The 58,249-nt window shown below is 33.7% G+C and overlaps 3 protein-coding genes across 3 annotated transcripts; all 3 read right to left on the bottom strand.

Annotated features, from left to right (window-relative positions):
* Window positions 1–1,235: 1,235 nt before the first annotated feature.
* LOC106099762 lies at window positions 1,236–4,296 on the bottom strand. The gene is made up of 2 exons (XM_013278407.1): window positions 3,713–4,296; window positions 1,236–3,485 (listed from the first exon to the last, which is right to left on the bottom strand). Exon 2 carries the CDS (start codon window positions 3,479–3,481, stop codon window positions 1,310–1,312), a length of 2,172 nt encoding a protein of 723 aa, XP_013133861.1. The 5' UTR covers window positions 3,482–3,485; window positions 3,713–4,296; the 3' UTR covers window positions 1,236–1,309.
* A 7,164-nt stretch (window positions 4,297–11,460) lies between these two features.
* Window positions 11,461–14,471, bottom strand: LOC106099764 (class E basic helix-loop-helix protein 22-like). Its single transcript, XM_013278410.1, has 4 exons — window positions 14,136–14,471; window positions 12,714–12,810; window positions 12,449–12,588; window positions 11,461–11,669 (listed from the first exon to the last, which is right to left on the bottom strand). The coding sequence occupies exons 1-4, from the start codon at window positions 14,333–14,335 to the stop codon at window positions 11,528–11,530; spliced, it is 579 nt and encodes a 192-aa protein (XP_013133864.1). The 5' UTR covers window positions 14,336–14,471; the 3' UTR covers window positions 11,461–11,527.
* Window positions 14,472–16,862: 2,391 nt separating this feature from the next.
* Window positions 16,863–36,208, bottom strand: LOC106099763 (ras-related and estrogen-regulated growth inhibitor-like protein). The gene is made up of 7 exons (XM_013278409.1): window positions 35,999–36,208; window positions 26,594–26,687; window positions 25,098–25,154; window positions 24,770–24,870; window positions 20,942–21,130; window positions 18,442–18,619; window positions 16,863–18,206 (listed from the first exon to the last, which is right to left on the bottom strand). Exons 2-7 carry the CDS (start codon window positions 26,664–26,666, stop codon window positions 18,103–18,105), a joined length of 702 nt encoding a protein of 233 aa, XP_013133863.1. The 5' UTR covers window positions 26,667–26,687; window positions 35,999–36,208; the 3' UTR covers window positions 16,863–18,102.
* Window positions 36,209–58,249: the final 22,041 nt, after the last annotated feature.

Here is a 58,249-nt window from a genome sequence, read left to right as displayed (position 1 = left end):
TATTTTCAAGGAATTATTTCGTTACTTTTTAGTGTACTGTTTTTTTTTGAGAATATTTTGTTTTGTTTTTAGTGCATTTTGTTTTGTTTTTCGTGTATTTTGTTTGGAAGTCGGTTTTTTAACTATTTGGTATTCTGTATTCTTAAAAGTTATTTGTTAATCTGTGCTATTTATCTTTATTTAAAACAACAATATTGTTAAGAAAATATTAGGAAACGTAAGGAATAGTGGGGGGTAGTTTTATAAAATATACAGTCGCAGTCTCGGCGTTCAGTGTTTTACTAGTCGTCACAACGAAACGTTCGACATATTTGCGTTGTCGCATTGGAGTTCAGTTTGTGTTTTAAAGTAATTTACAAGTATTGTTAATATGGCTGTCCGTCTATATTTTAAAGGTAGTCATTTGTGGAAATATCTAACATAATGTTACCCGAGGTTGTACGTTTGTAATAAAAGTGAAGTGAAATTTATTGGAGAATGTATATGACAACCAAATTCTATTTTAAATAAGCCTTCTCAATCATAGTTTATCACGGTTATGTAACAGCTAACTTGAATTTCAGTTGAAAAGAAAAGATTCCCTTAACCGCGAGCGCATTCAAGGCCAAAATAAATATACTTATGATATTTTGTTTAACTATTTGTATGATAGTAATATGTAATATACGAGCTGTTGCCCGCGACTTTGTCCGCGTGGTATTATAAAACATACGAACTATATAAATAACAAAAAGCTACGTATCCCGGGAACCGGACCTTTCTCGGGGATGAACCTTATCCCATGTGTACTCCAGACTTTGTTTTACATCTGTGCCAAATTTCAATAAGATAGGTTGAACAGTTGCAGAATGATCGAGTAAACATTAAAAAACTAAATTAATGAATCCCACGGGAACCGTAACTATTCCCGGGATTTAAAGTAGCCTATATGTTCTTCCAGACTATGCTCTAAACCTGTGCCAAATTTCATGTAGATCCGTTCAGCCGTTTAGGCTACAAACGCTAACAAACATCCATCCATCCATCTAAACTTTCGCATTTATAATATTAGTAAGATAACATTGGTTTATTAACTTTTTACTCCATGATCTTAAATAATTGGAATAGGTTTATGAAAGAAAACAACACAACTAAGACTATGCAATGAAATCTGTATAATTTATTGGAAAAATTAAAGTATTGTAAAAATGTCTTAAAAAATTAAAATCACTGGTCATAATAAAAATAAGTAGGTATGACATCCCCAATCAATATAATTAAAAATTTAATAACATTTAATTGTAATAATTAAAAGACAACAAGAAACTCACTACACTGTAACAGATTCTACCATTGTTTTTTTTATAAGTTCACCAAAGTTTTCTGTAGTTTCCGCAGAGTCAGCCTCTGTGGTAGCCTCAACTGGAGTTGGTTGAGCATTTACACTGTCTTGTGTGATGTGATCACAATTATCTAAAGTCATTAATGTATTGTGACTGAACCAATTTTCATCATTCTCAACCGGCTGCAGTCTATTGCTATTTTGATATGTCATTAAAGTTGTATATTGAGACCCGTTTTTATTATCCATATTAACACATTCAGAGTTACTTTTATAAGCATCATAATGATTGTGTGCCACATGGTATGGCATAGAACTGTGGCCAGATATGCTTGGATTCGGTTTGTGCATGTAATCAGGCATGTATAGATGGCCATAATGATTGTACATGGATATTTGTGAGGTATGAGCAAATTCTTCAAAACTAGATGCAGAAAAACTAGTTAGATTTTTAAAATTATGACTCTCTGTGTGCTGCTCGTACACATAGTTGAGATCACATGAAAAGTTTTGCATGTTTGACATTGTGCTGAAAGCCATAGCACTGGAGGTAGGGTAAGGTGGGCCTTTGCCTTGTAGCATGTTGGATGTGTAAGGAGTGTGGTGATGTTCATTGATTTTATCCTCAAAGTGTCCAACAGCATTATCATTGACACACAGATGACCTGCTGCATTGTTTGTGTAACTATATGAGACATCTTCTTTATTGGTTGTGTTTATGTCACAATGAACATTATTGAAACTACCCGAATTAACACATGACTCTACTTCTACCCTAGGTGTTAAGTTTACATCACGCACTAAGCCATCTTCTTGGCTGAGACACCTTTCTCTCTCATAAGTTGTGTTAAGGCAAGCAGAAGTGCTTGCATTATAAACTTCTTCCCATTGCCTCTTAGCTGCTTCTTGGTGTTCTTCATTTTTTTTTTCAAGGCCTATTCTCATTAATGTATTTATGAAATGTGTTCTTACTCTAAGAGGGTTAAATTCAATTCTGCCTGTGGTGTTACAGCAGCCCTCTCTTGTGCAACCACAAGGGAAGTTTAACCTGTCAACTTGACATTTAATACCAGCCAAGCTGCAAGAACAGGTTTCTGGATTGCATGTTCCTTTGCAAGCACAACCACAGAATTCACGGGACGTTCTTATGTCCCTGCATTCATCTTTTTCAAAGCCTTCAATTTTTCTCACACCTGCTGCACGTAAGAGTGCTCTTCTTTGACGAGTAGGAACAGGTTGCAAGAAGTAGTAACTATCAAGATCCAACTCTGATTCAGAAATATCACTTGTCTCTTCCTCTGTGTCACTATCCTCACTGGATGACACAGTGACACCTTGCAAGTTGTGGCGTTCATTTTTAATCTGCTGTAAAATTTGTCTATGTAACCTCCTTTGTTCTAGAGCATGTTCTGGTAATGTGAATTTTTGCACATGTGTGTGTTCCCTTTCCATACCCAGAGTGGACCCTCCTTGCGAGGGGACACATGAGAAACCTTGAGCTCTAGGGAAATAAAAAACAGTAACACTGTCAAACTGTATACCCTGTTTTGCTCTTTTTGTTTTTGGGCTATTGTCATCTTCTGTTTGGTCTAATTTGCGCTTGATATTACTTTTGAAAGATTTTTCATCACCAAAATTAGGATTAAAAGCACTAGAAGAATCATTAACACCAGAATTCTCAGCATTAGAATTATGCTCCTGTGAACTCAAGCCACTACTACAAGGTAGTGCTAAGGTGAAATTGGGTTGTTCAGAATTGTCACTTGTGTCTGGTCCAAGACCACAATCACTACCATCTGATCTATCTTGTGCATCATCATCATCATTAGGGCCGCTGTCTGGTGGAAGGCTACCCAGGGCCGAGTCCTCACTGTCAGCAGATGCTGTATCAGTTTTAATATCATCTATATCACTTAATGTATCATTGTCATCTATTTTTACAGCATAATCTAATTTACTATCACTGCTCTCATAAAACTGAGAGTTGCTATTTATATTGATTTGTTCATCATTAGAACTGAGGTCCTCACTGTTAGAATCACTGTCACTGCTCTTCTCATCTCTTACAGCTTGCAAGCATTCCTGTCTGCCTTCTTCCATTGTAGCCTGATCTGTTTCTTTGCTGATGTCTTGATCACATAGGCCAGGAATGTCGTCCATTGTTCTGTAATATAACACACATATAGAATATCTCTATAATAGAATTCAATTAAAAAGGTATAACTACTTGTAAAATTAATATTTTAAAGACAAAAGTTTCATTGAAATATTTGGTTTCAATTTGCCTATAACAAAAACCGTCGTGAGAGTAGAATGCAACACACCTGCACGCGCCTGACCTGAACGGAGCAGCATTATAAATCAAACAAAATGATAATTCAAAACCGGTACCTGTTTCAAAAGTGTGTGGCCTCGACAAACTTCACCGGCGCATATGTGCGCGCCATCGAATTCTCCAATCCATGATGATTATTTCAATACTGCAGCGCTTGCTGACAATCCCAGCACACGATGCATTATTCGCTTTGCCACCAAACAGTCAACAAAAATTCCATATTTTCCCAGTCCAAAATCACGTCACGCTTTTAACCGAACATCACTTTACTGCAATAGAGATAAGGTCTTTTTTTATCACACCACGGCCGTTGTATTCTGTTCCCTATTTATTTATTTTGTCTTATTTTGATACCAACGTTTTATCTTGTTCTGTCGTTTTACAACTGCTTGGTGAGTCGTCACTTTTCCTGTCACTTATTACCACATTCCGTTGAAATTAATATTAGAAGTAAAAATAACCACGACGCGTTGCACAGAAAAAATTCCACTTTTAACAACAGGCAGGCACCGTTCTCGCAGTTCTCAACTCGCGTAACCGTGTTGGACGAGTCTTGGGTTCTCGGGCGACGACGCAGGCACGTAATATGCGACTTGTTACAATTGTCCTTTTAACATGCAACAACAAGTACAACGGCGAACCTACCGAATTTAGTAGGGTAAAACTTGCGTTGTTCGACGTGACGTTACCTCACCCTGCCCGCCTCACTTCACCTCGGCCTTGCGACCCTCCGCGCCGCACCTCGTACACCGATGGACCGCGCAAGCGCGATCCGTTTTGACTAATGTTATAAACGAGTACCATGTTTTAATGAATTTTCATTCCAATGTTGAGCATTTTTTAATTCCAGAAGTCATATAATTTAAAAATACGATGTATGTTTTAAAAATTATGTCAGTGTTATAAACAGTAGGTAGAGCAAGGTACAGCAGTTTGTCGAAGTATCTCGGCAAGGAAAAGATCTACTACGGCCTTATCTTACAGAATAATACACACCTAGAAAACTAATACTGCACGTGGCCATCATTCTTTACAAGACTACGTATATACTGGAGGAGGTTCGTGTTAGATGAAAATAAATGTGAAATTTCATTACTTTAATTTTATGAAATCGTCTTTACAATGTCCTTTTTTTTTAAAGAGGCAGTACAAAGGAGTTAATAATTTTTTTCATAAATCTTACATATATTGATACTCTTATTATTTTGTTAAAAGTTTCAGGTTGTAAATTATTGATCCTATTTTTTTATCATTGGCCTTAGTATCGGAAAAAAATATACAATGGCAACATTACACAAACTGATGAAGTAACTCGTCCCTGTCTGAAACGCTAGGTTTCCATTGCATAAACTCACGCCCAAAAACTTAATTCTGTCTCTCTTTTTTAAAAGACGACGAGAGAGATAACAACACATTACAGGAGTTTCATTATTATAAGCCTACCAGAAACGGTGTCATGACGATATTAAACCGTTATATTGAGTCGCTGTTACAATTTGAATGTAATTACTTTTTGTTAGAATAATATTTGACTAAAAGCAATTTAACTATTAAGTTAAAAGGAAGAACATTGATTTATTTATTTATTTAGAGAGATTGTTTATTTAGAGAGTCAGCACAGCATGTACATACTACTTCCATACGTCGCAATCAAGCTTCTCTTAATTCATTACCTTATTAAAGAAAATTTATTAATCCTCGATAAGTAGTAAGAAAAGTTCTAAAAGTTGAGGAAAATATTAATTAAAAGGTCAACATATTACATAACAGCCGATAGGGGGGAGAGCAGGACGATGATTAAGGAGGGAGGAGTAAAATCTTTTTAACAGACTACCGTTGCTAAAGAAAGTATTCGGTCGATTTTCCTTAACTTGTTTGAGGGTTCGTTTAGTGTTAGAATTGTCACTAATGGCTACCACCAAGTGCTAATGAGGACGTCAGCCAGTTCAACAATATGCGAACGTTCTTCAAATAAATTGGCACTCGACAGCGCGCCAGTCTACATAATATAGGGCGAACTGTACATACCAACCCGCATATATACGATAATCAATAGATATTTTCAGGAGGCTTTCACAGAGGGCGAAAGCGATGTACTGATAGTGCTTTCCCGCTCACTCATTCAGCTTTTACAGTATAACTAAATTAAAGAGATGCTGCTTATATTGTCTGGATCGTTTTCTGACAAATAATTAATGCAGTTATTAAATTTACCTAGAGGAAAGCAGATTTCTTTGGATGTAGCGTTTAATGTATACTTACGGCAACTCTCAACCGTCATGCTATGTATAACTTTTTGATATTCAATATTAATATAAATGTTGCAAATCTGGATGACGTCATTTTGCTTAGCAACGGTCGTTGAAATTGAAACTGCCATAAGATTATTATCGCTGCTGTTTTAGCAACGTGTTTCTAAAGACTTTCTCCCTGTCGTAACTTTTAAAATTATCTAAATTACTAAGTGTTGAAATACCAGAACCGATAAAGGTGTTACATAAGTTTACTGTGACAAGTTATACAATAATAAGTGTGAATTTTCACTACACAAACATCAACAGAAAACATTGAGAATGTATTGGCAGTCACTTAATTTAGTACTAATAAGCTTGAGTAAAAAAGTATTTATACATATATATTTTATGTTTTATCTCATTTATTTGATTTTACTACAATGTTCACTGTATACAGTCTTGTATATTGTATGGTACGGAGGTTCTGTATATGTAGTGTTCTCGTCGTATCGTGCCGTACCTAGGTACAAGCTACCTTTATATATAGCTAAGTTTTCTGGCCGTCATGGTAACGTTTGTAAAACAAAGACTTGCTTGGTTATTACTATAAGTAAAGACGTAAATTATAGTATGAATAATCTATATGTATGTCTGTTGTCGTTAGGTGGTGTAGGCGTTAGATGGCTGGGGAGGGTGGGGAGAGTTGGGTAGGGTCGTGGAGCAGGGGCAGTCGGGTGGTAGACGGGGGAAGATTAAATTTCGTGCTACACCGCTATACCGCCTCAAGTTCGCTTACGTTCATCACAGGCTGCAATTGCTTTCCAGTGAAATTCTATTTAAATTACATAGTGTTTTAGTATACATAGTAGTGATTATTGATATTTATAATTAGCAGATAATACATAGTGATCACAAAGATCGTCAGTTATAAGTAGTTACATAAAAAAAAAACAATGTAGTGAAAAAATTTCCACAAACGACTCTACCAGTTTAACACAAGTCTTTATTCCCGTCACGGGAGCCAGTCGATGATGTAAGCTAAATCTAGGGGAACCGCAACCATAAATTTTATAAGGAGCAGCGCCCCCTTGCAACACCAATGGAATACTCCTAGCAGATACTACAGTTTAAGAGCTTTTGGACTTCTGTTACCTTAGTAGATGAGGCTTTTCAACAGAGACTTGTATTTAAATTGTTTAAACTTTCGTGAGACCTTATTATAACTAATTATAAAAATGAAAATTATATATTTCGCCATTTTGGCGGATCCAGGTGGCCGCTTGCTCGTTTGCCACTTTATGTTATAAAAAAAAAAAGATTAGCTTTCGCCTGCGACTCCGTCCCCTTGGAATTAAAATAAAACAAAATTGAGTAGCCCATATGTTCTTCCAGGCTATCCTTTACTTCTATACCTAATTTTATTGAAATCAGTTAAGTCGTTTAGGATACAAACTTTTACAAAAATCCATCCATCTAAACTTTCGCATTTATAATATTAGTATTATTATTTGACGGCTATAATGTTCGTAAGATACGGGTTTTTTTTTATCACGGTTGGGTTGTTTTAGCTCCCGATATTTCGGCTCAGTTGCATGCGCCATATTCACGGGCTGACTGAAGTGGTGCGGTAGTATGTAAAAAAAAAGCGGGTAGGAATCGGTATTTTTTCACCGGGGTCCGAAACTGGTCGATGCCACCACCCAAAAAAAGAGACTTACTTTTTTAATGTTATAAGGTGGCGAACGAGCAAGCGGTCACCAGAATCCACCGAAATGAAAAGCGACCGCTGCCCATATGCATCCGCAATTGCAGATGCGTTACCTACCCTTTATTGACGGACAAGGAGACGCACATAGAAAGGATATTTTTCCTTCCTATGCGTCTCCTCCACCGTCAAATCCACTTTTCCTTCTCATCCATTCCTATTATGAAAAGGGTGGGAAGGAAAAGGACAAAAATTAGGCCTCCGGCACCATACAATGTTATTCGCCTTCAGATTCGTTTCCTGATTCCAGAGTCTCACGACGCCTTCTCTTGACCATCTCTTGTAGTGTCACTAAAATTACTGTAATAAAATCATAATATACCTAAATGTATGCATAAAACCTCTTAACTTTTCACCAGAGTTGTCTTACACTGACAGCGTGTAACTACAGTAAACTTTATCTTTGCTTTTGGGAAAATAATTTTAGGTGAGCCAATGTTGTATACAGATCTTTCTGTAATGGAAACCCAGTGAATGTGTTCTGTGGCCTCGATCGTTACCGAGGGCGTGGTTCTGCAATTACTTGTGATAACGCCATCTATTGGCACATTATCAAAACGCTTATGGGGACTGGTTTTAGGCTCTATATTTTTACGCCATTAAACTTAGGGGATAAATATTTTGGATAAAAACCCTAATGTGGGAAAGAGACCATAAGTTGCTGCCAACATTAAGGAAGCAAGGTTGCCATGCTTTATCATCATGTCATGTCATTTTGACATTTGTAATTGATAATTTGAGACATGTAAACAATAAAATAACGTTTTTATAACGTTTTTATGATGAAGCCGCACGGAAAGAGCTAGTAATTTAATAAAAATAAAATGTTGTAGGATTCAAAAGCTTTTAACAACCACGTTAATAATTTCTTTTTTTTCCGCAGCAAGGTTTTAAGCTTACTAGGCTATAGAAACAGTCGATAGAGAGCGCTTTTCTTCAGGGCCAAAAGACCCTTGGATTGGATTGATCGCAATTTGATTTTGACTCCAATAATTTTGAATGGAAAAATGAATTCATTTAAATATTTATATGAAGTACAATAACACAAGGTAAAGGTAAAGGTAGTGAACAACACAAAATACATTTTCTATATTTTTATTTTCATTTCCACAATAATGGTTATTATTATTTTAAAATTACCCTAGAAATAATCACAATTTACTTTGGCATAAAACATTTATATAAATATTTATACATTATCTGTATTAAAATTAATTACGAGATTTATCTGAGCTTAAAATTGCAGTTTATTTTATGTCTTATTCCTATGAATTATTATTAAATATGAAATTGTCGCTTAAAGTTAACAGCAAATGAAAGTCTTAAGAATTACGTACAATAAATAAGCTTTACGAAAAAGCTTGTATGGATGTTTGGTAGCATTTTAACACATTAATAATCATATTCATGTAGTTACTTCATCTATATGTAATAAAATTGGAGTGTCTGTTTGTAAAATGAAAGGAAAAATTCCAGATTTCGGGAAGATAAAGTATTTGCGTTGGTGATAAATAAAAATGCATCTTTTTTTGTCTGTCTATCTGTCCGCAAGCCCCGTCTTTTCCGGGTAATCTCCGAAACGGCAGGACCGATTTCAAGCGGACTTTCAATAAAGGGTAGCTGACATAGACGGGCATACTATAGGCTACTTTTTTATCTTAATATTGCGTGGTCGAAATCGCGTGTAACAGTTAGTATTTATTAAAAACCAGAAAGCACAAATCACTATTGTATTTGTTATTGTTCGAAAAATGGAATTTAAAAATTAACATTTAGCTGCGTTGTCGACAAGTTTTGTTTTTAAAAAAAGATATAAAATTACTCTAATTTCAAAAGCGTAACACTAAATACTTATTTATATTTCTGTTTAACGTTAAAATATGAGCAAACGTAGTCTACAGAGTTATTTTAAATAACATTATTTGACTAAATACGGACTCGAATGACTTAAAAACTTATATATCATAAGTCTGCTATTTCTTAATTTAAAAGCATATTTACAGTCACTACTTGATTTGGCACATGGACTCCTATTTCCTCTCATCGAGATATTTACAAGAACCATACATTGGAACCGACATAATACATGTAAGAACCTCATATTTTATGTCGGTACAAATTATGTCACTTAAATTACTTAAATATTACGATTACCTTCGATTACAAATGCTCTAACCATAAAGATAAACTATGAATGGCAATTAGAAGTTTTAAATGCATTGTTTTTGAAAGGTTCTTTCTACTTCTGTTCTATCTTAGGGTCTATTCTCTCATTTACAATGAGAAAACAACAAACGAGATAAGAAATTAAGGAACAAAATTTGTTTGAAAGTACAAGTCGACAGATTTCTACTTAAAATAATTGTAATACCAATTAATTTGTAATAAACTTCATTCTGTTTGGGTGAAATACTGAAATTTCAAACTGAAATCATTATTATTATCCTGCCTATTTATGTATATATCTCCGCATAATATATCCGTACTATACTAAACTTTTGCTTCGCTTTTCTCCGTCACTGGAGCTACTTTCATACTTTCTTAAAATTACAAACTACAACCGTATCTTAATATAGAATTTTACAGCCTTCCAAATAATAGCGATATAAAATTAAATTTAGAAATAAATTGAGTATAAGCAAATATTAGTGCAAATTTAGCTTATACTTAGTTTATTCCTAAGTTTAACTTTATACCTCGTTTATTTGTAAGGCTGTACGACTACAAATCTTTTCTCGTTACAAATATCTTATCCAAATAAGCTTGAAATTAGTTATAATCTTTCTTTTGCACATTTATATTAGTCTTTATATTCATTCTTCTAAGTATAATTAATACGTTATATGTATGGCTTACTACTAATATATACAATTTCTTCAATTTGAGACTTGGACAGCTACTATAACATATTGTATCATAACTATACTTAAATATATACTTAAATATATTTATTATTAGCTTGCAACACAATATAAAAAGCGTTAAAACCTTGAAAATATGTAAAATAGTAGTCATAGAGAAGAAGTACATATGTATGGAAAATGTTACAAATCAAATAAAAAAAAATTATATAAACTTTTCAGTATGACCTTTTTCTTGCCAACTAACAAAGGAGGGTGGTGTTTTTTCGGGCCTATAGTTCATTTCAAATATCTTGTCGGTCCAAGGTCAAAGGCACGTAGGACCCGTTCTATTATGGCGCTACGACTCGCTACATTTAAAATTGTGCTTTACGCAGCGACTCGCGCGAACATGTGTTAAAGTATTATCAATACCTTTGTGTGGCCTAAGCAGGCCGATTACGTATTTAAATCAAGGCTTTTAATTAATGATTTCGTCACAACATAATAATTAAGTTGATAAGCGATAAATTAATTTTAAATCTTAAATTTACTCGTAATCTTATTTCAGTACATCCTTTCTATTAATACTTTATTCTACAATTTTTATCTCTATATTTTTGGTGTTAAATATTATCCTACTTTAATCAATACAATGGCCGTAGTTGTAAGAAATACGAATACAAGTAACCATTATAACTACTTAATAGAGAATATGTTAATGTACATATTTGACTTGTAGCTAAATATTCTATGTGAAAAAAAAAATGTTTTTCCGAGCTACAAATATTTTGTCTAAAACACTGTAGTTTGTGCTTGAAAATACAATAAGAATAACTTACAAATGTTTGCTATCCCTTTGTTTAAATAAAGGAAAGCTTAAACTTAAAACATTTAAATACCATCCAGGCTATAATTTATATTTACTTTATAAAACGTACTTTTATCGTATCAATTTTAATTTACATATTACTATTATAATATAATCTAGTTATGGCGAAATACTTATGGTTCTACTTTGACAGCTGGTTCTCAAGATGGCGGCTCGGAGGGTGCGGGGGGTCCGGTGGGGGGCTGGAGCAGCTTGGCGGCTGCGGGAAAGCTCGTCAGGTCGAACCCGGGCGGCGGCACGATGCCTGCAGCAGACGCTGTGCTCTGAAGGTAAGCTACCAATCTGGAAAATAGTAGTAATGTATTTAAAAATACCAGAACGAACTAATATAAATTAATATTGTAATAAGGAAAGATTTTTAGTTTTGTAAGTTTCGAAATAACTCAAAGACTATTGTACCGATTTTCAAAATCGTTTCATCAATAAATAACTACATTACTCGGTGATAACATAAGCTATACTTATAATATTACAATTTTTATTTTAGCACGGACAGACGCGACCAACAGTTAGTTAAACATATGTGCAAGTCAGTTCTGTAAATGCAACACTGCGAATGAAGACGACAGTATATCTTATCTTATTTTCTTGTCTTGCTACTTTTTTTAATCGCATCTTATTTTCTTTTCTTGCTACTTTTTTATCGTATCTTATTTTCTTGTCTTGCTACTTTTTTCGTATCTTATTTTCTTGTCTTGCTACTTTTTTATCGTATTTTATTTTCTTGCTACTTTTTTTATCGTATCTTATTTTCTTGTCTTGCTACTTTTTTTCGTATCTTATTTTCTTGTCTTGCTACTTTTTTATCGTATCTTATTTTCTTGTCTTGCTGCTTTTTTTATCGTATTTTATTTTCTTGTCTTGCTGCTTTTTTTATCGTATCTTATTTTGTTGTCTTGCTACTTTTTTATCGTATCTTATTTTCTTTTCTTGCTACTTTTTTATCGTATCTTATTTTGTTGTCTTGCTACTTTTATTTATCGTATCTTATTTTCTTGTTTTGCTACTTTTTTATAAGTGTTTTTGTATCAATGTAAATTTGAATGTTTGAAGTTCTTTACCTTCGTAACTCGTCAAGTGCGCTGGCCTGCATCAGGATGTAGTTCTTGGCGAGGAGGAGGGTTGCTATCTTGGACAGCTTTCGCACGGACGGCGAGTGGGCGTAAGGTATGACTCCGCGGAGTTCATCTAGGGCGTCATTCTGAAAGTTTGTCAGAAACATAAAATAATTTTTAAATTCATTTATATTATTCAGTAGGGATGTGCATTGAAATGTTATTTGTTGGTTGTTGCGATTTTGTTGATAATAGAATGTAAAATAATTACCAGATCATGCATTCGTCTCCGTTCTCTGGCGTTAATGTTAAGTCTCACTGTCTTCCCTTGGCGCATCTTTTGTTTACCTTTCCCTTCTCCCATCGGTCTGTAATAATTTACAAAATTATGTTTCATAGGAGTTTAATTACAATCATGATAGTACCGTTTCATTAAAATTTATGCTTTTAAAATATAACGTTATTACAAAAATACTTTCTTCTCAATTTTTGGTCGAAGCCTTACGAACATATACAGAGACGATAAAACTTAAAATCGAAACATTACGATCGAACGTTTATTTCATTAAATTGGTCGAAAGTTCTACTATTATTTATCAAAACAATGGTACTTTGTCCATGTGTCATCTAAATTTAATTTAGAATATAATATTACATTTGGTGCAATGAATATCGTCTGTGGGGTAGTTTAACAATAGTACCCTCGTATTAGCGGCGAGGGAGCGCAGTCGCGCGGCGGAACAAGTGCTTAACTCCCCGCGGACGGCCTTTGTTCGAGCAACGTTAACGACCCAGAGGGATGATTTCTGACCAATAAATAGAATAGACTTGCCAATACAATATTTTACTATAATACTAATTTATATTGTACGAAATATTACACAGCCTACGAATTCTGTATGTTTCATTAATTTTGTTTACAATTCACAAACAATTTTTTTTTCTTTTAAGCTTGATCTTACTAGCAGTTCTAAATAAAGGATTTGAGTCTATAACGATTCTTCATATATAATTTTATTGCGTCCTGTCTATACCTCGCGTAAGTCTATGGTTTACAGTGATCAATGGAAATCATGGAGACTGCAAGTAAAATACGCATGAATATGGGGTGCACAGTTTATTGGCAAATTACGCACAGATGTTGCATTAGATGTAAATCTGGCCACATCACAACTGTCACAGAAAACGGGAAAATGTATTTAATTAAATAAACTTTTTATCGTACCAATAACAAAGTCATCAGTGTCTAAGAATTACAACAAAATAATTGATCTAAACTATTTTTTATGTTAGCCTATTAAAGTATACTTCGTATTAATGTTTAGATTAGGTATGTACCTAATATGACGTGTAGATCTGCAAGAGTAAGGTGATGATTAGGCACTTATTACGTACTTTTAGACTAGTTTGAGTTTTCCGTCCACATCTCTGTTGGAAGGTTCGTGATCAAGTACTCGTTTACACATTACAAAAAAAGAATTAAAACATAAATGGTGACGTATACACACATTATAACAGTTACTTTTTTTGTTATAAGAAATAAAAGGATAACAATACAATTAGATGAAATAAGAACATCATAAATAGAATGAAGAAGGAAAACGCAAAATATAATTTGGTGATACTGTCAATGTATAAATTGCTTTTTCACGTAATTATGTAAACAGAAGCCTCGACGAAAATGTAAACTAACCTTTGAGCATAGCTGGTTCCCGGCTCCGGCTGATTCTCATCCGTGGGATAGCAGTGCTGGGGAGGCGGAGGCTGCCCGCCCTGCATGTAGAACCCGCCGAGCCCCACAGCACCCAGCGGGGTCCTTCGCCCCGGCACCGACTGCGGCGGCGAGTGGGACTCCCCCAAAGGCATCCCATCCCAGGTCCTCCGCCCCTCCATACTGCTAACTTAGACTTAATTCATTACAAAATAGGATGTTTTTTTTTAAGTTTTTTTTTCGGGTAGTAACGTTGACATCGACAGTTGATCGCGGAGTGAAGTTGTAGCGGTCCACAGATCGATTGGTGCACGCAGCTGCGAGGCGGGCGGGGGGTGCGCACCCCTCTCATCTCGAGCGCTACGAGACGCGATTCTGATTTGTTTCGCAAAGAGCGCGTGTGCCGTACACACGACAACACATTAAATATCTCACCCCAATCATACAAATCAATATCATTTAATTTTATTCAATAGTGATATCGCTATCGTGAACTCTACATTTATTTAAAATCTATTTATTTACAGAACTGTTTAACGAAAATGCATTACTATAATGTCTTAATATCTAAGCTGTTCAATTTATGACGGTAAATAAAATTTTTACTATATGCAGGTACTTCTTTATTCACCAAGATAAATGTAGTTAGGGTCTCTACACATGTAATTCGGCATTTTAAAATTCCAACTCCACACTTGAAATATCGAGTTTGATACAACAAAGTGCTTATTATTTAAAAAAATACAGCTTTTAAACTAAAAACTGTTAGTTTTTATTATTAACAGTGTAAGTTTCGAGAGCGTCGGTGGCTCAGTGGTTTAAGCACTTGACTTGTAATCTACAGGTCTTGGCTTCGAATCCCGCCATGTACCAATGTGATTTTCGATTTTTCGAATTTTCATATGTACATAATTTGCCCGACGTTCTTACGGTGAAGGAAAACATCGTGATGCAACCTGCACATATCGGCGAAGAAATTCAAAGATGTGTGTGAAGTCGACCAACCCGCACTGGGCCAGCGTGGTTGACTATGGCCTAATCACCCTAATTTAGGGTAGGCTCCGAGCCCCTCGGTGGGGACATATAGCGAGCTGGTGATGATGATGATGATGAAGTTTCGAGAAAATGTTTCGATAATACTCCAGAGAGACGGCTATAGCCTTCATTGTATATTTTCGTTGTCCTTCTGAACACGGCCTTATCCTATATGTAGATGATTTATTCGACGATATAGCAATTGGGTTAACTGGATTCGGGATACAAATGTCTGTGTAAATCAATTTGTATCAGCTTTATAGACCGCATCGGTATTTATTATGATGTTTCGATGTCTGGACTTTCCCGAGCGTTTGTTTGAGGAAAGTCTGATATGAGTCACCTCATAATGAAAATTCCAATTGTATTTACTCTAATTTTAGAATGCTATTGCCAGTTCTACACAAATACCATGTGAAAATTGGGAAGTATATAAGACCGCAATTTACGTTCAGTTCTGATAGATTTAAAAGTTTATATTATAATTAAAATAGTCAATACTGAGAGTTTGTAGCATGCTTTAGCTATGATTTATAAAGATATTAAGGGCCTGTCGCACTACAGCATGATACAGGCTCTGATAGCTTAAAAATGCCATCACTATCTGATAAGGTAACGAAATCCGATATGTCCATCACATATTTTAAAAGTTGGATAGTTATCAGACAATTTACAATTTGGTGGGACGGGCCCTTAATAATAGTTTGCAGCCTAAAGTTTTGAACGGATCTAGATGAAATTCTGGAAGAATGGACGTGGACGGAGTCGTCGGCGAAAGCTGGTATTTTATAACCACAACATTTTCAATTACAGTTAAATCGGCCTAGTAAGATGGTTTTCATAAATTAAAACGAGATATTCAGTTATATTAGGAAACATTTATTATTTTAACTTAGATATGTTTACAATTTTATGTACAACTTACATCAATCAGTTCCAATTTCTTCCTTACCCGTTACAACCTCACAAACGCAATCTGATATTACCGATTGATTTCAAATATTTCTATCTATTTAACAGATATATTTTATTTTAAAATTGTTTACATTTACAAATTTGTCTCTATTCAACATTTATATACATACATTTGAATTTGAATCTTATGGTAAATAGATAAAGTTCTTTTCCAGAACACGATCAGAACTCTGCTACACTCAAATGTCTTTTCACAGCCTTAACATCTAATGACTAGACGGTGACTAAATAAACAGAATCGTTCATTACAATGTTAATAATATGGGAAACAATAGAACCAGTGCATTTAACATGCATAATAGAAATAAATTCTAACATATTTTGCATTCAAATTACATAAATGTAATTTAAGATTGAAGAAACCTTTAGACTGAATTAGGCACAATACTGAATGGATTTAAATCTCTTTAACTACAAACACGGTTGGTTAATAATTTCTTCTCTCAGTATAGATTTATCATTGAATGTGACATCTACATCTGGTATTTAAAAAAAAACAATTGTCAATAGATGGAATAAACGAAAAACTCCTATAGTTAATAAATCTATACATTTGATAACGCACCTTAAACTTCTATATACAGGATGTTTCAACATCGAAATATTTTAACTGTTAATATTTATATTAATAATACTGTATAAAAGTAGAAAAAAGTTATGATAAAATAGGCGTTGTCAATTGTTTTCTAGGTTGTTTTGAAAAATAATGTTAGGTTATAAATATTTACTAATAAAATTATTTTATTAGAAATTTACTTTTTCAGGGGTTACAACGCTTTGGTTACAATGGTTCAGGGGATGCAATTTAAAAAAAATCCAGATTTAATACTTCATTAAGATGTCAATTATTATACTATCATTATTATGTATAGGAATAAACTTTTGAAGTATTCCAAAATTCTTTTTTGTACTATTGTGTCTATTCACTTTGGTAATTTCTATACAAATAAAGAAAAAATAACATCTTTGGTATAAGAAGTGTAGTTTCTATGATAATATAGTATTTTGTATAATCAGAACATTTATAAATGTATAATTATAAAGATATTATCGCACATTGATATCTTTGGCACATATGTACAGGCGTCTTCGTCATTTATAACATAAAAAGTTTGCAACATCAAAAGATTCTATTATCTTCTTTTTAATTTCAATTAGCTACTGATAAATAAGATATTTACAAATTTATACGTTCATATTATTTTTTGCATAATTATTGTCATAATTAACAAATGGAACGTATTTTACATAGATATTGTAAACAATATTCACTTTGTTACAGTGATTTTTGATTGCCATTACACTTGTGTTGACAAATACTGTCATCTCTTACAATATCTTTAAAAAAACAGAGACAACGATATGTGCCAATACAAGTATCAGATATAAATTTTTCAGAAGCGATACACGATAAAGCTCTAACTACGCTCCGACACATAGAGTTTGATTTAACGACTAGTCACCAAATTTTTTGGTAAAAGATCCATGTCTAAATACTCCCCATATATCATATACCACTGGCATTACCTTGTAACGTTCACTTATATTACGCATTTCATAACTTTCTTAGTCTTTGTTTCGTATAAAATCATTTTTAAGATATACTGATCCGATATACTGGTATCAGAAATACGTATCGCACAATACGGTTGCTTAAATGAGTTTACTAAACATACCATAGTGACTGTACTAGAAATACGGTGGCAGACAGCTTTTATTGTATTCCATCATGGTAAATATAAACAATCGCATATCGTGATTAAAATGTAACAATACTTCTAGAACAGATACCAATGTGTTGCCACCATATAGAGTCTATCACTTGATCTTCCCTTCACCAAAAGTTTGTTTAAATGCCTGCTGAGAGCGGTGTGGGGGAGGTGAACCGTGAGGGCACCGGGAGGCAAGCCAGCCAGGCGCCGGCTAAGCATCAGCGCGGTCAGGGCGCGGCGGCGGCGAGCGGCGGCCGCGAAGGTGCCGGCACGCGCGGGCACGCCACCATAGATCCGCTGCGACTCGCTCCGCTCGAGTTCGCTGTGGTTCCTGAAGATAAAGGAAATTCTTATAAGTAATGTGAAATGTAGGACTTTAGTCATCAATAAAATAGCACGGCGTTTATGGTTAACGCCTCATTCTCTAACACATTGAGAATTCGCATAATGCGCCTAAAATAGAAAGGTCTTTAGAGCGAAAACGTGAATAATATATACTGTACGAAGATGGTCTCTTCCAAACATTAGAAAACTACGTTGATTGTATAAAATACTTAACTACTGACCTATTAGTGAGCCGAGCATCTTAGTGACGGAGAACTTTCTAGTACGCTGTGGTAAACGCACGTCGGCAAGGAGGCGGTCAACACAGCGGTACAGGTCACCGGAGTTGTCGGCCACGCTCGCCTCGCTGAAGGACGCGCCGTGCGCTTGGCTCATCGCCTGACCCTCCTTGGTTGGCACCTGAAAACAAGAGACAATTAAATATGTGTTTGAATAAACATGAGAGACATTACGGTTATAATATTTTTAAAGTAGATTATAGTTCTGTATTTCGATATAAGGAACAATTTTGTTAAGTTACATTTTTAAAGAATTAACAGAAATACTATTAAAGATTGAAAATTAGAGATATTTCTTAACATGTATGTAGTTCGCAATTTTGTAATATGATATGGGTACTTGACATATAAAATTAATATTATTTATTAACGTGTTATTGACATATTTTAATATAGGTGAATCGTAATAAAGATTATATCAGACAATAAACAATCATAAAGAGAACATACGGCGCATTATTTGTAAAATGCCGGGAGCGGTACAAATAAACATTATGAAAATTCTCTGTACCGATCAGACATCGTTATCGGGATCATGAGCTTCATCGAAAATAACGTACCGATCGATTCGCGTCGAAATCTTTAAATAAAAACCGAGACACCCAAATACATTTTTATATTAAAAAAATTACTCATATTCGTTTACAAACAAATTGGAAGATTCTAGTGCACAAGATGATTCATATATGAATCAACATTGCATTAAAATTTTGAACGCTTTTCACTATGAATTTAACACATAAAATTATTTACAAATTTCGTTCTCGTTTTATAATAGTAGGATAGTTGAATAGACAAATAAGGAAAGAGATACAAAAGTATAATATTTAGTGAGTTTTTATTATTCGTAAAGTGATTAAAACCAGTACAATTATACGTATGTTATTGTAATTTTATTAAACTAAAACTCAGATAACATATTATTGCCTAACCAAAAAATTATAAAGTGCAAATTATTTTATAAGTTTTTCAGTAAAAAAACTATCTTTTTCTAAAACATTCAGGATAACAGGAAATATTCGCTTTTACCATATAAAAGATTTTCAAGTAAAGTACAGTCGAACTTTGAATAGATTCTAGTGTAGCGAGCAAATCTCAATGGAGCTGACAAGGACGTTGCCTACGCCATTGTCTACGTGTCAAAAGTTTTGCAATATTGTCTCTGCCACGTGTATGTGAGACGAGACGAACAGAAAATGTAAATAATATTGTATACACGCATTCTTTTGTTTTCAGACACTGAACAGTTTTACAGTCATTTGTTTTTAATATGAAAGAATTGTTGCTCGCGAATTCGTCCGCATGAAATAATTAAATGTAGCCTATGTTACAGATAAATTACTAGTCTTGGGCTTAATCGGACATCTGCAAGTGCGCACCGTACTAGTACCATTGGGAAAACGTACTAGTACACCGTACTAGTACACACTTTTAGTACCCTTAGTACTTCAGATTTGTGAGAAGACAATAGCATGAATAGAATATAACAATGGTTATAGATTACTTCACATCAAATTTTAAGCAGGGTCAATCATATGTTATTAGCGAAAATAAATTTAAGTTATAAATGATTTAATCCACTTTTGATTCTTATTACCAAAGGTGGATGCTTCAATCTGGCAAATATACAATCAAATTAAACAACGAAGAAGCGAACACCGATATCTTGTAGTGTACTAAAAGTGCCAAATGTCCGATTAACAGGAGCCGTTGGGTAACGTTACTTTTAGTACAGTGCTGAGTAACATTACTTTTTAGTACATCGTACATGTACTACACAAGACTATAAATTACCATTCTAACTGTGAGAGATTTTTTAAAAACGGCCAGGTATTTTTTGAATCCTTTAAATACATACAAAAAATACAAATATTTCCTCTTTATAATATTAGTATAGATATGTTTTGGAATAAGTTTGAATTGAAACCTTGATATTTTTATTCGACTTCATTCAACCTAATCATCTATGTTCCTGTCCTTGACAAGCAATTAGCGTTTACTAGTAATGCGTCAATGAAAGTAAATGATACTTATTTTGTCCTTGAGTTTTGTTAATGTTGGATTAATATTAAATAAGGCTTCAAACAATTAAGAAATGAAGACGCCTACGTAATGGCATTTACTGGCAATTTGATGAAATTAAAGATTTGATCTTTGAAATGTTTGTAAAGGGCATATAATTAGATCTAAAACTTTAATGACGGTGCTAAATTACTTAAAACATAATGCTTTTAATCTATACTAATACTAATAATATTAAAAAGAAGAAAGATTTGTTTTTTGTATGTATTGAAAGAACTCAAAAACTACTGGGCCGACTTTTAATTCTATCACCGTTAAAAAGGTAATTTATCTGTGAGTAACATAGGATACATTTTTTAATTTCACGCGGGCGTAGTCGCGAGCAACAGCTAGTGAAAAATAAATTAAAAAAGTTCCTTACCTGTCTTAAGTGATCCAAATCAGTCTTGTTTCCGAGAAGTGCTAGAGGCATGGCGGCAGAGGGCGCGCCGTGCGCTGGGCTGCCGTGAGGTGGGTTCTTCTTTAATGTGTTTAGTACTTCTGTAGCGTATTCAAAACTGCTTCTGTCCGTTACGGAGTAAACTAATAAGCAAGCGTCTGCCCATTGGATCTGTAACAATAATACGTTAACTGTCAATACAGTAGTTCGTTAAATTTTATAGTAAACTTAATTAAAAAGCTAGAAAAATTAGTTTATACTTTCATTTTTATTTCGTTAGAATATTTCTCATACTAATATTATAAATGCGATGTTTGTTAGAGTTTGTAGCCTAAACGACTGAACGGATTTCGATGAAATTTGTCCTAGAAAAATACACAGGCTACTCACTTTCGTTTTTTTAATTCCACGCTGAAGGAGTCGCGGGATAAAAGCTAGTTATATATATGAATACAAGTATATTTACAAGTTTCTGTACCGTCCATGTTTTTTTTTTCGAGTTTCACATTCGAGCTACTTTTTCAGGTGAAATTCACAAAGAAAAAACTTGAGTACAAAAGTACTTTTTTGTGCAAACTGACAAAGCGTCGACAAAATAGAAGCAGACAGACTGGCTGCTAGGACGTACTAGATATTAGTAACTACGACCATAAACAGTGAAATGTTTTTATTTCACGTCAAGAAAACGTGCGTTGTAATAACAAATGTTCACGATTTATTTGATAGCGTTTTTCATATAGTTTTGCTAGTTTTAAACCGTAACCGAACGAACTTGTTTCAAACAGACATCGATAGAAAACCATAGTATCGCACTTATTTTGGCTATGGCATCTACACGTAAGTACTATGTTTGAATTTATATGGATAAATTTAAAGCAATTGGAGCGTCATGGATACTTGTGCCACAGATTAGACAAAATCGTACGCTTTACTCATGTGCTGGTACTATTTGTCTAGACTTGCGCAAGTAAAGTTACGTTTAAAACTATTATTAGTTACGATAACAATATACGGTAACAACTGTGTTGGCGTACTTCAAACATTCCTGAATAAATCCCTAACACAAATGACCTTGTTAATTCCAATCTTTCGTGTTTAAAAAGATATCTGTGCAACATCCGTGTTCGAAAATATCTTGGCAATGTGTGAATTTTGTTAATTAGCATAAGTTAGTAAACGTAGTTATAAGGAAGTAGCAAAGTAACTGTGCCAGGATTTAAAACTGGGAAACTACAAACTACCCACGCTGTCAGTCATTTGTTTAGCTTTTTGTGGCGCTTTCAAAATACATCATCATGCGATAAATTCCCACAAAATTGCTTTAATGTGCAAAAATACAAGTATCAAACTTTGCTGACAATTGCTGAATACAGGTTAAGCAATGTAGAGACTGATGGTGATATAATGCAATATACAGTATGAATAATTTCACGTATGTCTAAGTTTTATGGATACGTAAATTAACCGAGATGTATAATGTTCACTAGTAAACTGTTCGACTTTGACTTTTCTGAATGTTTTATTGTTAAGCATGAGAGCTATACGTGAGGTACGTTGTATCAAATCGCTATCACAATTTAATAGCCTCTAAAGTTTTCTTAGTTTCACGGTCTTCCTCATACGTTTTTAACTCCGGAGAACATAATAAAGAGAGCATAGAATTTTGTTTTCATAGATATTGAACTGCTACGTACAACTACTATGTGAAAAATAATTATATGTATACTGTATCTACTTTTTTCTGTGAATTTCTTGCGTCTACAGAAATATACTAAAACGTGCTATCTCTGTTCTTGGCGAACTGAAAGAAAGAGATTGCAATGTTTTTACATATTTCTCGGCATTTGAATGTCACATACAATGACTTGCAAGCCTCTCAATGTTTAACAATATTATTCTTTACATCGTATAAATTCACCACCAAAAAACGTATAGTCATAACTGTTATATGCACCATATGGTTTTAAAATAAGTTAATACTGAAAAAATAATTAATTTTGATTTATAGTAATATGGCATTACATATAGAAATATTCTCATACATGTGGCTATGCATGATTAATTAGTGTGTCGGAGTTGGAATTCTTGTTTAAATATAGCTCTGGAGTAATTCACGGGCGCACCCTGAATAGTAGAATACGAAGCGTTTCCGCCATATTGTCATTATTCATCTGTTCTTGTTTATTAAACGAAAGCTTTATATCGTAAGAATGAATAAATTATTCTTAATGATGTTTTTAATAAATGGGATTGTTCCGATGTTAATGACCTGTTACAAAATAAAAATTCGTTAAATTTTAATAAAAAAATATAGTATAAAAGTAATTATATATATTGTAATAAATACTGAAATAACTAAAAAATAATGGATGTCTTCCACAACATTTATTGTAAGTTTTCAAGGAAGTATTAAACAATTTAAAAATATTAAAAAACCCATTTATATTTACCTTTTAACCGTTATATTACGAAACCAAAAACAAATATTATTTCTCTTTGGCGCCTAATAATGGCCAGCAAGAATTATGCGGCAGACTGATTTATAATGTCAATAATTCAAGTAAAAAGGAGGATAAAATATTATCTACATTTTCAAATTTAAAAATTTTCCGTATCTATTTTTCTTCTGTGAATTAATCAAAATAAAATAAAGTTCTAAGGGACTACAACTCCGACTATAAAAAGGACCATCAAGTAACAGCTGAATCGTTTTTTTTAATTAGATACGAGAAGTAATTCGAATCTAGAATGCCTTATTTTTACAGCGGCGTTAATGCGGAAACATTATTTTTAACTGACGATAGCCGAGGCTCGAATCAGAAATAAAACTTTTACGTTTTGCGATTTTTGGCAGCGCTAATCCACAGGATTGAGGTGAGTGCGGACGGCGAAAAATTTATAAAAAGTTAACAAGTACAAAGAACTAAACTTATACGCGGTTTCGTTTGAACAATGCAAGTCGTAAACAAAGATTATCAAAATCACACTCAAAGAGTAAAACGTAGAGTACAATTATTACCGAAGCAGTGTAAACAGTGTGAGTCACAGCGTGGCCCGGTCACTAGGACGTAGTGTTAGAGCACATTTTCCCGGCGCTAGAATTATTAGTGGCGATTAACCCAGTTGCACTGACATAAAACAGTTTCAGACTTCGTTTAATCTTTGATTTGTTTGAGGAAGGGTCCACTACAACATTCTTCAGAATCGATCCCAACTTATTACTATAGTAAAGACATATAAATGTAACCGAGTCAAATGGTAGACAAGACGAATGCGAGCTCAGTGATAAGTGGGTTAGCTAAATCAAAGAGCTCGGGAAGAAATCCGGAACTAGGCTACTTGTTATTCAAGCGTGTATCCAACGTATAACTAATACGCAATAAACATTTCCTGATGTTTTTAATATGTTTATACGATTCCCAGCGAAAACTGTTACACTTATAATAGTTCCGAAGGTGATAAAAGCGTGATCCAGCCAGTGTTGTGATGCTCTGCGAATATAAAAGTGCAATAACATGGCCTCGGGAATGAATCTGGTGAAATCGCAGTTATTCTCGACTGTGTGATTTAGTGAGCGTGTTGTTGTTTAGAGCGGCCAAAAGGTCGTTCAACGTTTCGAGTTCGCACTTGTTTTGTGAAGGTGAGGATGATTGACTGCTCAACAAGGTCCCGGCTTGAACTGGATTAACCTACATACGAAAATTTACATTGCACAAATGGACTATCGTAAAGATATCAAGTCTCTAGCAAAACCTTTACTAATACCATTACTACTGCCTCAGTATAAAGTTAGAAGAATTGTTTTTTTACCTGTTCTGCTGGGAATTTGTCAGTGTTGGAACCGGAGACGTCAATGACCTCCAGTTCAACTGGTGTGCCATTTATTGGCACCGTCTGTTTGTACAGGAGATCTGTTTAGAAAAAATATCAATTACTTAGTTATATGATTAATTTTGAAATAAACAATCTAAATAATTACTAAAAAAAAAACAAAAACTGCAAACCATATGAGTATTACGAAATCATAACTATAATTTTTTATTCTTTTATTTAAAAACCTTCATTCTTAATTCAAAAATTCAATTTTAAATAATAATTAAAATTGTTCCAAATGCATAAATTGTAGTAATTTACTAACCTGTATTTGAATGATATTCTCCAATGTATCTCCTCGTCAGATACCGAACGATCAAAGCTGTAACAAGAAAGTAACTTTGAGTACAACATTCATTGTTATCAGATAATTTTAAACTATCTATGATTTCGCAATAATTAAATACTACGCTATACTAAAGCAAGGAAATAGTGTCATTATATTTATATTTTGTATCATGAGAATTAAAAGCGTAAAAGATATAAGTTCAACATCCCAAGTAGACAGCGGTGAATCAATTATAAAACATCTGCTACCCGCATCAGATGTGTGAGCCAAGGATTTTTTTGTTTTCAAACAATAGAGCTACGCCCCATTTTATATTTCTAGCGCACACGCTGGCTCTATAAGCCAAAACATTTCGCGTATTGTTAATTGTTTTAAAACCTGGCAATCCTGATTGACATTTACGAGTCGCGAATATGAAAATGGATTGATTGTTTTAGGTTTTCAGTTTGTTTACGAAAATCCGGTCGTAGTTCGTGTTACATCATTCGTTGATTCGGTCATTCCGTTTGTTGTGGTTTATGTAATTTCATGTAGGTCAGCCATCTTGTTTCCTTTGCTTATCTCGAACGTTCCATTTTCTAGGTTATGTGAAGCAATTGCAGAGGAAATTGAAATGTAAATATCAAATATGTGATGTTATATTTGCCTAACATTATGAGTTCCGAAACCTCCTAAATGTTAAGTTCTTCACCGGAACTTGTTAAAAAGTTCATTTCTTGGAATTACTTTCGTTCGCTAATTGATATGGCTTCTTTATATTTGAATGATGTAATAGACAAACATTTAGGTAATAAGCTTTATTTTTTTTTGAATTACAAAAACAAAAGTGGAACAAAGAAGCAAATTATGTTCAAAACAAAAAGTTCTGACCAAAGTCCTAAATAAATGTTGTATGAATTTGTACAAATATCCAGACGGATTAACATAAACGTAAAAGAAAGTAGAACTGAGCGTTGCTTCATGTTTCATAAAATTATAATAAAGTGAGCACACTGAAAATACTTCCCGTCGACCGTAAACCTTTCACATTATGATAGGCACTCACCGCCATTTGGGTCGCGAGATGTAATCAATAAAAAGTCGGAAGGTTTTAAAAGAAAAATAATTTATGTCACATTAAAAGGTTTACCCAAATACTTTCAGTTTTAAGTATTTAAAACGAATATTGTGTTTCAAAAGAATGGAAACAACTGGGGTAGTCATTTCGGTAATGAAAGACTAACTTAGTAAGAACAGATTTGTAGCGAAAGCTTCTAGAACAAACAGATCTGGCAACTGACTTTTAAACTGATACCATCAACCATAACTGTTAAAAGAAAAAAAAAACACTAATATCACGCAATTATTTTAATTGCTATGACGTCAACAGCTAAGAATTCTTAATGGAGCACAGTGTGAAGTAAATGTGGTAGTAATTATAATGAATGGGGGATAAGTGTTAGGTATTTTGTTTACGACGCGACGTGTCTCACCTGACTTGCCGACGCGGGTGCTCCCGATGACGGCGATGCGGACACGCGGCGGCCCGGCACGCTCGTCCCTCATGATTCTGATTTATACTCGACTCTGAAACGATAAAACTTATTGAAGTATATATTTTTTTATCTCTCTACCTGCCAGGAATAATTTATACACCAACATGTGCCGATGTCGATCTATTTAGATTATTTTATTTAATACAGCAGTAAAAATAGTTTATGGCGGAAATGCGATAATCAACTCGAGATATTTTCAAAGGTTTTTGTGGTCTATTCGTACGCTACAATTGTATTAGTTTTTTACTTTACTTTGTCAAAAATTTACTACTCTGGCCAGTATTAACTCTATCTAGTTTTTTATTTTATTTTATAAAGCAGTAAAAACTGGTTTATAACGGAAATGCGATAATCAATTTTGTATATTTCGAGTGTAATTTCAATGAGCTTTCCACACATGTGGTTGCGATTAGCTGTTTAATTACATATCAAGAATTAAATCACAATGAAGTCGGTTGCTTCGTTGGCAGTCATGACTTCCGTTTATTGGGTGCAATTGGATTTGTATGACGTCAACATCCCTTTATGAACGGACTGCGAGCGTCACAGTACTGTCTAATTTACTATTTTTGTAAACACTAAAGTAACTTTACAACAAGTGACGGTGGAAGCTGTGAATGGTCTCAGGTGCATCGTTACAAATAGGTATTTCAAATATGCGACTACATGCCAAGACTGAAATAATGTAGAAGAAAATTTAAAGTATCGTTAAAATACTTTCATACAGTGTTGAATGAAATCTTGTCGAGAATCATTTTAAAATATTTAGTTTAGTCACCATAGCCACAGAGAATGTTACTTCTTGTTTATACTCTGTTTATTCCTGAGTTTAACTTTATATTCCGTCTATTTGTAAGGCTGTACTCGTAGATCTCGTACCATAGAGTATTGAAAGAATCGTAGGTTTGTAAAAATAGACGTTAGCGACAAAACAATATACGATTGTATTGAATGACATATAAGGTCATGCGAAGTATTAATAGAATATGGACGGCTTGCGTCAGCGCCGGCTCGACCTCAGGTTGAATAACCCTAGATGCGACTAATTTACTCTCTTCTTACTAACAATTAGGAAGCACTACGAGTTTCATTCATTCACAAGTTCAATTTTGTGAACAAATAACATGCCCTTTTTGTATTTGGCCATAGATTAAAAAAGTCACTAAACTTTTATTAAAATATCTAATATCGCAGTACTTTGACATCCATCAGCGTAGGTTTTATAATTCTGAGTACTACTATATGTTTAAATATTAAACGTGTAACTGCAAAATTTAGTACTAACAAGGTGCTCACATAATTATACTTTTTTGATCTTGTTTTAAAAGGAATAAAAATCAGTTAAAAAACTTTTGGCAAAAGTACTTGTTTGGCATTGAAATAAAGATGTCTTTTAAGTAAAGAAATAAAACAGGTTGTTTACTGGAAAATAAATAATAAACTTAAAATTGTGTGAACTTTGCGACGGTAATATTTTGTAACAAAATACTTCGTGTCAAATAAAAAAAAATCTTTTTATTGTTATCTTTTAATCTGTGGCTTTGTTTCATCGTAATCATCCACCCTCACTTAAATCATAATGATAGAAATCGACTTAATTTCAAAATTAAAACCAAACAGAAATCACCGTCTAGATTTATAACAACACAAGAATATGAAATTAATTTATTTTCTATTTAACATGGACTATTTAGAATACTTTTGTCTTTTCAAATTTATTATGTTTTTGATAAATATTATCCACGGAACCCTAAAACCAGTGCGTAATTGTCGCGCGACGGAACAAGGATTTATTTACGTTTGGCGCCAATATAAATATATTTCGGTGGCGTCTGAATGCGACTTATAAAAAACGTGTCGCCGACTTCCCATCAAAAACGAAGATTTTTTTAAAGCCATAAAATGTAATTTTAGTAATTTGTTCGCAGAATAGAACGATAAGGTTAATTCGTATTATTGCTACAATCAGAAATCTTTTAATCGTTAGTTGAGTTACCATTAGTGTAGATTTGTGTCTTGGTCCTACACTAATCTCTTTGTAATCATTAACTGTTTGTAGTAGTTTATGTTATAAGTGCTAAAGGCTAGTGAAACGTCAACATAAATAAATTAATTAGTAATTTAATATGATCTGAAGATTGTTACAATAACACGACGAAAGAAAACAAGGAAACATCACAAACACAAAACAATAAAGTTATACTCCGAGGGGAAGTTAATCGATTCGATCTGACACAAGGTCTGGCATTTGTGCAACATTATAAGGCTTAGTGATATTGAGTGTTGATCCTCAGAGACCGATACATAAGTACCGTAAGCTCATTTCGAGGACGTGCCCTTGCGACATCTGTCTACCCTGAATGTCTCCCATGCATTCAAGGTCCGAATACTGTTCCTTGAACACGAACCTTGATATCGCTACGTCAACATATTGATTATTACAAGGTTATCTATAGATTATATAGATTGTGTTGATTATTTTGTTGACGATAAGCTTTAGGAGATTCCATACTACAAATGTAATAGAACAATTATTTTTTTTATGAAGTACTCAAATAAAAATAAGATGCAACACTAGTTTCTTTTTTAAATATTCATTTAAACGTAGTTGTTAATATTTATTGGATTAATCTATAGTTAGTAAGGTACTGATTGCACGGTAATGATCTTTTAAAAGGAAATTAAAAAGAATTCTGACTAATTTAAGTGTACATAGTATATCATTAATAATTGTAAGAATGAAGTATTAGAACAATAGTCCGTCTGATTCGTACAAATTTCGATCGAATTTATTAGCTGATAGATTTTTATAGGATATAGACTTTCGTAGGATTAACTATTGCAATATTTTTGGCCAAGGTAAACTGTCAGTGACGTCGATCAACTTGTTTATTTATAGACCTGAAATAATATCTCCTATATAATATACTTTGATAAGATAAATGCAACGTCCAAACATATTAGGTGATAGCATAGATATATAAGCAGATACATAATTATTCGTTTGAATGTTATTGTTTGAACATCAGTAATATGATATATCAAAATAATAAAATTAAATGTGCTAATCTCGTCAAATTGAAATTTGTAATTTAAGTCATTATCCTTAAAGGTATTTTAGGCTCTTACTTTAGTGAAATAACGAACCTTAAAAATTATTTTCGATGATAAAAACATTCAAACATTTTGTTTTAAAACACCTCAATAAACTCCTACATTGCTATCAATCTTCATTCATGGATTCACAAAAATATAAACGTAAAGTTATTAATATAGCCGAGGTTAAAACAGTTAACAGGTATGAAAAAGAATAAAGTTTCGAATATACCTGAGCTTGACCTATAATACTTTTTCACTGTCGCGATACCGGCCCTGCGTTCCATCACATCGGAACCTTTGTTCCATCAGACAAACAAAAGTTCAATGTTAACAGTATCAAACTAAATTTAAATTGTTATTATAAACACAAGTCTTTTACATTGGCTTGTATCTCGTTCTTTTTGATAGAGTATTTTTGTATACATTATTCATCCGGACTCGACGAACATTTAATGTAGAAGTAACATTTAAGAGTATGTAAGACACGATGTTATGACTAAGGGCCGGTAGATTCCTGATGAAAATTAGAATACACATGAAAGATTTACAAGGAGTTGTAGGTCGATTTTAAGGTTGTAAACTTGACCTAGATTCGGACCTAACAATACTGTTTCACCCAGTTATTGCACAATGTTTGGCCGAGTCGTGTGAGGTTAGGCTGAGAAATTGGGCTAATGAGGACTTTCGACTGCGATCTCGTATCGTGTCGTATCGTTTTATTGTCGTCCTTCGCCTATATAAACAATTTTTACGTCATGTTTTCAGCACAAAAACCCTCAACAACCGCGGAGCTAATTCGCGAATTCTCAACCACATGTTATTTCGACTTCATTAAAACGATAGCCATGTCACGGATTTTATCGACCAATAAAAAACTAGAGAATGTAAATCAAAACTTATTTTTTTTTCTAAAGTTTATTTTCAATTTGTACGCCTTCGTAGAGTAGTTACGTAGGAATTTTAAAATTAACATTTCATGTACAGACTAAAAAACCATCTCATAAATTGACACAAAAAAAAACTTAAAATATTTAACATCTTTCTGAGATCACGTAATATGGCCACAGATCTTTTATACATTGAATATGGCGCTGACTATAAATATACTGAAACTAACCACTTGTTTTTTTAACGATTGTACAAAGCATATCTGTATAGTAGCTGCTAACAAGTGTAGTACATTGACCTCTATTGCCATCTTTAGGCTGCAATCCCAGCGCAAGCTTTGTTGGTTCCATTTCCGCATTGCTATGCGAATATAGATCTTAAGTGCTGTTAACTGTTCAAGTTTGTTTATCGCTTCTATATTAAACCAATTGAACTATTTGCAAGAAAAAGTATCTTCTAAATAACCAAGGAAGATGTTGAAAGGGTACGCATTTCTAATGGCTAATTAGATTATCATTAGTGAAAGAATCAGTTATTTTTTTTTAATTTTTAAATGACAAAGCATGGTGTCACACTATCAACTAGATCTAAATTAATATAGTGACGACTTGTATCTATTGATGTTTTAAAAATAACTGCGGAATTTCAAATAAAAAGTATTTTAACAGTTTAAGTGTCTTTGCAGACTGTTCACGCGGAAGTGTTTTAATTTTTTATCTAAACACTACCCAAGGTCTTCAATTTAATGTGTAAACGCGTTGTTTTTTCGTAGCTTCGTTTGAAATCCCTAATACCTTTGCTCGTATTCATTTTATATGGGTAATAAAAATGTGACCTTGTAGTAACGGTTATAGTTTCTGCCCTGTGTAAGACTCTCAAACGAACATGAAAGACTTACCATCCTACTCAGGGTCTTTTGATTTTAGCAACACTACACTAAATCATGCCCTTAGCGCTTCTAGACAATGTTGTAATTGTAATAACGTAATTATACTCAGTCTACCGATTCCCGCCAGAAATGGTGCGCTTACCCTTAATACTTTTGATTGACAGATGTCATAGGGACGGGACCTGTACGCCAAAGATCTAGTGTTGCGCTGCTACTGCGGCACGGTACCGATTTCTTCTTAACAGTTCCCATATAGCGTTCCTGGTGGTTGCATTGTAAAATAATCATTGATAAGCTAAATAAACTCTGTACTTTTTCTATCAGCTCTGCTTACCTCATTATTTTAAGATTACGCAGTTTTTAATATAATGTAGGCTACGATAAAGTGGTGTTATACAAAACATGTACGCAGTTATTTTAATGAACTGACTGGATAGAATATAAACTAGCGATGTGGGCGTGCTGCAACCAATGTGTAATTCATTGAAAATTTTCCGATACATACAAAACAGAATGTATTTCTGTATAACAACAATTTGTACACATCAAATGTGACTGAGTTACAGATACTTGTACGTTTGCTTCGGATTCAGTCAGATAGAGGATACATAAAACTGTTCTAACTTTAACATTCTTAAAAATACATCATGCATTTGTTTAGATACGCACGTACTGAGATCAATCCCAAATTATTTTTACACACTGATGAATTTATGATGAAGAATGTATTCGATACTATGCTATTTTGTCAATAAAATGTGTGTTTTTGAACGGAAAGGATTTATTATTAGTAAATTAAGATTTGAATAGGGTTATAATAGTGGATAAAATAGCAGAAAAATTTTAACATTGTGGTGTAAATGGACTCAACAAAACATCACCTTTTCTCTGCTAAAATTAAGAGTTTTTTTGCAATAAAACAATTTTAAATGAAATCAAAAGATGAAAGACGCTTCAAAAGCGAATGATTTGATTTGTGATTGATATCAGTGGCCGTCTAAAATCATTGCGTAGTCGCTTCGTTACTCATAAATCAAATCAACTGATATTCTTAGACGATATACTAATAAAAAAATAACTTTATTGACGAATTCCACAGTTGAAGTATAATTTCACTACTATTAAACAGAACGTTTGTTTTTTGTTTATATTGTACGATCGAATATTTCTCAATAAAGACGCGTCTGTTGCGTAAAAAATATTGAAACGCTTCCTTTGAATTTAACTTTTCTTTTTAATATTTATTGATTGATTTAATTTTTTAACTATCTTAACGAATGTGCTTTAAACTGATTTGTAAACGTCTTCATCGTACTAATATACTAAATTGGAAAGTTTAGATGGATGGATGTTTTTTAGAGTTTGTAGCCCAAACTGCTGAACGGATCTCGTTGAAATTTGGGGTAGATGTAAAGGATAGTCTGGAAAAACATATTGCTACTTGTTTATTTTTAAAGGCAAAAGCTAGTTTGAATTATGTGTTGTAATGAAACGTATATAAAGCGTACATACAATGAGAACTTGTATGTAGCTCTGAGTATTCGCGTAGGTTACATTACGTCATTTTACAACCGCTGAGAGCTGTAACTCATCATGCGGTTGGCAATGTCGAGATCCTTGGCTTTGATACACTGCGCTCTTTATCGCTTGTCGATAACAACTCCAAATCAGGAGATGTTTGTGTTTAATTGGATTCGATTATAAATTAAATAGCTTTAATATAAATCTGTTTAATTTAAATTATTCTAATTACCACTATGTAATATTACGATATATTCTGGTCGACTACTTTATGTACGAAATTAAATTACTATAATATACTACACTAGCTGTTCCCGTGCGGTTTCATCCGCATGAAATTATGAAAATTTTATTTTATTGTTTACATTTGTCAAATTATCAATTGCAAATGTCATACATGATGTCAAATCATGGCAACCTTGCTTCCTTCATGTTGGCAACAACTTATGGTCTCTTTCCCACATTAGGGTCTTTATCCCAAATGTTTACCCCTAACTTAACGGCGTGAAAATAGATATCCTAAAGCGTGAGATAAGTGTAGGGCTTTTTATTAAAAAAAGAGTTTTCGAAAATATGCTGAGATTGCTGACATCTTAGGCAACAAAGAAGTGTATGTTTACGCTTTTTTATAATAGTATAGATGTAAGTTAGGTTCCAATTACCAACTTATTTTGCTAACAGGGAATACTAATTTCCAGTTTTTTTTTATGTTTTTCTTTTCAATTAATTTTACTACTTCAGGATCTGTTTTCAACGTATATTAAAGCCTAATCACTCCATTAACGTGCCTGGAAAAGTACTTGACGGCCATTTATCAGTACAAGTGGCTCGGGAGTTTATTCTGTCCGCGTTTCAGGCAGATAATGAAAATGTATGAACAGCGGGGAGCCTACGCGGCGCTAATGCCGGCGCTAGGAAAATACCGAGGTATTTGGTTACCTCGTAATTACTGTTGTGTGTTAAATGTTAATGTTTTATTTTTAAATGGTTTGAAATATTAATGATTTTAACTCTTAAAGGAATACTAATTAATTAAAATTTTTAACAAAAGGTTACTTTTCAGCTTTTGTAAAAGTTGAATTACTTAATAAAAAATTAGCTTACAGATCTATACTAAAGCATTACTAAGTGACCATGAAACGGTTAGCAGTAATATAATTTTAAGTTTGTTTTTCTTAAACTTAAGACAATAATTTCTTGGCATTTAAAGCCGCCGCCAAATCGCTTGGAATTTTTGAGTCGCTCGTTTGTTTCCATAAGCCGTACCTGACCGGCGACTCCTTGGCGACTCAGCTTATGATCTAATTTTTGAATTCGGAACTCATTAATTGCAACGGATGCTATTGAAAATGGCGGCGGTAAAACCACACTGCTCCGTATACGAATTTAAATTTGGCTTAATCCCTTGATTTGGGGTAAATAAGTACTGAAATAAATGTAATTAAAGTAAATAATTTGCTACTATTTTTGGTTAAAATCTATATTAATATTAAAAAGAGGAAATAATTGCTTTTTTGGATTTTTGTATCTATTATAATAACTCGGAAAATACTGGACCGATTTCAGAAGTTCTTGCACCATTAAAAAGCTGTGTTATCACTGAGTATCATAGGCTTTATTTTAATTATTTTTTTTAATTTCACACGAGCGAAGTCGCGAGTAACAAATAAACTAAAATCGCGAACAACACGAAGAAATTCTACAACATAGCCAGACACATGGTCCGAGCAGTCCATACCAGATTTAGGCCCGAGTTTGTTTTGATTGTTGAGATCATATTGCATCTGTAAATCTCTGCGGCTTTCTCTGAGAGTACATCATAATATTGCGTACGAGAGAACTGACTCACATGTTTGTAGATCGTACATCTTAGCAGAGTTATAAATGCGATTGTTTGGATGTAGGGATGTTCATTACCACATAATAAAAAAGAGCTAAACGATTATGATCTATATTACATTTGGAATAGAGATAGATTATTATTTAGAATAGGATATAGGCTACTTAGGTTTTTTAATTCCGTGCGAAATGTGGAAATAATATTTCATAAAGCATATCCCTTCCGAAAACCGTGCAGTCAAAGTTCAACAACAACTGTGCAATATCGATTGTTGCGTTTAAAGGTCAAACGTCGGCACGTGTCGGTGAAATATTCCAGATTTTGAGATAGATAAAATATTCAGTTTATTTTTAAAGTTTCACATTTTACCTTATTAAGTACACATATGCAGTCCAACTGCATCTTGAAAGGTAAGTGTTATGTTAATGTCATTTAATATTTCAAATAAAATGTTAAAAAACGCTTTTTAAAATTCCAGCTGAATAACTAAAAAACAATAAATATAAGCGGCAAGAACGCAATCAGGTCTTTTAATGTTTATTATAGTTTTTTTTTATTTGAATTTTTCATAAATAATTAATAATTTATTCTATTAAGATATATAAAAGGCGCACACAACAAGGTGCATTACAACAGTTCGTTGCGACAAATGTAAATATTCGTAGCAACTACTCGTAGCATGCTACTTGATTTATGTGAAATGATGTTATTTAAGAAATATTACCTCCATATACATTAAATTTATCATCTAATATTACCATTATTGCTATAAATCATAATACATTTACTTTAAACTTCATGTCTGACCTGATTATAATACTAGATATTCGTAAATATTGGTTTACAATAAATATAAAAAAAATACATTGTCTTTAATATTTACTTAGAAATTTTTACTGTCTACATGTTACAATTCCAAAACAAAAAACGTCGTGTCGTTGCACTGTCAAACAAAAGACTCGTAATATTAAAACGAATGTATACAACATCAATCTGTAAACTTTTTCGAGTTTTTCTTGTATCTTTTAGTTAACAGCTAAAATAAATTGAACTTACACATAGGAAATGAATGTAAATAACAATGAAATGTCAAATTCAGACTTACCTGATTAAAACAAATATCGTTAGCGAAAACGGGCTCAAAGCCGGTACGTTGATATGAAGCCGGCCGGTACGTAGACACTATCGGCAGACTGGTCACTATACACTATAATTTAAAACTAACACTGATATCAAATGCTGTTCTTGCTAACTGTAGATTTATTTGATGTCGACAGAAAGCTCTGCGCGAGTTATACGTCGTATCTCGTGAAGCTTCAACGGACGACTGGGCGGCGCGCAGCTGTGCACTTCTATATATACGCGTGTAGCTACAGCCGCCCGCCCCGCGAGCGTTTTTCGTATTCACGAAAATATCAGTGGAATCCGGAGCCTAATTTCCTCTGTCACTACCTACTCCGACACAATGGGAGCGTTGATCTCTGACAGGCGTGCACCAAGACACAGCTGACCAGATTCTTTAAATCCGATAGGATGACCGACTTTAGAAAGCCCCTGCTTGAACTCCGTATTTGGTAGCGCTGTGTACAGACCTAATTATGGTATAAATACGTTTATTAAGACCGTGATTATCGTTGATGTTTTTATTAATGTCTCGACGTTAAGAAATTAGCACAAGCTTCTCTGGAATGCGAACGAAATTACATGTCTTGTGTTTTGTTTTATCTTTAACAACGGCACAGAGCCTCACAATGCTTGTACGAAAAAAACAGATCAAGGATGCAATTGTTCACAAGCAATAAACATTGATTTTCCTAAATTATTTTTATGGCTTTTGGCAGTTACTTGATTACATTCTTCTTTTTTATGACGTTTAGAAATCATAACTGAAATCAAGATTATGAATTAACCTGTTCAATTAATTATGTGTTTTCTGTTACATGATATTTGTAATCTAAACATTGGAATCTACCTGTTACATTTATTATAAAAACCAATTATCGGTTATGCAATCGTTCTAAAAAGTAGTTAGTGTATTTCGTTTAGAGGCTTACTGGAAGCCTTTAAAAAGTTGTATTTTAATTGGAAATTTATGCAATTATGTCATCGATGTAAGCAGACTTTCTTTGCAGGGCGAAGACCTTTTGCAACGATCGTCAAATGCGTCAGCTAAAATAAGAAAAGGTTCTTACCAGGTTTATTCTTATATAAAACTTACATTTTACGTAAAAAAAATTAAATATCTAATTTAGGATTGACATTTTACAAAAAATTTAGTTACTACATTCAAATGCCTATGAGTCTTTGACATTATCAAACTTCGTAGGTAGATGTAAAGATGTAATATTCATCGAAACGTATCTCATATTTGTTTGTTGGCATTCAGAAACAATCAACAATTTTCAATGTCGTGTAAATAAGCCAAGTTGAAGGCGACGCACCTCCGCCCACCTGTCAATAGGACAGACGGTAACTGACGGCTTCCGGAAAATATCTGTGGACAACTCATACAGAATCTCTGCATATACAACTCACTCTGACATTTGTCTCCGTACTATATAGTGGTGCCGATGTCTTCTTTTTGTTCATAATAAACAGCTCTTCATCATCACAACAGACGTCCTCACCATTTCGGAACCTACCTAAGTTAGGGGCGACTCGGTGTTTGTCAAATACGCCGGCGCAGTGCGGTTTGTTTGTCTTCAATTACATTGTTAACAATCTTCTATTAAACATATGATAAAAAAATTGTATTTTTGTATGTATTGAAATAACTCTAAAACTACTGGGCCGATCTTAAAAATTATTTCACCGTTAGAAAGGTAATTTGTCTGTAAGTAACATAGGCTATATTTTTATTGTGTTTTAATTTCACGCAGACGAAGTTGCGAGCAACAGCTAGTTCCTGATATACTAGGTTGCATCACGATGTTTTCCTACACCTAAAGAATTTCGCTGAAATGATCATATGGAATTCGAAAATCGAATCACACAGTGCTACTTGGTGTTTAACCACTGGGCCACCGAAGCTTCAAATGGTTAACGTAATAATCACAATTGCGAGTTATATGACAAGAGAAAATGAGTACGCGGCCCACATACCGCGAGTAAGCAATAACATTAGAATCATATTGTGGGTAGGAAACGCTCATCAAAGGAATTGCCGTTGTTTTTGGGGTAGACAAATTAAAGAAGCATCAGTACGGATGTGAGATTATAAACGTATTGCTTAATAAATTACGAGAGAGCGCTTTGTACGTTTCATCTAGGGAATTGAAGCTGGAGCTCTATCTTTAGAATTTTAAAGTCTAGGACAGTATTTGTTAAAAAGCACGTTAAAAATAGCTTATGCATAATTATCTACTTTGTGGCGGCTTTTGTGTTTTTTTTACTTCAACTGCAATTAAACTGTAATTTTTCATTAATAAATGGGAAAAAATTCTTAAGTGCTGGATCTAAAATTAAGTTATGAAATTACATCACCGTTGCTTTCTTGTATAAGTAACGATAAGCTTATAAACGTACATTTTATATGCATGCTAAACCTCCAACAGGTACTTAAAATAGCTCAGATTAACAGGAAACCATAAGTTCAGTCTACGTTTCTAAACCAATTTCCCTGAAGGCAGCGTGGCGCAACTGGATTTGTAGAGGTTGCTCGTAGAATTAAAGTTCAAGTTATTTTAACTTACTGCAACCTTATAAACTACGTATTAAAATTATTGAACGTCTGTATATGTGCAATGTACATGAATTTATGTTAGGTATAAACTTAACATTGTTACTTAGAGATTTTTATTAGCGTTTTGTCTTGCTGTTAAGAAAAAAATATATATTTTTATGAATTATTTAAAAATGTTAAGCGGTTAACAAAGAAGTAACAGCATAAATGCTTTAAAAATAATTAAATCAAAATAAGTTTAAGACATCTTAGACTATTCATTTAATGATGTGAAAAAAAACTAACTTTTATCGATAATTAAAAGCAAATAGAATAAGAAAAACATACTAATGAATTGAGAAACTACTTTCTAAAGTGGATAACAAAAATAGAAGCTACAGCATATATATATATACTTTTCCAATAAGAATTATAACAATTCAAAACAACGCTAGTGGTCTTCGACCTATAAGAATAACAATATTGTGGACATCGTCCTCTTTTATCACGTTGTTTTTTTTATAAAAAAGGATTTATGAGTATCCTAAATACAGAACAGTTCACGCATCTTAACCCCCGTTGATCCGTTGTTTATAACTCCTTGAACTCGTCGAAAAATAATGTTGTCTAAATTTTATTTATTGTTATTCTAAGTTCACCAAAGGTCAGACAACTTCCCCATTATTATTACTGTTATCTTCTTGAATAACTGTTAAATCTAAAACAATTTGGATTTTAATATTATTTTAAGCTAGGTATTTTTGCTTTGATAAAAAAGGAGTGATGACGGAGATGACGTATGACAGAGTTATTTGGAGGACAAAAACCTGTTCCGCCGACCCTAAAGGAGTAGAATAAGGAGGATGATGATGCTGATGATTATTGCTTTGAATAATTAAGATAAAGTCTCAAAACACTTATTAGTAAGAAGTAATTTATTACTCGTAATTATTTCCATACCTAAGTATAAGAAAAATTATGATAAATATCACTCACTTCTTTTGTTATAGAAAATAGACACCCCTTTTGTTTACGACATAACGCGGAGACAGCTACGAGACGTAGCGACAATGAGGCTCTGTAGCTACGTAGCACTGTGTTATCGAGATGCTGCGGCGTCACTCGTAACACGAGCTCTGTCCTTGCTACGAGATACTTTTTGTTAACAATGAGTTTCTTTTAGCATTTTAGTCATACTTGTGTATGTCACATTTTTGTATGTATTTTATTTTTTTAATTAACTGTTTATGTTAATGTGACCCACAATACTGTTAAGAAAAGATCCTCCAAAATGCTGTAATTAAAACATTTTTAAATTTAGAAACAGTATAATTTATTAATATAGAAGAGCAAAGGTCATGCAATCTGTGAATGAAACATGAGCTTAGAGATCAAATTATGTGGCATAACATTTATCGTATTTTGCCTTGACTTTTAGAGGCCAAGGGAATAAGTTTTCATACAATTTACATATGATAAATTTGAATAAATTTGATGAAATTAATTTATATTATTTGACTTTCGTAACTTTTTAAATAGTTTTATCGAGTTATGCATAAAATTAAGCTGCATCTAAAATACGAAAAAAATTGCTTATGTTATAAACATATTTCTTTAGCTTGGAAACTAAGTTATTGCCCCCTTGTAAAATTGCTAGTAAATTTTGTAGCTTTAATTAACATGTGCCAGAATGTTTCATAATTTATCCTCTTGACATGTTCGAAAAACAATCTTTTGTTTTGTTGTTATAATGTCAGAGTTACCTATATGATTTCTTAAACATGGACTTGCAAGTGGAAAACTGTTAACATTTGGCTCAAGAACTCTTAGAAATTTTCAGTGTTTGTTTATGTCTTCTTACCGAGTAAAATACCAGTTGGAAAAGAAGTAACTCACGTCAAATTGATTACTTCTGATTAATAAATACAACATTCGCATTAAACTTTGCAAATTTCGACTTATTAATGAACGTAAGAAAATTCTTAAAACTTGTTTATTTTCAATCGCGTTATCCGACAAATATTTTTACTTCCGTCATCGATATATTTATTACGTTGATCTGTTTTGACTATTCAAATCGTCCGTGAGCAGATTGCGATGTTATTTTTTCGCTAATTCAAACATAAAAATACTCTTGCCCATGAAATAAATGAATTTCTTTAATTATTTTTAAGTGATCCAGATACGATAAATAAAATTTGCAGCATAGTATTCTTCTTTTGTTTTCAATGTTATGCAATAAAGAACTCTATCTTTACAATTTTTTATTTACAAGTTCTTAAACTTGGACAAAAAATACTTGGTTAAGTGACTCATAACTCATAGGCGTAGCTATAGCGCAGCACAAATGCTCAGTTATAAATGTGCGTGTGTAGGGAACATTTTACCGATGAATTTAACTGTACAGTTTTGAATTTCCTAAATAAAGACAATTCCTATTTCTAATTATCCTTTTTTCCTTCGCTTTTCCCCTCCTTCTATATTAGAGAAAATGGAAAGGGAAGGCGGTAAATATATCATAGTCTTCAGTTATATTACATGTCAATTTTATTAAAGCTTTGGCCTAATAAAACGTTTGCTAAGAGCACGCAATCAACAACTATGCGACACGGTTTCGGTAACGAATTGCGCTGGCAGCAGATTGCGTGTGGCGCCCCCGGGACATAAACTGCCGTATCCTAGATATCTACATTCGGTTATTTATTGTCTAACTAACAGCAGACGACGTGAGATTGCTCTTAAAACTAATAAAGGTTGTTTATTAACATTTAACCGTGTTACTGGGTAAGGAAACAACTATTATCTTTACTATTATCCTTTTTTTATAACAAAAGGTGGCAAACGAGCAAGCGGCCACCTGAATCCATCGAAATGGAAAGCGACCGCTGCCCATAGACTTCCGCAATCGCAGATGCGTTGTCTACCCTTAATTAACGGGGGAGAAGACGCACATAAAGAGGACATTTCCCCTTCCTATGCGTCTCCTCCACCGTCAAATCCACTTTTTCTTCCCATCTTTTCCTCCCTGTTTTCTATACGGTGGTGGTATTACACCGGGCGAGCCGGCCCATTCGTGCGAAGGTGTTAACGCGGACTCTACCACTGTTAAAACCTAAACATCTTCAATCTAAACATATATGGCATGGCATCGCACTTTTGTTGGATCATTAAGTACGCTTTAGAAATATACAACTTCCTCCACACATCGACGTCTCCTATGCAGACTATCGTATACCAGAATTTTGCGATTACACCATCTGTGTAAATTTGAAAGGAACAATTGAATGATGCGTTGTACTTAATCGTGTTTATTTATAAGTACTCTTTCAAGATACAAACATACGTTAGTTTAAGTTGATGGTATCGATAAATGTAAATCCATAAAAAAAATTTGTACACTACTCAGTAGATATTATCGAGGAAACATTGTTCAAACTATTAATGAAAGTAATACAAAGAGTAAACATAGTTCAAGCGAAATAACGTTAAAAGTTTGTTTGTCTAATCATTATAGTTCATACATTTCGAAAGGTGATCACCCTGTATACATTCCTTGTCCATGAACTTTAATCTATGCATTCAGAATCAATGACACTTCAAACAATATCTTGTCAATGTTTAAAGTTAAGTTTGAATATTGTCAAATATGCACTGTATGCCATGGACATAAAGTCTGATATAAATGCTTTAAACTAATTACTTATTCATATATTTAAATCATAGTATGTCTGTATGTAGTCACGTCTCAACGTCAAGTGGAAGCGCGGTATTGAGGAGCACTCAACAAGCTATTTCTAGTGCACTTACGTCTTAGTTACTGTCAGGCTAATAAATACCATTGAAAACATAAAATAAAAATACTGATTTATATGAAAATATTAATATTCAATTAGTACTTTGGAGATGTCTATGGCATTTGTATTGTTTAAAAATATTAGTAAGAAGTATTTAGAACAGTGTTCTGCAAATTTAACACACGGAACTAATGTAAGATAATTTATCGAAGTCGCTTTATTCTACATATTTGTTATTATTAAAGGTATTTCATATAATATACTTGGTATTGTAAACAAAATTATATTTCCATACACGTCTTATTAAACAGCTATTTATACGTTTCAATGCCGTAAATAACTCCGTAACTGTGTTTTCAAATGCTATATCCCAGCTTATATTCGAAGGAAATATAGTTTGTTAAGTTCATTCTGTTCTTATTTTAAAATTAATTTATAACAAATTATAAACATAAATTTCTATTAATTTAATCAGTTTTGTTTATTTATAATATCTTTGTTCGGTTCACAAGCGGTTTCTTGTCGACGTGACCTTGAATGTTCGTCATAAATACAATGTTGGTTCTGATTTCGATGAGAAATAAAAGCAAACATCATGAGAGAAATATGAAGGATCAGTGATTGCATCTTTTAACGATGCATATTGTTATTTTAAAACAAACTTTTAAAAATCGAACACGAGTGAATTCCTTTTACGTTAAAAAAGGGATGTGGGTTTTTGGTTTGAAATCACGCTGAAAACTGGTTTAATGCTTTTTTGATTGCCCTAAATTTAAACATTTTGTTTAGCAGTGCTCTTTTTCGTTGTCAATCAAACGCGAATTTCAAATTCTTCAAAAATATATTGAAGTAAATTTTGATTATTTTTTTAAGAGAATTAAAAATCCACTAACCTAATGAAGGGATACGAGTAAATGCGAATTAAAATTATATTTCTAACTTAATATTTGTTTATGACCCATATACAAACAGGGTGCTACAGTATAATATAATATAGCTCGGAGCGATGGTACGTGGCCGTGATTAGGAAGCATATATTGAATAACTAAGTTACCGACGACACTGCTCTTAATTGCCAATATATGTATATCTTCATACATACAAATTCAAAACATTGTTACAATCCAGTTTCCAAAGTTATTTTTTTTATTCCTGAACATTTCTACCGTCCTCATCTCCTCCTTATAAATACAGATAGAAGACACACAGAAGACAGGCGTGGAATGTAAGCCATTCCATGTTTCGTCTGATGAGTGTGGTGCCGGACGCCTAATTTAAGTCCATTTCTTTTTACCACTCTTTTCCTATAATGAGAGTATGGGAAGGGGAAGTGGATTTGACGGCGGAGGACATACATATGAAGGGGAAATATCCTCTTTATGTGCGTCTCCTCCTCCGTCGTATAAGGGTAGGCAACGCATCTGCAATTGCGGATGTCTATTGGCAGCGGTCGCTTCGCCATTTTGGCGGATTTAGGTGGCCGCTTGCTCGTTTGCCACCTTATGTATCCACCGAAGTGGAAAGCGACCGCTGCCCATAAACATCCGCAATTGCAGATGCGTTGCCTACTCTTCATTGACGGAGGAGGAGACGCACATAAGAGAACATTTCCCCTTCAAATGCATCTCCTCTACCGTGAAATCCACTTTTCCTTTCCATCCTTTCCTCTCACGAAAAGAGTGGAAAGGAAAAGGGACTAAAATTAGGCCTCCGGCACCACACTCATCAGACGAAACGCGGAATTAACTTCCACTTCACGCCTGTTTTCTGTGTGGTCGTGGTATTACACCGGGCGTGCCGGCCCATTCGTGCGAAGATGTTAAAGCGGGCTCTACCACTGTTAAATATAGTTAAATAAGATTAAGAATCTTTGACTAAACTATTGCACAACTGATCAGTTTCGCTTTAATTCCTATGAGCTTATATGAAAGAGAACACATTACTCGATTTTCAGTTGTGCAACTAATCAGTTGAACTGGCTGCGAATCAAGCGACAATCGACAATTAGGCGATAGTTTAGTCAAGGGTGTGCGCGCACTCTAAAATTGTTTAAAAGCAAATACCTCCACGAATGACAGACGTCTTTGAATCAGTGTATTTTGAAGCTCGGCATTGAAGAGTTAATCTTTAGTATCGACTAGACAGATAACATTATGTTTCTCACCGTCGGTATTTTAATAGGGCGCGTGCGCACGCAACCAACAATTAAGGAAATCCCCTTCAATGTTAATTGTGAATAATATAAATAAGTGACAGGGACAAATTCGAACGCGCTAATATTAGCTACTTAAATTGTATCACAAGTTGTAAAAATAAAATCGGGATTGCATCTCGCCCACTTCTTTTAACCGAGTTGTGATTCAGCGAGTCGTTTGTGATTCGGTCGTGACTAATTTCTCTTTCAGGTATGCTTGGAAACTAATGCGATAATTATGAGCTGAAATGTATTCGCCAAAGAAAGCAAATTGATGAATGAATGAACGCTCAACTCGGGGAAATATTACAGAGAGAGAATTCCGCTAACAAAGGAACTTGAACAAAACAGCTTTATTAAAATTTCAATGAGCTTACTGAACACTGTCAATTGTTTTTATTTTCTCTACCAGTTATTTCATTATGTATACATTTTTTATGATTCCATTATTTTACTATAATGTTTTACGATTTAAAATTCAAATCCGCTAAGGTAAATAAAAACCTATCCTAAGCTTGCACTTATTTGCAGCTTTGATATCTGTTTGTTACTAAATTAAGAAAAAAAATGCTAGTAGTTGTTTATTATTTTTGTTTACTTAAATTTTTTGTTTTAAGCTATTCTTTTTTTCGACGGCCGCCACATTAAAAAAAAAGGACTGATGTAAGAAACTGAATTTCTTTAAAAAACTGGGGCAAATTATTTTCAGTATTAAATTAAAGACTTAAGTTATTTAAAAAGTGCAGAAAATAAATCTGTTAATAATTTTACGTCCAAAACATTTAATATTTCATATTAATTTGTTGTATTCACTAAATAATATACTCAGCGTGACGTCAATCATTAAGGATGTCAGAGATAACTCCGCATCGTTAATCGCGTGTTACATCGCTCGCAGTCAAATCTACACTACTTGATTCAATTTCAAATGAAGTCGGTACAAAGTTAATCGTTCCAAAACACGCATTAATTGTACGGGAGTGTCTCCAAAAATTTATTTATAGAACACTTGTACGGAAAAGTGTCTGTTTATTTTTAATGCAATCGAAACGTTGTAGCTTCTTTAAATGTTACAGCGAGGCGCCGTCGCGGTTCGTTCCACTCAATTCCTGTGACGACTTGATCCTCAGACATCAATTCCTCGGCGCCACTATACACACTATCTCTTCAGTACTCGGCCCACGGTCAAGAATCTCACCTCAAAACGCACCCCATCACTGACCTGTGTTAAATCCGACCCGATGTCTGTTAGCATATTAGCATTCCAAATTGTCGGATTCCAGTCGGGGTTCAAAGACCCTGCAGCGAATTTCTGGGCCATGTCTACACACTCCAAAGGTTTCCACGGGAAATGGGACACGGTGTAGACGACTTCAGAGAAGCTTTACGCATACAATTTCATCAAAAATATTTGCAGTAATTTTTTATTTGAGTTAATCATGAACAGACTGGTAAAATACTTAAGTTGTACGAAAATGTAAGAGAAATGGTGTTCCGTGGTAATTGTAAAGGTAATATATGCATTAAAAACAACTTAGTTATGGAATTGATTTGCTACAAGTAAAAATGTGACAAAAGTTTTCAGATGGTACATTGTTTCGCACTTGATTACTTTTCATTTTGTGAATAATGAAATCTCAGTAATTGTCTATTTGTCATCAAATCTCGTTATTTACAGGATACTTTTTACATTTCGAAACAAACGTGGAACATTCCCGGCACGTTCACATTGTCTGTTGATTAAGGTTAAGCCCCTCCTGTTAATACGAACATTGTAACGTCTGAATAGAACAAAGAATGGTTGCTTTGTAAACAGGTACACGTGGTCGTGTCATTCACCGCTAATTGTCGGTTTAATGTTGGTCAAAACAACGCCCACCAATCGATGCAAAACAATAGCTATATTCTAACAGTCATCTTCCGATGGAAGTTTAACGATTCTGACTGTTTATATTGCGGTTAAATTCTAGTTTATATTGTATTTATTTTAATGAAACGTTATCCCAGAGTGAAGTTCAGAAAATTATGAATTCACTAGCTTTCGCAAGCGAATCCGTCTGCGAGGAATTAAAAAAACAAAAATGTGCCTACGTGTTCTTCCAGACTATCCTCAACCAAATTTCATCAAAATCGGTTCAGCGGTTTAGGCTACAAACTCTCACAAACATCCATCTATTTATCCATCCATCCATCTAAACTTTTGCATTTATGATATTAGTGAGAAGTAAGATAATAAATGATATAATATGATAGTTCTACCAAGAGGTTGTCGATAATTAAATGGAAACCAAGGATACAAAACATACAAAAGTACATTGTAATAGGAGCCTAGTCCTACCGAAAATTTCCACTACCGAAAAACATATCTTTACACTTTTTATTTTTTATGTTATTGTTATATTTGTTTTATCATAACAACTTCAGTTATTACAGTGTCTATTATATTGGAATATTTCCACCACTTAACGTATATAAGAAAGTCTATGGGGAATGAAGAAATAATATTGTGGAAATCTACCTTTCGCTACGTTACTTTCGAAAAATATAAACATCGATAGTTGGTATTATCTGGTTTATCTATAATTGCTTTTTATTAAATTCTAATAATTTATTTGGGTAACACCAGCAATAAGGAAACCTAGCTATAACCATGCTGAAACCGGTTTGAGCTTTTCATGGTACAAATAACTTGTTATCGTTTGGTAATTAGGAACACTGCTAATGTTTGTTTATTATATTTTCTTTTATTTAAATGCATGAGAAATATTTGAAAAGTTAAGCATGTAGAAGCTTATTTATGTCTGTTATAAACGGTAATAAGTCCTTATCGCGTGTAAACAGTTTTCGATTTGGAGCGGAGTAATTAAAGCACGTGTCGTGTCTGTTAGCTCGCCGGTCTGTGGCCCGCGCCCGTCGCTTCGCTACAACAGAAATTTCCGTTCTATTGATTGCTACAGAGTTATAATTGAGTAGAAGAGACTAGAAGCTGCGTCATCGCTTTGAAGCCTCATGCAATTTGTTTCTATTTACAATATTCCCAGTTATTATTTGTTCTATAAGTATGTCTACCCTAGTTATTGATAGATAAGTATGTTTCCCGGGACAGTTGGGTTTTGTATTTTGATTTGTAGAGATAATTAATGTGTTTGCTATATAAATATATGGGTTTGTTTGCATGTTATTTTGATCTTCTGCAAACCAAAAAACTTAACCAATTTTGATGAGTTTCTTTTATTGCGTTTCTTGATTTTAATATTAATGTACCAATTATTTAATTATACTATGAACATTGTATCCAATTTAAAATTCTGAGGCTTCAAATTCTTATGTTCTCGTAATACAATGTGAGCTAACAATTCACATGTTGGATATTACGTAATACAGCAGTGTTATGAAATAGAATGGGGCTGTCTGCTCTCACATGTTTTTGGCGGTCACATGCAATTACTATGCAAATGCAGGTGCTGCCTTCACGTGTTTTCTGTCACGTGAGTTTTCGTAACTATACACCGACACGTTTATTGGTATTGTTCAATTCGGCAATTACATATTAAATGAATGCTCTATACTATTGTAGGCTTTTATTCTGTATGGATATGAAAGTATGGTAACCAACCACCTATGCGAAGCTTTATGTTAGATTTTAAATTTGTTTGAGATTAAATACCTAAGGCTACCTTTATATCTGGTTATTTAAGGTTATGGTGTAGACATTTTTTTTTAACTAGTGCCATGCTGCACAACGCAATATAGACCAGCTTTCCATCATTCAACATTCCACCATCATAAAGCTGCACTGAGGGAGCGTTTAAGCATTAAATGACTTCGAGTACAGCAGTTATCTAGGGCGCGGTAACATAATATGCGCACGAGTTTAGAGTCGTAGCGGAGTTCAGAGGGGCGGGAGAGACTTGAGGGAGGGGGAGGGACGTTAGAAGCTGCGCACTGAAACAATGAGTCACATTTGTGTACAGTCTGCAATCCAGGTCAGCCGCGGCCTCGGCAAAGGCCAAGCTGTACTCAACACTTGTTGTCGATGTTCACACCTTACGCATACGCGTACAAATCGACGGGCGTTTACAAATGCGTCAATAACTTATAAAATATGATTTCATTTACAATAAACTATAGTTCAACGAATATTGCTGTGAATTTTAGGACAGATATCTTTGAACTTTTAAAGGTGTTTTGATAACCGACATCCTATCACTGTGAACATCTTTTAATCTCTCCATCCATAATTGGAATATGAAAGCTGAGTTTAACATTACTATGGGAGATATTTTGAAATAATACTACGCAGTAAACTATCTGGAATACCACGTTAACTACTAACATGTTAAAGCAAACAGTTTTCTATGAGCAGAACTTTATAACTTCTAGGATTTTTTCATTGAATTACTAGTTCACGTGTACCTTATGTTTCCCTCAGATTTACCAAACAGACGTGTAAACTTGGCCACTTGGCGATATCATGAAACATCAAAGGTAAATCTCAGCTTGTTATGATCGGTTGAGAGGTTTTATCGCTTTATGAAACATCTTGTTTTGAACAGAAATGACCGCAACTCGAAGTGAATCTTATCAATTTTATTGCGACGTTATGTTGATCGGAATTATTTTTGGAAATGTTGCTATCCTGTTGTTGCTAATATTGAGAGGAAGATTATCGGTTCTTTGACAAATTATTTTATAGAGTTTTAATGTTTAGAAATTAATCATTATCGCCAATACACGTCCCCACTGAGGGGCTCGGAGTTATAGTCAACCACGCTGGACAAGTATGGGTTAGTTTTGACTATCTCTCATATCTTTGAAATTCCTCGCCAATATCAAGTCTTCCTTCACCGTAAGAACGTCAGGTAAATTATGGACATATGAAATTAGACAATCGAAAATCACATTGTTACGCGACGGGATTTGAACCCAGGAACTGTAGATTACAAGTCAAGTGCTTAAACTTCTGAACGATTGACGGTTTTAGAAATTAATTTAACAATTATTAATAATATTCAAGTTTGCATATATTTAAATGGTTTTTATCTAGTAGGAAAACAGATACTTGAAAATGGTAAAGATACTTGTTATTGAGTTTATTTTGCCACGGGTTTTCCGTTCGCATATTTATTTTTCTTTAAGGAAAATGTTGTCATACAGGGATGTCACTTACGAAGAAATTTAAAAAATGTAATAGTTATTTATTACTGTGTTATCTAAATCTTTCTTACCATATTTTAATGATCTGTTTACCTACATTTCACATTTAAAGACTCAACTCATGAACAGTTAGATTAGTGTCATAGACAGTTTTCCGTCCCGTCAGGGGTCCTTCTTGAGGGTGAGTAAATGTGTAAATCTAAAAATGTACTAAATTTTGTTTACAATCTATAACAATTTTTTTTTTGCTAATTCTTTTTGTTTTTTGCCAAAAATAATAAAAGCGCGTAACCTAGACAGTTCACTGCTTCCATACATTATGAGTCATTGTAATGATATAAGTAAGTGGTATAATAGCATTGTGATCTCTTGTTGTTGGCTCGCAGCTGAGCAGATGTCTTTCATACGGCTAATTGTCGGTAATTCGATATATAGACGAATGTCTGCATTCGACCTCCGGCCTGCATTTAACCGGACTCAATGTAAATAGCTAATGTCACATTCTGTTATCATAACCTCTTATTTTTTATGTATCCGCATAATATTTTTCTATTACTATATCCGTGAATACCTTGTAAATTACACTACTCTTATTTCAATATGTATGTAGATAAAAAATAAAGTATGTATAAGTGCTCGGTGTAGAAAAAAAGTAAATTTTTACATTTCCAGACAGATCGACAGTCATACTTCATACTAATATTATGAATGCGAAAGTTTACTATGTATGGATGTTTGTTAGAGTTTGTAGCCTTAACGGCTGAACGGATCTCGATGAAATTTGGCATAGATGTAGAGGGTAGTATGGAAGACCACATAGTTTACTAACTTTTGTTTTCTTACTTCCACGCGGATGGAGTCGCGAGGGAAAGCTAGTTATAAATATTTTACTCTTCATTACGATATTTCCCTAAGTAGATATTTTGTGTTGTAGCGACCTTGTGCGATGTTTACGTGCTGATGACATTTGCGAAGTAATTATAAGGTGTAGATATCGTGCACATAAAGCGCGCTGGGGCCATCACGTCGCTGTCGACGGGTTAAGGCAGGTCGCACCCGCTATCCGTCACCCAGTACATTTGTCACCAGTGCAAACGCAGACAACCAAGAAAATGTCCGTAGCTTTCACTTTGTGACTGAAATATTTGTCGTTGATACTCGAAGGACGAGTTGTTTATTCTTGATATCAATTTGTTGAAATCATTGTTGATGATTTTGTTTGTTTTGTTAATTAATATTAATCTAAAATAATAATACGAAATTTTATTCATTGGATACACTGACTGACTAATATTACGAAGTGGTATTATAATAATATAACTGGCTGTAATGAGGGAAATGTTCTGTAACGAAGAAACAGACGTATCTAAATATAGAAAGCACATTATTCAGGTTAGCATTATGGTACTAAATCTAGATTCCATTCTTTTATGAACTCGGTGTGATCCAGTTTAACTTGTCGAATTGCAGATGATAGTCTTCAAACAGTGTCAATGACCTCACATAAGAAAATTCGGTTTTATGGATTGTACAGATTGTACCGATTGTACGTTCGTAAATAACTAACGTCATAATGCAACTTTGCAGCTTTTCTTTTTAAATAATAGCTTCGCCTGCGACTTCGTCTGGTTCATCGAAATCCGCTCAGCCGTTTATGCTACAAATTCTAACAAACATCCATCTAAACTTTGCATTTATAACATAAAGATCCTTGTGATATGAAGATACATTCATCATAGTTGTTACTTTCATAACAAATGATTTGAAATGTTTCTTATACTTTGTACAGACTTATAAGCTCCTAAACGACAATCCTCGTTGATCCTACGATCGACAGCACGAAGCTGTTTACTATTTCCAACTATTTTTTTAATCATGATACATATTTTAAATATTACAACACTATAAACGGATCTAATGCCGGTACGAGGCGCCGATCGACTCGGCGTCAGGCGTCAGGCGTCGCGATCAAATTCTTGAGAGCGAATGGCATCCGCTGCAGTTGGCTCTGTGCCAAGTCTCGGATAACTCGCTGTGGAATCGGCCCCGACTTTACTGTCATTTTACACACCTCTACTCGTGTACTGTGTAGTTGTGTAATCGACAATGCTCTTGGCAATGTCTATTTGGCACCTAATACACTGTTGGTACTACGAGTATATTATGAGAAAATGAAATTACGTACGTGACTGTGATTACTTTTTTTAAACTTAAATTATTTATTTCAAGTCGGTTTATGAGAGCATTATACACTGTTTAATTGGTTAGTTTTATGTAATTTTGTACCTTTATTATTACTAAATCTACACAGACTAAAAAAGCTTCCTCCATACACCGAAGCCGAATGTTTCACACCGTTCTCAGACGTTTCGAGATTTGACTATTTCTTTTCCCCGGCGCCTCGGCTGGGATTTATCGTAGTTATCATTTTAACTAAGCGCAGGTATTAGTCTAAATATGTGGCGACGATAGATGTTTGGTGTTGCTTTATACATTTTGTCTATTTTCAGTAGATTCTTTAAATGCCGTTATAAAAATAAATGGAATGTAAAGTCGAATGTTTGGTTTACAAATATTGAAAAGAGTTTTGTCTCTTTTCATTCGTTTGATGAAAACTTTCGAATACAAGTTTCAGTATAATGAGGTAAATGTAATTTTTTATGATACAAAGTATTTATTAAAGAAACTAACTAGTGTTATAAAAAGATTTTATTGCCTTACTAATTGTTTAACAAAGCAAATATTATATTCATACTCAGTTTATTCCTAAGTTTAACTTTATACCGCGTTTATTTGTAAGGCTGTTATTGTGTCGAAATTAACCTGCAGTCAACAAGACATACAATGTTATTTGTTGTGTTTTAACTAGAATCGTATAGGTACCTATTCATTGAATGCTGACTAATATCTGCAAAAACATGTAAAATACTACTACGTTTTTGCGTTGTTTGCCAAGAGCGTAGGTTCTCACTGCCGAAACATCTCTAACACACTAACATGCCTCTTATTATGTTTTAAGAATACAAATTATAATGTATTTGTGCAACTGCTCCGTCAATGAAAACCTACGGTCAAATCATTCAATAGGCATGTTGAAACTGTTCATTATGGTTTCCGGTCGAATCCGGTTTTTAACGGAATACATTAAAATAATATTTCATTATAGTCAGAATGACAAGCGTACTGATTGATCGATCGAATAACATCCATCGTTTAAACGTAACGTAACACGAGTTATGAGTAAAAAATTTTAACAAAATGAATCATAGACATGTCTTCAATATTCCAACGTTCGTTAAAATGTTGGACGTACAAAATTTTTTTTTTTGTCAAAAACTTACTAACTAGTATATTACCTACTATACCTTTTTAAGCTTTCCTTCGGGGGGAAGACAGGGTTATGTGACCCAGCCTCTAGTGCAATAGAAGAGGGTTCCGGGATCTTCGTGGAAGTCACCGAAACTTTCGGTACTTTGCGACACAATACAGGACATTGCCTGATGTTCCGCAGTGTCATGGCAACATAGGACTACGCTATGGCACCATCCTCCCGGACTATTCTGAAGGTCGATCAGGGCTCCCACCTTAATCGTCAATGGCCCATATACCTAATATTGAATCTGTTATGTTTAATTTTTCGTATAATATGGGACCAATAACAATACGCCAATCTTTAGTTCAAACACTTAAAGCTTTAATGGCCGGTTCCCCAGCTACATTTAACCATTCGTTAGAATTATCGGTTCGATAACTTCATGAAATTCGTTTCCGAACTACGTAACTAATTTATTTGACCTTCAATAGAGGACATTTTTAAAGAAATATCAACGAGTAAATAATAAAGTTATTGCACTGACACAAGGTATTAACAATCAATGTATTCGTGTTCTGGCTTTTATCCAACATTGTACCAATAAATAATTATAGTGTTGAAAACATTAGCTTGTCTTATTTTATTTTATTGACAACTCAACAACTATCGCGTTAACATTAATTTAAAATAACAAACATACATATCTGGTGTAAGATTTTTAATAGTCTTAAAAAGTTCAACGTTCTTTAAAAATATTAATAAAGGAGAATTTAACTTAAGTACGGTTAATTCATCTTAATTTGGAATAGAGACTTCTAGCTACAAACCATAATATAGCAGTCTTTTTTGTAATTTATTGATTAGCTAAAATATACCACAATAACATCATGATTTAACGAAATTATTCCATCGTTATAACAAGCTTCTTTTAAAAATTTTACATTTCAGACCTAAATCAACAAAAAAACTTTCCGATCAAAATCTTACGTCGAATAAATGTTTAGTTTCATAAGACACTGGAAAAATCCCATTCAATCTTTTACACATAATTTTGAAGCAAATACCGAATTTTATAACTGTGAAAACTTTGAACCTAAAAATTCAGTCGCCATTGAAAAGATCTGAGAAACTAATCAATGACGTGCAATTTCTCACAACATGATCTAATTACACTTATGGTCGGATATTGAAACGAATCTTACATACCTTTCGCTACGTAAGCGCCGCTCACAATGAAATAGACGAAAAAATTCAAATGGAATTTGGAATAACACGTAGCCTTATCATTTAAGACGCTATTACATATCGTTTCAGTTTCTATTTATCGTTTCAGTAATCGGCAGTTTGCTATGAATATAATATGAATTTGATTTTAATACGTATTTCCTGTGTTAAAGTAAACTTAATTTTTATTACAATAATTACAATTTTTATTTAATTTCATAATAACAGTTAACGATAAAAAGAATCTGTATATACTTATCGTTCAACGAGAAACTTTATTATAAAATCTTTAGACATTAAAGACAATTTATAGACGTGTTTGTTTTTATTACCTAGGTAACTGAAGTATCTATACGATTAGATCCGGGTTCACTCTGCAGCCTATTATATAAGATTCTAGAAGAATGTTCTAAGTTAGTAGTGACTACCCTATAATCAACCACTGTGGTCCAGTGCTGGTTAATTGACTTTACATATCTCTGTGCAGGTATCACAATGTTCTTCACCGTAAGAACGTCAGGTAAATTATGTACATATGAAATTCGAAATTCACATCCGCACATGGCGGGCGATCCTAGGACCTATTGTGTACAAGACAAGTATCGCGATTACCCTTATTATTATTCCAATAAATGACCTTGAATAGAATTAGTATAGATCTCTTATTGTCTAATGTGTTGAGCTTATTTATGACTGTACCAAATTTCGAACTATTTAAATAAAGATCTATTTCTTGGAATATGATTGATCTTGCGAGGTGTTTCCTGTTTTCATTTATTTTTAAAGTAGGCATCGGCAAAAATAATCTTTGTTTTAATTTTAAACGCTCTAATGATTATTAATAGGTGACCATATCATAATAGTTGAATGCTCTAGCGGAGGAAGTTATGTAAACAGCCTTCGCGGTGAGAAAGCGATGATTTCAGTGGCATATTGGCTCATATTCAAAGGGCCCTTCGATCATTGTAGACTGACAGAACACGTCAACACTGTAACCGTCAATACAAGATATATCGCACTAGATATGGCAATACTTGATTAAAATCTGTATGAAAATTTATCTGTTATCCTCCTGGTAGCTGTTTCCGTAGATGGGATAAATCTAGACTAGTAACTGAAATAACTTATGACCTATTACTTATAGAGGTAATATCTAGTTAAAGTGAGCAATTTTTATAATTGTTTAGGCTATTCAGGGAATCTCAATCCATGTCTACATTCGATTACTTTTGCTGGGTTTGTGAAGTGTCCACTTATTTTGTCATTACCTAGCCAACCTATGTATGTTTCAACAGAGTAAAACCCAAGTTATGCAGTTCAGAAACGCATGAAATCTGAGAAAACTGGTCATTAGAGAATCTTCCAGAAAGACATATTTCAAAATAGTTATGTTCTACCGTTTCTTTGGTGCTAGTCCCAGTGACGAAATACTTTGACCCTTTTTGCGACTTCCGCATTAGCTCGGCCAAGGAATGTTTGTAAAGAAACGAATTCCGTCAAAATGTCTGCATACTAAAGGTCAAAAGAATGTTTAGATACATGAATGATTCGAAACAGACATTGAATGTAACTGCGCCACCTTTTGCCTTGAACATGGCAATAAAAAAACTAAATATTTTTTCTCAATTGCAGTTCTGTTCCTTTGAAGAATTTTAATACTTACCTTGACACTTAGAATTTGTGATATTTACTAATTTAATAAACAAGAATGCGATTCATTTGTGTTCTGTTTACAATCGTTTCCTAGAAACGTGCGCAGTAGCAATAAGATGCATCAATAGAGAGAGCATAAGGTATGTGTTCTACTCGCACGAAAAGAAAAGTAACGTGAAAGAAAAATAATCATCATCTACCTTTGTCTGCCTACTGCTGGACAAAGGTCTTCGTCAATACCTTCTCAAGCAAAATGACTGTCGAAGACTCTACAACTAATTGCAAAATCTAGTTGAAAATAGTTTTCTGAGACCTTATGCTACTTTCAACACAAGGAAGTTGTTTTTTTGTTTTTACGTTGTTTGAACGACATCAGGGAAATTAAATAAAATGAGGTAGTGGTATTCTCATTTAAAGTGTACAGAACCATTTATGAGGATTATGTGCTTACACAAACGTCATTTTACGTAAACATGCGTCACTTTACACCACGCAAGAGACAGCGCCAAGTAAGTCGTTATCCCGGCCTATTTAATTCATCTTTTTTTCCAAACAGGTTTCCGTAAATTCAACAAAAGTTAGTGAATCTTCGTAGTTTATTGTTCCATTTTCATCAGAATTAAGTATTGTCCGGCGCCTGTCATAAAGAATCAAAATATGTCTCGTTTTACGTAAACCTGTAGTACTAAAGTTCGTTTAGCGATGTCAAAAAACCCTCAAATGACTCGTCGCACTCGCGTCCGTTGACCCTAACCTAAATTTCATCTACTATCCAATAGTATTCTTGCAAATGAAAACTCAACTGCCCCACTTAGAGGTGTTAAAGCAAAAATAAATTCACAAAGAAATAGGTCTTCAATAAAATTAAAATATGCAAAGAAAACAAAAGCTTCGCGGTGTCCATTCGGAATTATATTTCGACGTTATGTAATCATTTCACCGCAAACGAGGTTACAGATGGACTCCGGAGAGAATAGGTGTCCGCAATGACCGCATTCTCTTATGATGGAATTACATCATTTGCACTTAAAATCTCTATGTAGGAAATTATTTAGAGTACATATTAAAATGTTCTATACACTAGTCAAAAGGTTTTTACAACCCAATCATCTCTTGTTAAAAGCACATTCAATATAAACAAATTGATTTTCTTCAGTATGTAGAGATTTTGGATCTTTTAGTAGTGTTGTTATATCTCACCTTACGGCACGTGACTTGGGCCACAAGATACTGTTTTATTGTGTAATAAATTTACGGTCCAGACACAAGAACGAATTGCAATTCTTATTTACACTTCTCAGTAATGCTACGACTTAAATATGCGGAACTGGGAAGTTTCTTCCGGTGGAGTGTAATGTCTTTTAATTTATATGTGTGTAGGTGTCATGTCCACCTTCAGAGAATTGTATAAGATATAATGTTTTTTAGAAATTGTGTATTTCTAAAGTTCAAACAGTAGGTGTATCGGTTTGTTATAGACAAATACGCCTACAGTCGTAAGTAATTAGACTAACTCGTGCATGAAACTTTCATAAAATAATATGGTTTTCAATATATTTATTTTATATAACTAGTTAGTATTATTTTAACGTTGTTTATTGTAAGCAATCATAGTTTTCATTCGACATTGTATAAATTAAAGTCTTCCTTAGCGATTATTTGAGTAGATTATAAAATAAATATGCTCTTAGCAACTGAATGCCATAAAATTTTGATAGAGAAGAGTCTGAGTTATTATGAAAATATATTTATTTTAATGCGTGTCATTATGACGGATTGATAGTGTGACATAGAAGCGGAAAATTTTAGCAGATTAATATTCGGTGACGCAACATCCGGTTCTTTAGATTAAAGATAAATTTGTAAAGATATTCCATGAATGCGCCTTTATCATTTTTTATTTCAGCAAAATAATGAAATGAACGCTTGCAGTTACTTCTAAGTTATGTTCTTAAACAATTGTAATATTGAAGTGATTTGAGAAGCTATTTTATATTGTTTAGTAAGACACAGGATGTAAATCATACAGTTAAAATACAGTAGGTGTCTATGACGTAGGTTTCAAACAATATTTACACTGCAAATGCGATAATTTGGACTTGTCACTTTGACATGCGTTTAGCTGTGAAATAGTAACGAAAATAAAAAAATGAGTCATAGCGTTTATTATGATGTAGACAGAAACGCACTACATGTAGGAAAATCTTTTTGAGCTAGGTATGTGTAAATCGATGTTATTATTCAAAGATCTTACTAGCTACTCAGACATTTATTAATAACTAGCTTTAGCCCGCGACTCCGTCCGCGTAGAATTAAAAAAAAAAGTGAGTAGCCTATGATTTCTTCTATACTATGCTCTG

The sequence above is a fragment of the Papilio polytes genome, unplaced genomic scaffold (assembly GCF_000836215.1).
Source record: "Papilio polytes unplaced genomic scaffold, Ppol_1.0 DF824102.1, whole genome shotgun sequence".
Lineage (NCBI taxonomy): Eukaryota > Metazoa > Arthropoda > Insecta > Lepidoptera > Papilionidae > Papilio > Papilio polytes.
Note: the sequence above shows the minus strand (reverse complement) of the source record. Positions and strands in the feature narration are given on the sequence as shown.

What these genes read in the sequence shown, in the direction of transcription:
- LOC106099763 (XM_013278409.1), bottom strand. Translation starts at nt 26,666, where the DNA reads ATGAGGGACGAGCGTGCCGGGCCGCCGCGTGTCCGCATCGCCGTCATC. An exon ending in AGAATATCATTCAAATACAG is followed by an intron (nt 24,871 to 25,097) that starts GTTAGTAAATTA and finishes TTTTCTAAACAG; the next exon opens with ATCTCCTGTACAAACAGACG. An exon ending in ACAAATTCCCAGCAGAACAG is followed by an intron (nt 21,131 to 24,769) that starts GTAAAAAAACAA and finishes TTATTGTTACAG; the next exon opens with ATCCAATGGGCAGACGCTTG.
- LOC106099762 (XM_013278407.1), bottom strand. Translation starts at nt 3,481, where the DNA reads ATGGACGACATTCCTGGCCTATGTGATCAAGACATCAGCAAAGAAACA.
- LOC106099764 (XM_013278410.1), bottom strand. Translation starts at nt 14,335, where the DNA reads ATGGAGGGGCGGAGGACCTGGGATGGGATGCCTTTGGGGGAGTCCCAC. An exon ending in GGAACCAGCTATGCTCAAAG is followed by an intron (nt 12,811 to 14,135) that starts GTTAGTTTACAT and finishes AAATTATTACAG; the next exon opens with ACCGATGGGAGAAGGGAAAG. An exon ending in GGAGACGAATGCATGATCTG is followed by an intron (nt 12,589 to 12,713) that starts GTAATTATTTTA and finishes ACAAACTTTCAG; the next exon opens with AATGACGCCCTAGATGAACT.